We start from the raw sequence: 72,089 nt of genomic DNA on the forward strand, positions 1-72,089 counted from the left end.
TTTTCAACAATTATACGGTTGCGTCTCTTAATTGCACCATTTTGTTCCTAAGTGTATGGGCAGGAGATTCGATGCTCTATGAAAATGAGAAACATTTTTAAATTCACCACCCCAATCAGATTGCAGACTCTTGATGTCACTATGAAATTGAGTTTTAACCATAGTTTTGAAATGCAAAAATGTAGAGAACACTTGAGATTTATGAGATAAAAAATAAATCCATACGTATCTTATGCAGTCATCGATAAATAAAACAAAAAACCAATTTCCATTCATAGACAAGAAGGGTGATGGCCCCCAAACATCAGAATAAATCAACTCAAATGGTGTTTGTGATGCAATGCGAGAAGTGGGGAGAGGGAGGCGATGACTCTTTGCTAATTGACATGATTCACAAACATTCGAGAATTTATTGGACACAACATGAAGCTTAAACAAAGAAACTAAATGACGCAAAAGTTGTTCGTGTGGGTGAGCAAGTCGTTGATGCCAGCCATAAAGAGATGTTCGAACACCAGAGAGAGCCATGACAGAAGGCTGCTTATTGTTGTTGGAGTGAGGAATGCGATATAAGCCATGCTTAGTGTCCCCGCGGAGCATGGTTTGACCCTGAAGACAGCACAGTAAGTAGGCCAAAATTCCACAAAATCATTATTGTCATGAGTTAATTTAGAGATACTAAGAAGGTTTTTGGTAAGTTTTGGAACAACAAGAACATTAGGAAGTTTCAGGTGATGCAATTTACATGAGCCCATATGAGAAATAAAAAGGTTTTTACCATTGCAAACTTGGAGTTTATCATCTCCTGTATATTCAGTAGCACCATGAAGTTTGTTCACATCCGGAGTGACATGATCAGTTGCTCCTGTATCAAAGTACCAGGAGGGATCTAAAACAGTAGAAGATGAACCAGATTGAACCAGATGAGCTTGGCGAGACTGATCACGTGGGTTAGCCTTGCAGGAAGGGTAGTCAGCTTGATTATTCACAGTCAATGACTTCATGGCCTGGTTTGCTATAAAGTTGACACATTGGTCGTCATCTGCGATTGTCATTGTTGCGGTTGGGAGAGGAAAGAGGGCCGGTATTGGAGGAATTAACCTTTCTTGGAGATGAGCGATTTGCAGAGTAAGCAGATGCAACAGAGGTAGCAGATAGCGATTGGGTATTTGGTTGGGATAGAAGAGCACCTTGACGAGTAATCTCCTGTTCCAAACGAGCCTCTTCTTGAAGTAGAAGACCAGCGAGATCATCAACTGAGATAGGATCAGGTCGCAGCATGACATCAGTGTAGAATGGACCATAAGAGGAGTCGAGGCCAGACAAGATGTGACCAACAAGGTCCTCTTCAGATATTGGGTAGATATTTTCTGCAAGGGAGTCAGCTATGGATCGTTTCTGCTGAAGATAGTCCATCATGGACAGAGAGCCTTTTAACAAGAGATTGCAATTGAACCTGCATAGCCATTCTCCGTGCCCTAGTGTGTGCCTGGAAGGTCTTTTCGATGGCATGCCAGGCCATGTAGGAAGAGGTGGAACGAACAACGAGGGCTAGGGCTAGGGCTGTGCATGGGTCGGTTTGGGTCGGTTTTGGACCCAAACCCAACCCAACCCATAAATGGTCGGTTTCTGGTTTTCAGAACCCAATAGGATCGGTTTCTGATCGGTTTGGTTTCTTGGGTTATGAGGTCGGTTTGGGCGGTTTTTCGGTTTCTTGGGTTCAACCCATACACTGACGGGTTTTGGGTTTAAACCCATGGGTTTTTGAATCAAACCCATTTTCCAAAAATAAAGCAAGAAGTTAAATACTTCAAAAAACACCAAATTGAAGTTAAATACTTTAAGAAACATGAGCCTTATAACCAAATAGTCTATTATAAGTTACTACCAAATCCCCAAATAGTCTATTACAACAAAAACACAATCAAGTATGGGTCCGTTTCTTGGGTTGGATGAATCGGTTTCTTGGGGCGGTTTGTCGGTTTTAAGTATGGGCCGATTTCTTGGGTTGGATGGGTCGGTTTCTAGGTAAAAACCGAAACCAAACCCGACTTTTCAGTTTCTAGAAAATTCGAACCCTAACCGTCGGTTTCGGTTTTTTCGGTTTCGGTTTCGTCGGTTTTAGTCGGTTTTTCGGTTTCTTGGTTTGGGTTTGCTCACCCCTAGCTAGGGCACTCTCAGATAAGGTAGATTTAAGCCAGAGGAGGACAAAACGGTCCCGTTTCTTCCACATGGTGAATTCAGCATTGGGTTCGGTGGTGGTAGCACCTTTATCATCAGTAACAGAAGTGGTTGTTGGTGGAGGGCGAGGATCAAGAACAAAACCCTCAAGATCGAATGTCTCTAAGGCTTGAATGATAATGGACCGCCAAAGGGAGTAATTGTCACGATCGAGTTTGATGCTGATGGAGAGAATCTGAAAATTGAGAGTAGAGGAACTGTCGATTGCAAGATTAAGGAGTGAGGAATTTGGGTGAGCCATTGAACAGAGACGATTGGGAGAAGACGAGAAAAAAAAAACTATGCGACTCTTGATACCATGTAAAGGCTAACAAAGATTCAATTTCACTGTGTTTGATACAATAGAATACATTGGTATAAATACAAAGATGAATTAGAAATATACGGCACAACTCAACTACATACAGAAGACTAGCAAAGTAGAATAGACTAAATCAATAGAACTCCTACAATAACGGAAGTATTTTACAAGTTGTTACAAAACAATATAATATAGGAAAAGAGAAACATATTTTACAATCATAAACAAAATTGACTTTATTATTAATCTAAACCAGCAACGTATATTATAGGAAAATATTTATGGAAAGCCATTTTTGTCGATGATCTTGTGTTCATTGAAATGTGAAATGTCAAAATGAAATGAAGATGAATTTATGTCCACCAAAAGAAACGTCCACCAAAAGAAAAGTAATTGTCATCTTATCACTTTCTTTATTTTATTAAAAACTATTTCCCTTCCAAGAAAATTATGTTTGACTTATGAAAGCCAATGTATTAAACGTTTCCAAAGTTTTATATAGTAAGTTTCAGCCAATTCGTTTGTTTGCCTTTGCGAACTTGGAACCTTAGACTTATATATATTATTTTAATCGTTTTTGTAGTATTATAAACAACTTTTAACAAATGATTTTTTTTCACGCTAATACCATTTTTTTAAATATGTCATGACAATATTGTGCTTCAATGTATTTTCTTTCAAGCAATTGCTAATGTAACATATAAACTAGAAATATCAACTTGTAATGAAGTGAGATTCCGAATCAAAATGAAACAAGCATAACAAATGGTAAAAGTATGTCGATCCAAGCAATATAATTATACTTTTTTTAAGTTGATTAAGTATTTGTTTGAAGATGATTGAGAAGAGAATGTAATGATTTGTTGAGAAAAATAAAGATATGGATGTTACTTGAAATAATATAGCATGTTCTTGAACAAAAATAATTGTGAAAAATAATTATTTGTCGCTTTCACGAATAGAGACTAGTTAAGTTAAATAAACTATCTCAAACTCCCTTTAAACCATGCATTGCTAGTGTGTGAATATGTATTCCTTCAAAGATGGGATAAACAAAGACAAATAGTTACGTTAAGGCCAATTTTCACTAAACTTTTTGATGAACAAATGAACAAGTTCAAGTTCTCTCAACAATTGGAATTTTTTATTGAGTTTATTTATGGGTTCAACTAATAAAAGAAAACTATTGAAATTGGTTTAATATTAGCCAAGTTGTAAAAGTCTATAGACGTTATTAAGTCGATCGACTAGCGATTAGAGATTAGTTGGTCGATCATAACAAAATAAGTTAATATGACTACTACAATATTAATAGTTCTACAAATAATTTTTATTGAGATATAACTTCTTTAAAATGTTAAAGATTCATTGGTTTCGACAACTTTACTAGTTGTTTAGGTGGAGATTAATCGTTAGGCGTTGTCTAGTCGGTCGCATACTATCTAGAAATTAATTAGGGACTAATCTGGACTTTTACACTGAATAATAGTAAAATAGGGGGAAATTTTCATTGAATTGAATTGAATAAAAACATAATAGTAAAAAAGAACTATATGTCAGAAATTATAAATTTACAAACAAAAATGAAAAAACTGCAAAAAATTAAATAAATAAATAAAATAAAATAAAAAATTCTAGTAATAATTTATTTGATATCGTTGAAATCTATTTGATCCAATAAATCTCCGATGAGCTCCAACATGAGATGTTGTCAATTTCATATTGATATGGTTCATGCGGAACTGCCATATTTCATGCCTTTTGTAAAATGGCTTATTGGGTTGAGAATTGAAATGGATCTAGATTGGGCTTAATGTGTTTTTTTTTTGTTTGAAGAAAACAATGATATTAACAGTGGGCCGCACATCCAGACATGAAGAAAAAAAAAAAAGAGAGAGAGAGAGACAGTCTTCAATCGGTTCCAAGAAAAGATCGAGACTCAATTTGTCTAAAACAGGATCGGACCAAAAAAAGTGGTCATAAAAAAGGTATAGCGAAAAAATTACCGATCTGAGACCATCTGGGACCCATTTGGAAAAAAAAAACAGACTATTCCGAGACCGATAAGAGATTGGTCCAAGACCGAATAAGAGTGATGCAAAACTGGTCTCTAAAAATACCGGCAAGAGTTTATAAACATATTATTCTTGTGTTAATTACATATTTTTTAAAGCACATTTTTAGTAAGTGTGAGCAAAAACAGAACCCGAAAATCAAAACCCAGACAAAATTGAAACCGAAAAACCTAATATGAAGTAGAAACTGACGATTTGGGTTTGAGTTTTTTTTTTTTAAAACCGAAATATTGGTTTCGGTTTCGATTTTAGGAAACATAAAAATTGATAAAAACCGAACCGAACCAAATTTAAAAAATATCATTTTTATCTCGGTTTTTATTTTGAAGGTTAACGCATGCATCCCAAATCATCAATATGTACAAACATCAACCCACTTCTTCTCTTATATAAGTTATATTCTCTCACATATTGTAACGTTTAGTTTCTGATATGTATTTAATTGAAGATTTATTCGCTTTGTATAGAAACTCGATGAGTTGGAGGCCCCAAACTCGTCGAGTAGGAATGGATTTGGACGCGGGTTGTAAAGTCTACTCGACGAGTTGAGAGCCTCAACTCGACGAGTAGGACTGGCAGAGTGAAACCCTAATTTTCAGGGTTTTGCACCCTATTTAAACACCTTAACCTCCAAAGACTGGCCTCATTTACAGCCTCCAAGTCCCAAACCCTGAATCTCGAAACCCTAATGCCTTGTGTGAGCCTGTGAGTCATTTTTGAGAGAAAACTTGTGTATTTGAAGCTTCTGGAAGAAGAAGCTTGAGGACATAAGGAGTGAGTAGATCCAGAAACTTCATCTCATCCTCGTCACTTTTTGCCTTTTTGGTAAGCAAGTCTTAAACTTGCTTAATGATTTCTTAGATCTCTTCATTTTCACTTTTATTGGGGTTTTGGTCCAAATATCTTGATCTTTGGGAAGTAGACGTCCCAAGTGAGTATACTTCCAGATCTAGGACCTTGAAGGGCTTTCATGGCATAAAGGTGCAAACTTTATGGCCATTGAAGCCCCATGCAAGCTTTAGGATGTCATTTTGGCCTTTTAAGCTCCAAAAGGCCATGCATGGAGAGAAAGTTAGAGACTTTACGTGTTCATGTAGTGTCTAGGGTCTAGATCTCAGTTTGTATGCCTTAGCTTGAAGTATTAATGGCTTTTGCATCAATATCAAGGTCTTAAAGAGTTAGGGTTTGAGCTAAACCCATTAAGGAAGGGTATTTATGGGTAAATTTGGAAACTTTACCCTTAAAAGGACATTTTCAGTATGTATATGAAGTATGGAGCTTAGATCTGAAGGATAGGAGCTTAATCTATTAAGATAGCTTATCAGACTGAAGAACTCGATGAGTTCATAAAGGAACTCAATGAGTTGGGTCGAAATGCCCCAACCCTGTAGAAGGAAAGACTCGATGAGTTCAGGATGGACTCGACGAGTGGAGTTGGAAAGTCCCGATTCTGCATATAGGAGAAACTTGACGAGTTGGATCGCGATTTCAGGGTTTCTGATTTACGGAACTCGACGAGTTGATGGGTCAACTCGGCGAGTCGAGTCAATCCAAAATGTTGACTTTGACCAAGGGGAAAATGGTCATTTTACCCTAAGAAGGATTATTGGATTTTGACTAAGTGTTATTGTGATAATGATAACGAGGTGAGTTTGCTCATTGTGTGAACGGGTCGAAGGCACGAAGGTCGGCATGTATATGTTATGTGTATTGATTAGTAGCCGAGTGTGGGCGTGAGCCATATCTCATAAGCATTATTTGAGTATGGATATAGGACTGATTGATAGATTTGATTATACTTGTTGTCTGTGTGATACTTATATGTATGCTTAGTAGCTGAGTGTGGGCGGGGCCCGTATCTCATAGTTAGCCGAGTGTGGGCGGGGCCTGTATCTCGTAGTCAACAAAGTGTGGGCGGGGCTCGTATCTCCTAGTTAGCGGAGTGTGGGTGGGGACCGAATGTCCTTGAGTGTGGGCGGGACCCATATCTCCTAGTAGCATGATTATGTGTATGGTATGTGGTAGTTTGGGGAGACTCACTAAGCTTCGTGCTTATAGTTTTCAGTTTTCATTTCAAGTACTTCCGGTAGCAAGGGGAAGAGCTCGGGATGATTGCAGTGCACACACCATGATTTTAGCCTGTGATGTTTTTACCTTTTTATGTTTTGACAGATGCTTTGAGAAACAATAACTTATGATTTTCATGTGATGTTTGATGACCATGGTTTTATTAATAATTAAAAATGAAATTTTTGGACCACGTTTTTGGGATGTTTCATGTTGGTATCAGAGCCTTGGTTTGAGGGATTCGGGCACACTCTCGGGTGTGTCTAAACTCAAACTTAGGACTTGGTATAAAATTTTTATAAATAGAAAAACCATTTTTACAAAAAGGGATTTTGAAAAGAGAAAAGGGTATGGTGCATGCAATCAGCCGAGCTCAAGTAAGTACTCCCAAATTACCCATACAAGTTTATTTATGATATGATTATGAGAAGTGCATGCTAGATTAGGGCTAAGGATCTAGAAATGATGCCTTGTATGCCTATTATATGTGTATGAGAACTGCATGCTAGTTTAGGGCTAAGGATCTAGGAAGGATGCCTTATATGCCTGCTGTATGGGCTTCTTGAACTGTATGCTAGTACTGATTAGTCAGTAATATGATGGCCTAAGTAGGATACGCTTGATTATGGTTACTCAATGCTCAAATGCTGCTTGCTTTGTGCTTTTAGGAGCCCTGGTTATCTTTAACTAACTAGTAAACGAATATGTTAAGTTACATATTATGAGGACTAAATAATTTCAGAAGGTTGGGTTTAGCTCTATTTCGCACCTCTTGTTTGAGTCTAACCGTTGTAGGGTAGGACCTCTCATTCGAAAATTATCTGGTCTTAGTGATATGTAATAGTATTCGCGAGCTAGTTAGGGGGAGATAGCAGGGACTTCTTATGCAACTGATGACGAAGAGTAGGTCGGATATTACCTTAGGGCAAGCCTAGGATGAGATTAGCAGAAAGCAGTAGTAGTAGAAGGGACTTGGTGGAATCGATGCAGTTCTTGAGGAAAGTACGGATAGATGTGGAAGGTAGTATGGGCCCGTACTACTAAAAGCAGAGGATTTGTACTCGAATCAAGGAAGGCTGAGATCAACCCAAGGAACTTGTAGTATGTGAGATCCCTCGAGTTATGATGAGTATATTGATGTTTGTTATGGAGTATTTTCATTATGGTGATGCTACGCACTAGACCAATTGGCAGTTCAGGTGTCGGTGAGGGATCAGGCTCAGGCTCTGGAGTCGGGCAGCTCGACGAGCAGATGAGAGAGTTCATTTCATCTGAGGTCACACGTAGTATTTTAGACCAGACTCATGTGATCTTCGGTATGGTCAAGGAGGGCATCTTGGAGATACTTGATGAGAGGTGGGGTGAATGGCCGCCATGTTGGCTGCATTCCACACTGAGATGGCGGCCATGCTAGGGGCGCGCACGATGACTTTTAGGGAGTTCCGAGCTTGTGGAGCTCCAGACTATCATGGGGCTCGGGACCCCATTGCTAGCAGCTGGTAGTTGGCTGATGTCGCCAACGCCTTCCGTACGAGTCGATGTCCCGAGGGGGACAAGGTCCGACTTGCTTCCTGTCTTCTAAAGAACAAGGCACGTAACTGGTGGGAGGAGGTCAGACATGCCATTGGAGATGATGTAGCTTTAGATGCGATGACTTGGAGTGACTTTTCGGCCAAGTTCAAGGTCGAGTTTACCCTTGGTGTTCTCTCTTTTCATTTTTTATTAAGTTTAGTTATTAAAATAAATAAAAAAATAAAATTTAAACACCCCTCCCCACCCCTCCTTCGTTATTTGCCTCTTTGTTTTTATCAAGTTTATTTATCAAAGCACAACCACCACCACCACCAAGGATACCGCCAGTAGCACTTCCACCACCGCCTAAAGCCGGTAGAAGGGAGATGAACATGTAACGCCCGCAGATTCCGGCTAGTCAATTTAGATACAATAAGCATCAAAATGAGTTTTTGATGGAAGATTATTTAGAAGGATTAATCTTAACCAAGTTTTAGTATATGTTACAAGGTTTCCGTACATATAAAGAACGCCGAAATCCGAGTTATAACGAAGAAGTTATGACCCGTCGAAGTTTCGCGGCAAAACCGACACGACACCGGGGAGCGTAAAAAGTGAATTTACGATAGAGCGGTTTTTATACATAGCAATTTAAACGAAAATTTTAGAATATGTTAAACCGAGAGCGTCCATAAAAAGAACGCCCAAATCTGACTTCGTATGAGGAAGTTATGAATTTTCTAAGATTTGGCTTAGTTGTGCACAACCCGAAATTCGAATTTTAGATCGAGCGGTTTTTGGCCAACACAACCTAAATGAGAATTGAAGATCTCATTAATAGGAACTCAATAACAAAAAGACAGACGAAAACGGAGTCCGTATGTAGAAGTTATGAATTTTACGCGGACATTTAACATTATAATCTCCTCATACTGTTAAATTTAAAATCGGTAGAGAATTAACCAACGGAGTCAAAATAAAAGTTGTAGATCTTGTTTTTACCTACGCGTGGATATAAAGAATGTCAAAAGCAGAGCTCGTATACGAAAGATATAGACGAATCTTAGTCTCTACTCTTCGAGCGTGATAAATACGATACAGTTTTGTAAATCCGAGATAGAATGAGAACTAGCCAACAGGGTCTAAATGAAAGTTGTAGTACTCGTAAATACCAACGCATGAACATAAAGAACGTGGAAAACGATACTCGTACGCGGAAGATACAGACAAAACTTAGGGACTACTCTAAGATAAAACTCCTATAAATAAGAGATGAACTCTTCATAATTTGTTCACACCATAACCTTTCTTTCTCTCTCTAACTTCTCTCTAGCCTCCCTAAACCCCTCCCAAGTCTAGGAACCTCCCTAGCACGAGAAGGAAGCCCCGGAGCGCCCGACGGCTCCGAGAAGAAAAGCTTTCGGCTCGGAAATGCTGCTCCAATGAAGCCGGTTTTTAATAAAAACTTGATGTAAGTGTGCTACGCCTACACTATTTCTAATATAGCTTTTATTTAAATATAGTAATGTTATCAGGACCTTATAATAATTATTTCGGCTATTATTATGAGTTATATAAGTGTCATTATAATATATTTTTAACCACTCGCGGTACGAAGAATCTGGTTTAAAGGGCTGCATAGGGTTGTTGGATTTCAGAAGTGTTATATGCCAAAATGGTCCTGCCCTCCGGTGTTTTATGTCTGGCCCCTGTCTGTACATAGTGGGTGAAGAGTATTTTTTAACGCTTATATAATAGTAATAATAGCTAGACTATTAATTAGTCTCAGTGGATATTAGACTAAACTCTAGTGGTAATGATATTAGGTTTTATCGAAGGAAATTATATTGTTAAGAAGCGAAACGTTTTCCGAGTTTGGAATCATCACTTTAACAAGTGAGTGCATAGTTACTTTCATCTTACACATAGATATGAATTATTTTTTATAAATTACGTGCTATGTGTGCATATAACATGTACACTTGCTATCTATGCTGGATGAATGATTTTATACATGTTTTAAATAATTTAAATTGTATATGTATTTTATATCTACAAATATGTTGGGTAAAACATGGGTAGATGAATGATGAGAGATGAAAGATGATATGAGTAAACATTGGCAGCTATAGACTTAGTGCCTAATAAATAACATCGGCAACTATGGACTTAGTGCCTATTGGATAAACTCTGGTAGCTATGGACTTAGTACCTATTAGATAAACACTGGTAGCTAGGGATTTAGTACCCGAAGTATTTTTGAACCAAGTGTTCACGATATGTTTTAAACTAAGTGTTCACTATATGTTTTGAACTACATGTTCACCAGGTGTTTTGAACTACGTGTTCATTAGATGTTTTGAACTGCGTGTTCACCAAATGTACCATGCTGTATAAACCCTGGTGACTATGAGACTTAGTGCCTAAACCCTGGCGACTATGCGACTTAGTGCCTGTTGTATAAACCTTGGCGACTATGAGACTTAGTGCCTAAACCCTGGTGAAAATGCGACTTAGTGCCTGTTGAGTAAACCCTGCAACGATGGATTTCGTGTCGATTCCTTAGGATGATCCTTAGGAATGAATGAACGAGGAATAGCTAATTCTTAGTGTAGATCCTTAAGAGTAAAGAAGATAATGGGGATGGGTAATTGGGTTGATTGTTTGATGTTTAAACATAATAGTTATATTATTGTGGGTTGAAAACCTTATGTACTCACCAGGTTTCCCAACCTGATCCACTCAAGCTTATTTGAATCACAGGTGCCGATACGAAGTTACATTACACTGAGAGATTAAAGAGGTGTAGATCACTAGTGTAAATGAATGTAAGTTCTATTTATGCTTATATTTCTGTATTAACGATGACATCCCAATGTTTTGAAAATGAATAAAATACATTTCTTCAGAAATGATTTGATAACATATTTATCATGTTTTTTGGGAACAAATTCCACAACATATTTCTTTAAAAGATACTATGATTTTCAAAATAAAGCGTAAACAAATCAGTATTTTCTGCCCGTGAAAATGGGGATGTCTCATAAGAGAAATAGTAGATTGGAGATAGAAACTCGAGAAGACAAAAGGTTCCCATTCTTTCTCTCCCTTCATCGTTGAAGATTGGTGAACATATCTAGGAAATAGAGAAGACAAAGGGTAGTCCGATGGGGGAATGCGACATTGTCTTCGTCGTTTGAGAGGGAGGACAACGCCATCGTGTTTTTCAAATAACAGATCTGGATACCACCTGAAACCTCGACGAAGACGAAGACAGTGCTGGCGAATAATTCCATAGCTTGAAGCCAAAATAGGGAAGGCAATGAACCATGGTTTCGACTGAAAGATTTTCAAATCGGGGGGTCACTACTGTGGTTGGAGATCTGCAAACGTGAAGCCAAAATAGGAAGGGCACCTTACACTGCCAGTGATTAGGGTTTTAAGTAGATCCTCGGAGACGCTAGGGGTTTTGCCAAAGTGCAACTATTCTAGGGTTTCTCAGAGGAAGAACATCAAAGAGAGAGAGAGAGAGAGAGAGAGAAAAAAAAAGAGAGAGAGAGAGAGAGAGAGAGAGAGAGATCCATAGATATGAAGAAGATTAGTTGAGCTCTCTTTGTAATTATCTCATGCATTCCACACTCTATCTTATTATTCTTGTCACAAATCTGATTGTTCTTGTGGGATTAAAATTCTGGTAGTTCGTGATTTTATGGTTGCAGATCAGGAAAGATGTAACCTTTTATTTTTCAGTTCTGAAAAAATGTTCAAATTCATCAGATGTTGGTGGTAGTTCTTGAGTTCAATTTATCTTATTGTGGTGTTAGTGGTGACTGGTGTGGCGATTGTAACAACCCGTTATTTCAGGTCAATGTAACAACTAAAAATCGAGTCTTGTAACCTCTTTGTAAAGTAATAAAAAATATCATCAAAAATGAAATGTTCAAAAAGCTCTATTTGGGTACACTATGTGGTAGATATCGTGTTAAGGTTTCCAAAAATATAAAGAACACTAAAATCCGAGTTATAACGAAGGAGTTATGACCAATCAAAGATTCGTAACGCTACCGGTAAAGTGTTGTTAAGCATAAAACGAGAAATTTCAATAAAATACTTTTTAGTCTTATGCATCTAAATGAAAGTTGTAAATATCTTTAAACCGCGAGCATACATAAAAAGAACGCCCTAGTCTGACTTCGTATGAGGAAATTATGATTTTTCGAAGTTTCTGACCTAGCAGTAGACAGCTAAAAACTCGAAATAGAGATCGAGCGGTCTTTAGCCGACACACCCTAAACAAAAAGTTGAAGACCTCGACAATAGGAGTACAACAGTAAAATGTCTGACAAAAATGGACAGCAGATGAAGGAGTTATGGGATTTAAACGGACTTTTCCAGGCCCGACCTGTTAAAAATAATATAATAAAAATAAAGTCAAAATTAGCCAACGGAGTCTAAACGAGAGTTGTAGAGCCTTTTCACACCTACGCGTGCATATAAAAAAGGTAGAAATTGGAGCTTATACGCAAAAGCTACGGATTTTACAAGTTTGGGACACAAAATTTGAGGCTGACTCAGCCTCACGACGTGAGGGGACCGTGCTTACGACGTGAGCTCGTGATTAATGGGTTCCAGTGTGTCAGCCATGTCAACTCGTTGAAGAGGATCATGCTGACTAAGCCTCACGACGCGAGCAACCCAAACTCATGACGTGCGACCCCAAATCAGCCCCTATAAATAGAAGCTTAAGGGTGTCGGGTTTGGTGCTCATTTCTTTCCTTCTAAGCGTTGTTACTCTGCGTGATTACCTCGATAAGCCTTCCCGAAGCCCCGGTTTTTCATACTCGAGTCCCGAAGGAAGTTCTACACTCCCGAGATCCCCGAGGATCCCGAGATTTCAACTCTCTCTAGTCGAAGTTCTACTCGATTCTTCTCTCGACAACTTCAAAACAACCACTTCAATCAAGTGAGTTCATACCCCTTTTATACACCTTCAAATACTTTATAATGTACTTTTGATACATTTCGGGGGAGAATACAAGTAAACACCCGGTTAATCCCGAGTGAAAACGTGAAAACTCTTGTTATACCTTGCATGCACTAGATCTATACAAAATGCATAGTATTCAGGGTAGCCATCCTTGTTAAACCATTTTATGCATTCAAAGAACTTATGATTTATGCTTTGTCAAACATTGTGAAAGAGGATAAACATTGCATACAAAACTATCACTTTAATACCGACTTAGTTGAGAATCCATGAGACGATTACTTCTTCAATGCTACCTTTTTGTTAAAAGGTACTACCTAAAGTCTTGTCTATTATAACCAGAGTCTCCCATTTGGAGAGCGTGTCAAATGTGTATAGATCTATACGGGAAGTCATGATCCCGCGCCCTGACTGTTAGCTACAGTCCTTTGGGTGACAGTTTGTCATAAATGTTTCGACGCCTGAAGACCGTCGCCACAGGCATATTATGTTTAGTATGGTTATAAAACTCACCGGATAGACAATTATTATGGTATACTGCTTTTATGAATGGGTAGCTATTAAAAATATTCTTCATCTAACAAGTGCGATCTTCTTATAGCTTTATTATATAAAACTATGCCTCAACTTTTTAAACATGTCAGTTGCTTGCGATTTTCAGTCTTGGACATTAGAGACTGCCTGTTACTTTAGGAAAATAAGGGATTCTCCTATATTCAAAACAATCAACTAATAGGAAAATAAGGGATTTTCCTAGTGTAACTATTTACAATTCATAACACAAACATTCATATGCATTTCATACTTTTATAAGAAAACAATGGATTTTCTTGGAAAACGCACGAACTTTGGAATGGCATACATTTCTCAAAACCGCTTATGAACTCACCAACCCAGTTGTTGACACCTTTTCTTTGAAATAACTTGTATTCTAAGGGAACCGCTAGGCAGGTTTGGAAACCAACTTTTGGGGATTAACGCTCTGACGTTAATTACTTCTTTTGAAAGATGTTGATGTATTTATCTTTTGAACATGTAACAAATACAACTATGTAAACATTTTGAAACCTTTATATGTATGGTGGTGTGTACTTTCCTTACTATGAACTGTTATGATACTAAATATGACGTCCTCCGCCCCCGAACGTTTCCGCCGTTCTGGTTTGGGGGTGTGACAGATTGGTATCAGAGCATTGTTTATAGTGAATTAAGTATATCAAAACCATTTTATGTATACAACTATAAACACAACTGGGCAAAAACACTCTGAGTAAGAGTTATACTTTTAAAAATTAAATTTATTTAATTTTTGTAATGTAGGCATGCATTCATTTCATATTAATAACAGTGTCATAAATAGATCAATATAGAAGTATTATAAATAAATTGTGCAGTGTAGGTGTGCCTTGGGACATGTAATCGGAACTGGAATGAATATAGCCTGATCAACTATATTTGTCCGAGAGCCTACTAACGTATGCCAGGGATTATCTGAAGTGGACAACAAATTTAAAACTTACCAAGAGCATATCATTAAGAATACTATGGGAGTATTTGGATATCTTCAACCGTCAAAACTTAAGGGTAAAACTTTACATGCTTTAGCTTATAGTCAATTCTTAACCCTATTCTCGTATAGACTCAATGGTTGGATTCCATCACCACGGCGACCCCTACTACCCCAACCAAGGTAATGAGGGATGGATTGTAGACGACCCCGAGGAGGAACCCATGGAAGACGAGGAAGAGGAAGATTCAGATAGCTCAGCCTCAAAGCCTGAGGTAATCAATTCGCCAGCCGTTCGATGTCCATCCGTTCGACCTGCTTTCAGGATGGGATTTAGGACCAACTCCTGTCTAGGGAAGCCACATCCATCATTGGAGCTAGCAGCAAGGACTGCGTCCTCCTTACGGTATGTGTCGGGACTTCTACGATGTCAGCGGAGGAAGTTCAGCTGATCGAGCACTCCCTGTTATGGTAGGCAAACTTGCCAATCAGGCTTATCAATCCGGAGTCCAGGCAAACCAGATTCACGAGGTTGACATGAGGATGGAGGATAACGCAGCTGATATCCGACGCCTTGACATGCTACAAGGGAATGCTCAACTCCACACCAACTCTCTCTAAGAGCAAATGACTGTAGCTCTCTCCGAAATGAGAGATTTGAGGGAGCAACAAGCTGCCTTTGACAAGCGTCTCATGGGAGCCAAGCAATCGGATGCGGAATCGAGTTCCAAGCGCAATCCGGGCCGCGAGTAGTGCTCGCCTAACTCCCAAATTTTTATATAGAATAGGACCATCGGCTAAAAGTCTTACTTTCTTTAACGTTTTGTAATTGGAGACCTTTAGAAAGGTCAATTTTGTTCTAACTTCGGATGTAATGCAATCATATGCTTAATATATATAGGGCATATCTCTTTCCTGTGTTAATTATGTGCATTTCATTCGAGTTCATGAGTTTATCTATTACTATTCAAACTCCATTTGTGAATCAAACTCGAAGCCCTGTGTAGGTCAAACCAAAATTTTAAACTATTAAAGATAGTTAACTCACTGTCATTCAACCCTCGGCCACCAAAACTAATGATCTTTCATTTTTAATTCTTGGCAGTGCGATGCCTCCTCGTCCAAACCTAAGACCTAGGTCGGGCACGATACCAATACCACCTCCACCACTAACTTATGATCCGACCATGGTCCAGGATGCTATCACAACAACAATAACCGCCGCCCTCTCTCAAATAAACTCCAACGGAAATGGAGGGGCAGGAAGCAATACGAATCATTCCAACCATGGAACTGGTCATGGTCAAGTAAGGGAATGTACTTACAAGGAGTTCTCCAACGCAAAGTCAAAAACTTTTAATGGCATAGGGGGAGTCATTGCAGTGATACAATGGTTCGAAAAGACCGAAATGTTCTTTGAGATCTGCTCTTGCCAAGAAGCGAGCAAAGTCAAGTTCGCCGCTTGAACCCTCATTGATCAAGCCCTCACTTGGTGGAAAAGCCATGTGAAGTTCGTGACTCTCACCGTCGCCAATGCCTTAATTTGGGAGGACTTAAAGGTCCTACTACTGGAGGAATACTGCCCAAGGGGCGAGATACAAAAGCTAGAGCAGGAGCTCTGGAATCTGAAGATGACTGGGTCTGACCTAGTAGCCTACACGGCCAGGTTCAGTGACCTTGCCGCCTTATGCCCTGCCATGGTCGACCTAGAACCTAAAAAGGTTGAGAGGCACATTTGGGGGTTGTCACCCCAGATTCAAGGTCATGTCTTGGCCTCCAACCCTATCACTTTCAACAGCGCTAAGCGCCTGGCTCAGCGACTCATCGACCATGGGGTCAGACAGGGTACTGTTGCTGCTACTACCGATCCATCAAAGGAGGTACAGGGCCAGGTAAGGCCTTGGAACAAAAGAAGGGGCAAACCCTACAGGGGAACCCCAAGAAGCAACAAGTGGTAGTGGCTCACGCTGTTACTGGTCCTGCCACCACAAGTTTATACAGTGGGAGATTTCCGAAGTGCAATCAATGCAGCTTCCACCACCACGGTCCTTGCAGTGACTTCAGATGCACCAAGTGCAATAAGAAGGGGCATACGACCTGCTTCTACAAGGAGCTAGCCCAACAAGCCGCCCCCACTACTAATGTCGGAGTAAGTCGTGCTTGATTTGAGTGCGGAGCCACGGGGAACTACTGTCGGGACTGCCCGAAGGCAAACAACAGGGATACCGGCGGAAGGGGCCGAGTGTTCGCAATGGGACAGGACGAAGCCGTTGCAGACCCCACTGTTGTTACGAGTACGTTTCTTCTCGATAACTCGTATGCATGCATTTTGTTTGATAGTGGAGCGGAGAGGATTTTTGTGAGTCATAATTTTAAAGGCCTGTTGAAACAATCACCCCAATCATTAGGTAAATCATTTATAGTAGAAATGGCCAACGGTAAGACAGAAGTCTCTAACGAGATATACTTAAACTGTACCTTAACTCTAAATGATAATCCCTTTCCAATCAGCCTCATGCCAGTCTCGATTAAGAGTTTCGATGTCATCATAGGCATGGACTGTCTGAGCTCTCATCATGCGGACATTTTATGTTACGATAAGGCCGTTCGCCTTAATCTGCCAACCGACGAAACCCTCATTATCTATGGCGACAAACCCAGTACCACTCTTCGTATTATCTCGTGTATCCAAGCTCAGAAGTGCCTACGCAAGGAATGTCACGCGTTTTTAGCACATGTCGTGGATGTGAAATGCGAAGTCCAGAACATCAAGAGCGTGCCCGACGTATGCGAGTTTCCCGATGTTTTTCCCGAAGATCTCCCAGGAATACCACCTGTGAGACAAGTCGAATTCAGAATCGATATGATTCCCGGAGCTACCCCAGTAGCCAAAGCGCCATATAGATTAGCCCCAGCAGAGATGCAGGAGCTATCCAACCAACTGAATGAGCTACTCAGCAAAGGATTCATCAGGCCGAGCTTCTCGCCTTGGGGAGCACCAGTGTTGTTTGTGAAAAAGAAGGATGGATCATTTAGGATGTGCATCGACTACCGAGAGCTCAACAAACTTACCATCAAGAACCGATATCCCCTACCGCGAATCGACGACTAATTCGACCAACTCCAAGGAGCCAACTACTTCTCCAAGATCGATCTGAGATCGGGATATCACCAGCTGCGAGTCCTAGAGGGTGATATTACCAAGACGGCCTTCCGAACAAGATACGGGGATTACGAGTTTGTAGTGATGCCGTTTGGACTAACCAATGCCCCTGCCGTATTCATGGACTTAATGAATCGGGTATGTCGTCCATTCTTGGATAAATTTGTGATAGTATTCATAGATGACATACTCATTTATTCAAAGAGTAAGGAAGAGCATGACCAACATCTGAGACAAGTCTTAGAGGCATTACGAGCTGAAAGACTTTATGCGAAGTTCTCAAAATGCGAGTTTTGGATTAGAAAAGTGGTCTTCCTCGGTCACGTGGTCAGCGAAGAAGGAATCCACGTGGACCCATCTAAAATCAAGGCTATTGAAAATTGGGCTGCACCAACTACACCAACGAAGATTTGCCAATTTATATGCCTTGCTGGTTATTATCAAAGGTTCATTCAGAACTTCTCCAGCATCACAAAGCCTCTTACCTCCCTAAGTCAGAAAGGTGTGACCTACAACTGGGGAGAAAAGCAATATGTCGCATTCCGGACTCTGAAACAGGCCCTATGCAGTGCACCCATTCTTTCTCTTCCAGAGGGGATCGAAGATTTTGTGGTGTATTGCGATGCTTCGAATCAAGGGTTGGGATGTGTGGTAATGCAGCGAGGAAAGGTTATTGTGTATGCCTCCCGACAACTGAAAACACACGAAGTCAACTACACCACTCATGACTTAGAACTTGGGGTTGTGGTCTTCGCTCTAAAAATTTGGAGGCACTACCTTTACGGTACCAAGTGCACCATATTTACAGACCACAAGAGCCTTCAACACATACTCGACCAGAAGGAGTTGAACATGAGACAACGAAGTTGGGTCGAATTGCTCAACGACTACGAATGTGAGATTCGTTACCGTCCAAGATAGGCGAATGTAGTGGTTGATGCCCTTAGTCGTAAGGAGTACTCTGGTCGAAAAGTGAAGTCATTAACCATGTCGATCCATTCGCATCTGTCGACAAAAATCAAGGAAGCTCAAATAGAAGCCTTGAAACCCGAAAACATGACATGTGAAACCCTTAGAGGGATGGACAAGAATCTAGAGATCAAGAGTGACGGAGTGCGCTACCTCATGAACCGAATCTGGACACCAAAGTTTGGTGGGTTCAGAGAGATAGTTATGAACAAAGCACACAAGACTCCATACTCCGTGCACCCAGGTTCAGATAAAATGTATCTGGATCTCAAACAATTCTACTGGTGGCCAAACATGAAAGCAGAAATTGCTATCTATGTGAGCAAGTGCTTGACTTGCGCCAAGATAAAAGTAGAACACCAAAAGCCCTCAGGTCTACTCCATCAATCCAAAATACCTGAGTGGAAATGGGAGCAGATTTCCATGGACTTCATAACAAAACTACACAAGACTCAGGGTGGTCACGACACCATTTGGGTAATCGTCGACGGACTAACCAGGTCTGCTCATTTCTTACCAATCAAGGAAACTGATAAGATGGAAAAGCTAACGAAAACCTACATCCGAGAGATCGTGCAACTTCATGGAGTGCCGATGTCTATCATCTCGGACAGAGACAATAGATTCACTTCCAGATTCTGGCAATCGTTGCAAAAATCCATGGGAACAAGTTTGGATATGAGTACAGCCTATCACCCACAAACTGACGGACAGAGTGAGAGAACGATCCAAACCCTAGAAGACATGTTGCGAGCATGTATAATCGACTTTGGTAAAGCATGGGATGTTCACTTACCATTAGTCAAGTTCTCTTATAACAACAGTTATCATACTAGTATCAAGACTGCTCCATTTGAAGCCCTTTACGGCCGTAAGTGCAGATCACCTCTGTGATGGGCAGAAGTAGGCGACATGCAATTGGCAAAAGGTCTAGTCCCTAAAAGCACTCTCACTGGGACGGAGATCATTAGAGAAACAACTAAAAAGATCGTTAAAATTCGAGAACGTCTGAAAGCCTCGAGGGATAGGCAAAAGAGCAATGCCGACAAAAGATGACAACCCTTAGAATTTCAGTTAGGTGACCGCGTTCTACTGAAGGTCTCACCCTGGAAGGGAATGATATGCTTTGGGAAGCGTGGAAAACTAAATCCAAGGTACATTGGACCCTTCAAAATTACTTCAAGGATTGGTCCAGTGGCTTATAGACTTCAACTTCCGATCGAGCTTAACAAAGTACATCCGGTGTTTCACGTATCTAACCTGAAAAAGTGTTTGTCCGACGAAACTCTTGTGATTCCACTAGACGAAATCGAACTTAACGAAAATCTTAACTTTGTGGAAGAACCCATCAAGGTCATGGATAGGGAAATCAAACAAACTAAACAGATTCGCATACCAATAGTGAAGGTCCGCTGGAATGCTAAGCGGGGACCTGAATTCACATGGGAGCGAGAAGATCAGATGCAACAGAAGTATATGCATCTCTTTACCTAGTCCCTAAACTTTTATTTTGTCATTAATTTCGGGACGAAATTCCCTCTAACGAGAGGATGATGTAACAACCCGTTATTTCAGGTCAATATAACGACTAAAAATTGAGTCTTGTAACCTCTTTGTAAAGTAATAAGAAATATCATCGAAAATGAAATGTTCAAAAACCTCTGTTTGGGTACACTATGTGGTAGGTATCATGTTAAGGTTTCCAAAAATATAAAGAACACTAAAATCCAAGTTCTAACGAAGGAGTTATGACCAATCAAAGATTCGTAACGTTACCGGTAAAGCGTTGTTAAGCATAAAACGAGAAATTTCAATAAAATACTTTTTAGCCTTAGGCATCTAAATGAAAGTTGTAAATATCTTTAAACCACGAGCATACATAAAAAGAACGCCCCAATCTGACTTCGTATAAGGAAGTTATCATTTTTCGAAGTTTCTGACCTAGCAGTAGACAGCTAAAAACTCAAAATAGAGATCGAGCGGTCTTTAGCCGACACAACCTAAACAAAAGTTGAAGACCCCGACAATAGAGTATAATAGGAAAATGTCTGACGAAAATGGACAGCAGATGAAGGAGTTATGGGATTTAAACGGACTTTTCCAGGCCCCGGCCTGTTAAAAATAATATAATAAATATAAATTCAAAATTTGCCGATGGAGTCTAAACTAGAGTTGTAGAGCCTTTTCACACCTACGCGTGCATATAAAGAACGTCGAAATCGGAGCTTGTACGCAAAAGTTACGGATTTTACAAGTTCGGGACACAAAATCCGAGGCTGACTCAGCCTCACGACGTGAGGGGACCATGCTCACGACGTGAGCTCGTGATTGATGGGTTCCAGTGTGTCAGCCACGTCAACTCGTCGAAGTGGACCATGCTGACTAATCCTCACGACGTGAGCAACCCAAACTCACGACGTGAGACCCAAAATCAGCCCCTATAAATAGAAGCTTAAGGGTGTCGGGTTTGGTGCTCATTTCTTTCCTTCTAAGCGCTGTTACTCTACGTGATTACCTCGATAAGCCTTCCCGAAGCCCCGGTTTTTCATACTCGAGTGCCGAAGGAAGTTCTACACTCCCGAGATCCCCGAGGATCCCGAGATTTCAACTTTCTCTAGTCGAAGTTCTACTCGATTCTTCTCTCGACTACTTCAAACAACCACTTCAATCAAGTGAGTTCATACCCTTTTTATACACCTTCAAATACTTTATAATGTACTTTTAATACATTTTGGGAGAGAATACAAGTAAACACCCGGTTAATCCCGAGTGAAAACGTGAAAACTCTTGTTATACCTTGCATGCACTAGATCTATACAAAATGCGTAGTATTCAGGGTAGCCATCCTTGTTAAACCATTTTATGCATTCAAAGAACTTATGATTTATGCTTTGTCAAACATTGTGAAAGAGGATAAACATTGCATACAAAACTATCACTTTAATACAGACTTAGTTGATAATCCATGAGACAATTACTTCTTCAATGCTACCTTTTAGTTAAAAGGTACTACCTAAAGTCCTCTCTATTATAACCAGAGTCTCCTATTTGGAGAGCGTGTCAAATGTGTATAGATCTATACGGGAAGTCATGATCCCGCGTCCTGACTGTTAGTTACAGTCCTTTGGGTGACAGTTTGTCATAAACGTTTCGACCCCGGAAGACCGTCGTCACAGGCATATTATGTTTAGTATGATTATAAAACTCACCGGATAGACAATTATTATGGTATACTGGTTTTATGAATGGGTAGCTATTAAAACTATTCTTCATCTAAGAAGTGCGATCTTCTTATAACTTTATTATATAAGACTATGCCTCAACCTTTTAAGCATGTCAGTTGCTTGCGATTTTCGGTCTTGGACATTGGAGACTACCTGTTACTTTAGTAAAATAAAGGATTCTCCTATATCCAAAACAATCAACTAATAGGAAAATAAGAGATTTTCCTGGTGCAACTATTTACAATTCATAACACAAACATTCATATGCATTTCATACTTTTATAAGAAAACAAGGGATTTTCTTGGAAAACGCACGAACTTTGGAATGGCATACATTTCTCAAAACCGCTTATGAACTCACCAACTTAATTGTTGACACTTTTTCCTTGAAATAACTTGTATTCTTAGGGAACCGATAGGCAGGTTTGGAAACCAACTTTTGGGGATTAACGCTCTGACGTTAATTACTTCTTTTGAAAGTGTTTATGTATTTATCTTTTGAACATGTAACAAATACAACTATGTAAACATTTTGAAACCTTTATATGTATGGTGGTGTGTACTTTCCTTACTATGAACTGTTATGATACTGAATATGACGTCCTCCGCCCCCGAACGTTTCCGCCGTGGTTTGGGGGTGTGACAACGATGGTGGTAGCGGTTGTTGGTGACCAACGATGGTGGTGGAGGTGACTGACGATGGTTGTGATATCATAACTGGAAGTGGGATGAGAGTAGGGTAGGGATATGGGTAGTCTTTTCTTTTTTGTTTTATTTTTAATTTTAAATTTGTGAAATGTATTTAAATAAATAAAGAAAAACTAGAAAACAAAAAAGTAAGGGCAAAATCGTCATTCTAAAAAAGTTTAAATCAAATTGGACCAAACTCCAACAAAATGAAAACTTTAGACCTCTGGTGTTAGTCAAAACGTTTTTGGACCAAAGTGACAATTTTGAGCAAACCACGATGACCATTTGTGCAGTTTAGTCTATTTATTAATAAAAAGACTCAAAACCGAAAAAAATAAAAAAAATACCGAAACAGAACCGAAAAAGATAGCAAAGACCGCGACACCAAACATAAAAAGATCGAGACCAGTCCCAAAAAAACGACCCAAAACCGTCTGGGACCGGTCCAAAAAAGACTAGAACCGGTTCAAGACCAACCCGAGACCAGTCTGAAACCGTCGATATGCATCTCAACTCACTTCTCATCCACTAATTGTATGCAACCAACAAAATTATAGAACACGGAAATACATCTTGTCTCGTGCTAAAGAAATTATGAAAAGTGGCAAATTGATGAATCAAGTGGATTGAATAACCGTTTTTATGATTCTTTCGATATGGTTGGGTTGGAGTTTGGAAATAGTTTCACGTTTAAATTTTATAAATAATTATAAAATTATAAAAATTCTATTATCAAAATACTAATATACTATTTAATTTAAAAGATATCAGTTGGGCACAATTTCAGTTTTACCAACTTTTGACACTTTCAACTCATCTTCTGTTAGAAAACGGGGTAGACGAAACATTATCAGATGGTAATATGAAGACTAAACCGCACAAATACTCCGTGTGATTTGCTCAAAATTGTCACTTTGGTCCAAAAATTTTTGGATTAACATCAAAGGTCCAAAGTTTTCATTTTGTTGCTTGTTTGGTCCAATCTTTTTTGATTTTTTTCAAAATGACGGATTTGCCCCTGTTAATATGATTTTCTTTTTTTATTTGTTTTCTTGATTTTAGATTTAAAAAAAATATAAAATAAAATATAAAATAAAAATAAACCACTCTCTCTCTCTCATCACTTTCACCAACCTTCAACCTTAACTGACCCTTTCATCATCTATCACAACCTATTGCCACCCTTCTCCATCTCTATTCCCGCCACTGTAACCACCAAACCACCATTCCACCCTATACCACCACCATACACAACCCAAAAACACCACCCTCATTTCTCTATCACAAACTACACTAACCACCGATAGCTCCAAATCTCACCACCCAGTTTGCTATTCGCCAAATCTCTAAAGCTCTGATAATCGCGCGCCAAAGTACCTGCAACATGGCGACCCCCGTCGCTATTATTGGAATGATGGTGAATCAATTCAAAGACCATCACTCGTCGTTGGAAGTTCTGGGTGGAGCTCGTGACACCTTCTGTCACCCTCGATTGGGTCTCCGATGATGCCCGCAACTTGCCGGAAACCTCCCTATCCTACTCTTACTTGTCAGTCCACATTTCCCCCTCTTGAAATTCAACTTTCAAAATGCAAACCCACCATTCATTGTGTACTAATTTTGCAGCCTGGTTTGTTGGGAGGAAGCCAATATGAATATGTATGGCATATACTCGTGAGAGCAATAAAGAGAGGGTGGCGCGTGGTGGTATTCAACGACCATGGCTGTGCTGATAGCCCTCTTACCACACCTCAGACATGTTTATGTGTAGGTTTAACAGATTTAAGTACTTGATCTATTGAAAAACATTTATCTTCAAGTAATTTCAGAGATACAGGCGATTGAAACCCTAAATTGAGGTGGATTTGAAAAATCATTTGAGCTGCCATACAATGATTGTCTCTCTCCTATATCTCTCAAAAAGTTGTCTTGTGACCTCCCCGGATCTTGGTCTGATGTTGTCTCCTCCGACTCCAATGAATGCTCCAGCAAGTGAGAGTATGAAGGTGAGTTTCAAGTTAAAGACATCGTGGTGGATTTGGGGCAGGAGGATTGTCATGGATTTGTGTTCACATAGTAAACACACACTAAGATAAGAGAGAGAGAGAGAGAGAGAGAGAGAGAGAGAGATTTAATATATATATATATATATATATATATATATATATATATATGTTTTTTATTTTTTTAAATCAGAAAAACAAATAAGAGAGAGAGATATTTATTTTTATTTTTATTTTTTTAAATCTAAAATAAAAAACAAATAAGAAAAAAAAATCATATTAACAGTGGCAAATCCATCATTTTGAGAAAAATCAAAACACATTGGACCAAACAAACAACAAAATAAAAACTTTGGACCTCTGGTACTAGTTCAAACATTTTTGGATTAAAGTGATAATTTTAAACAAACCATAAGGACCATTTGTATAGTCTAGTCTATTTTCAACAAAATCATCTTTATTAGATCATGGGAGACATATGACTACTTTTGTACATGTGGCCCTGCTACTTTGACTTTATAAAAAAATAAGAGTAAATTACATAAATGTTAGTGTGGTTTGGTTAAATTCATAGTTTTGATTTTGATAATATGTAATATTGTATTACAGGTATTTCTTCCATACAAAAAGAATAAATTATCATTTATTTTATTTTATTTCTTTTAATAATTGATTATATATATATATATATATATATATATATATATATATATATATAATTGATTTTATTTTATCTTTATTTTAATAGAACTAATATAAATTATTTATAAAAAATTTTAAATAAATTATATAAGTTATATAAAATCACATTTTTATTTATTCTCATATTTATTTATTTATCTTTTTTTTTTGTGATTTAAAAATCTTTTAATATTTTTGACGTTTTATTTGAATATATTATTTGATGTTCTTTTAACATTCTTTCGTTTACATTATATAATGATTTTTTTTTTACTTTTTGTTCGAATAGACAAACTAAAATAATAACCGGAGATTTTGATGTTTTATTTGAATATATTATTTGATGTTGTTATTTTAACGTTTTGCTTGTTTACATTATATAATGATTTTTTTATATTTTATTTGAATAAACAAATTAAGATATTTATACGGACAACTATAAATTGTTGAATATAATTATTTAATGTTGTTTTTTATGTGTTTTTTTGTTTACATCATTCACTTATTTGTTAGTGCTTATTCTTTTATTTAGTTTTAAGAGGTTTTATGGTTTTCTATGTTTTTCACTACCATCATTTGTTAATATGTCACTACTTCTTCATTTATTGCCCAAATAATTATATTTTTTCATATAACTATTTTTGAAAAAAAAACAAAGTAAACCTATCCAATCTAATATATATATATATATATATATATATATATATATATATATATATATATATATATATATATATATATATGAAAGAAAAACAAATAAAAACGATCATTAAATAATTATAATGGAAGACTGATGGTTATCTAGGTTATTGTTTTAATTTTTTTGTTGGAAAAAAATGCCAAAAAAATCATAATATAATTTAAATGAACAAAACGTTAAAAAAACAACATTAAATAATATATTCAAATAAAACGTCAAATGATTTTTAAACCATAAAAATAACTATAAATAATCAAAGCAAAAAATAATTAATAACAATATGATTTTATATATTTTAGATAATTGATTTTCAAAAATAAATATAATTTTATAAATAATCTATATTAATTCTATTAAAATAAAGATAAAAAAATATTATATATATATATATATATATATATATATATATATATATGTGTTATAAATTCAACGTGATTAAGATATGTTAAAAATAAACTAAAATAACATACTTAAAGAAACTTGATGGAGAAGAAGATTTAGAAAGATATCAGATATTTTATCTTTCGTGAAATTGTTACCTATTATTCTTACAAGAGCATGTTATATATATACAACAAAACTACCTATCATACGTAATATAAATAGTATGACATGATATCTTTTACCAATTCACCAATTATTAGTGTCATTCAATAATTTACAACACTCCCCCTTGGATGACACCATTTCTAATTTAGAGTTCAGTTTTGAAGTACTGCCTCATTAAAAACCTTGCTAAAGAAAACCCAGTGGGAAAAAAACTTTAGCAAAGGGAAAAAGAGTGCAGTGTATAGTTGACTCCCCCTTATTTAGACATCTGTTACATTATATTCTATGCACATGTCGCATTCCAATGCCATGTACATGTTTCCTGAAGGTTGCAGTAGGAAGTGCCTTCGTAAAAAGGTCTGCTACATTGTTGCTGGATTGAACATATTTGATTTCAACTTGATGATTCTTTATAAGCTCTTGAGTGTACTCAAAAAACTTTGGAGGTATATGTTTTGTCCTGTCGCTCTTGATATATCCTTCTTTCATTTGAGTGACGCATGCTGAGTTATCTTCATATATCAAAGTTGGACCTATGTCTTTTTCAAGTCCACATGAAGTTAAAACTAGTTGTGTCATCGATCTCAACCATGTACATTCTCTACTAGCTTCATTTAGTGCAATCACTTCAGCATGATTTGAGGATGTGGCAACAAGTGTTTGCTTTTGAGAACGCCAGGAAATTGCAGTACCTCCATTCATGAATACGTATCCAGTTTGAGATCTAGCTTTATGAGGATAGGACAAATAACCTGCATCTGCATAACTAATTAAGCCTTGTTTTGAATTGTTAGGGTAAAATAACCCTAAATCACTAGTTCCTCGAAGGTATCGAAAAATATGTTTGATTCCATTCCAATGTCTTTTTATTGGGGCTGAACTAAATCTTGCTAGCAAGTTTACAGCAAAAGAAATGTCAGGTCTAGTACAATTAGTAAGATACATAAGAGCTCCAATTGCATTTAGATATGGCACTTCTAAACCAAGGACTTCTTCATTTTCTTCGCATGGACGAAATGGATCCTTGTCAATATTTAATGATCTAACAACCATTGGAGTGCTTAAAGGATTTGCATTGTCCATATTGAAACGTTTCAAGACCCTTTATGTGTAATTTGATTGATGCACAAGTATTCCGTTAGGCATATGCTCAATCTGTAAACCAAGACAATATTTGGTTTTTCCAAGATCTTTCATTTCAAATTCTTTCTTTAAAAGTTCAATCACTTCAAGGATTTCTTTATTCGTTCCAATGATGTTCAGATCATCAACATAGACTGCTATGATCACATATCCAGATGTTGTTTTCTTAATAAATACACATGGACAAATAGTGTTATTTTTATAACCTTTACTTGTCAGATAATCGCTTAAACGATTGTACCACATGCGCCCAGATTGCTTTAAACCATACAAAGATCTTTGTAATTTTATAGAATACATTTCTTTGGGGTTTGTACTTAACGCTTCAGGCATTTTAAATCCTTCAGGGATTTTCATATAGATATCACTATCAAGTGATCCATACAGGTAAGCTGTAACAACATCCATAAGACGCATCTCTAAATTTTTAGATACTGCCAAACTGATTAAATATCTGAAAGTGGTTGCATCCATTACCGGTGAATAAGTTTCTTCATAATCAATTCCAGGTCTTTGAGAGAAACCTTGAGCAACAAGTCTGGCCTTGTATCTTACAATTTCGTCTTTCTCATTTCTTTTTCGTACGAAGATCCATCTATATCCTAATGGTTTCACAACTTCAGGTGTGAGGATAATGTTCCCAAAAACCTTTCTCTTGTTAAGAGAATTTAATTCAACTTGCATAGCTTCCTTCCATTTAGCCCAATCATTTCTTCTTTGACATTCAATGATAGATTGTGGGTCAGGATCATCATTCATAATATCACATGCAACTGAATAAGAAAATATTGCACTTATACTATCACTTTCATTTTGGTCACATATTCTATTTGGTTGACCATAATTTTGTGCATCATTCTCTTTTCCTGGGGGAATTTGAATAATTCGTGTTTCTCCAGGAACACTTTCCTCATGATCTAGTGCATTTTCTGCTCCTCTTCTTTTTCGTGGGTTCTTATCCTTAGAACCAAATGGCCTTCCACGCTTCAGGCGTGTTTTAGACTCTTGAGTGACTTTATCATCAGATTGTCCTTGTGGAATGTCAATTCGAGCTGGAACATTGACAGCTGGTATATATGATTTAGTCACCCTTTTTGTGTCAGTAAATGCATCAGGTAATTGATTTGCCATTTCTTAGAAATGCATTATCTTTTGAACTTCCATGTCACATTGCCTTGTGCGAGGGTCAAGATATGATAAAGAAGGCTCATGCCATGACACATCCTTTTCCATAATCTTCTTTTCTCCACCTAATGATGGAAAATTTGCCTCATCAAATTGACAATCTGCTAGGCGTGCTGTGAAAACATCACCTGTTAATGGTTCAAGATATCTTATAATAGAGACTGACTCATAACCAACATATATTCCCAACCTTCTTTGAGGACCCATTTTTGTCCGTTGAGGTGGTGCAATAGGGACATATACTGCACACCCAAAAATTCGCAAATGGGATATATTTGGTTCTTGACCGAAAGCAAGTTGTAGTGGAGAATATACATGATATGAACTTGGTCTCATGCGTATCAATGATCTAGCATGTAAGATTGCATGGCCCCAAACAGAAACAGGAAGTTTAGTCCTCATTATCAATGGTCTAGCTATTAGCTGGAGACGTTTAATTAGTGATTCAGCTAAACCATTATGTGTGTGTACATGAGCAACTGGATGCTCAACAACAATTCCGACAGACATACAATATTCATTAAATGCTTGTGAAGTAAATTCACCAGAATTATCAAGTCTCACTCTTTTGATAGTATAATCAGGGAAATGTGCCCTTAATTTAATAATTTGGGCAAGAAACTTTGCAAATGCCATATTACGAGTTGATAATAGGCAAACATGAGACCATTTGCTGGATGCATCTATTAAGACCATAAAGTATCTAAATGGTCCAGATGGAGGGTGAATCGATCCACATATATCACCTTGAATTCTTTCTAGAAATATAGGCGATTCCCTTTCAACTTTCATTGGAGAGTGTTTTATAATTAACTTTCCAAGGGAACAAGATGTACATGGTTTTATGCTATTGGATTGAGGGAACTTTTGGTCCTTCAATGGATGCCCATGTGTATTCTCAATTATCCTTCGCATCATTGTTAATCCTGGGTGGCCCAACCTATCATGCCATAAACTGAATGTCCCAGGATCATAATGTTTTCTTTCGATTACCATATTTGATTCAATCATATGTATATATGTATAATGCAGACCGAAATCAAGTGTTGGTAGTTTTTCAAGCACACGATTTTTGTCTATAATGTACATATATTTCTTATTTTCAATGGTCACAGTCTTTGTGTCATATCCTTTGAAATATATGTCATTGAAACTTAATAAGTTTCTATTAGACTTTGGAGAAAATAAGGCATTTTCTATACAAAAGCTTGTACCATTTGGTAATATAAAATGGGCTTTCCCGGTTCCCTCTATCATGTCTGCAGGACCTGATATTGTATGTATGATTGTTTTTGTTGGTACTAATTTTGAAAAATATTTCTTTGATTTCAGAATAGTATGTGTACTACCACTATCTGCTATACAAAGATCTCCAATCTTTTCTTGGTGTTGCGCTCCAGTTGGATTCATATTAAACTTCACATATGAAAGGAATAATAAGTGAATAAACATAATAATAATTATTATTAAAAAGAAAGTTCATTTATTGAAGGAAAAGCATTACACAAAAAAAATCAAACAAACGAAGGAAAAACAGTTTTACTAGAACAATAATAGATTTTCTTTTTAGTTTATGTCTTCCATGTCATTACAGAAATCAACAACATTTAGCGGAGTGAATTCAACATTATCAATGAGGTTTGCTTCTTTTCCTTTTCCTTTAATGGACTCTTGATAAAGTTGACAAAGATGTGCAGGTGTGCGACAGGTCCTTGACCAATGGCCCGTGCTACCACATCTATAACATGAACCATCAGATTTTTGTGATGTCCCAGTGTCATGCCTTGCCACTTTGGCCTTATCTTGTGTGTGGACATTGTTTCTTTGTGAATTTTGGTAATTATTCCTTTTCTGGCCACGACCACGATTATTACCTTGTCCACGACCAGAATTATGGTTCTGATTATGGCTTTGGTTTCGATTAAAATAGCCACGACCTCGTCCTCGACCTCGGCCACGACCACGCCCTCGTCCACGTGTATTGTTTTGATTACCATCAGTATTTGTAGCATTTGCTTCAGGAAGTGCTACTGATCCTGTTGGACGAGATTCATGGTTTTTCATCAAGAGCTCGTTGTTTTGCTCTGCAACAAGCAGGCATGCATTTAGTTCATAATATCTTGTGAACTTTTGCATTCGATATTGTTGCATCAAGGTAATGTTTGTTGCATGAAATGTGGAGTAAGTTTTCTCCAGCATATCTTCATCAGTAACTTCTTGTCCACAATACTTGAGTTGTGAACATATTCTGAACAAAGCTGAGTTGTATTCATTCACTTTCTTGAAGTCTTGAAACCTCAGTGTTCTCCATTCATCTCTAGCATTTGGAAGTATAACTTCCTTTTGATGATCAAATCTTTCTTTCAAAAGATTCCAGAGAATACTTGGATCAGTAACATCAAGATATTCAAATCTCAACATTTCATCAATATGCTTACGAAGGAAAACTTGTGCTTTTGCTTTGTCTTGTGCCAAGCAATTATTAAATTCGTATATAGCATTTGAGATTCCCATGGACTCAAGATGCATTTTTACATCTATCATCCATGGCACATAGTTTTTCCCACTAACTTCAAGTGCTGCAAACTCGAGCTTTGCAATGTTGGACATAATGTAACTATAAATTTTAAACAAAATAAAAAAAATTAAAATTAAAATCCATTTATTTCAATAAATATTACACAAAAAAGAAGCGGTAAAGCTAACATTGTATACAAGCCTAAAAGTAGATGAAATTCCATATTATCTTCGATGTTAAGAATTGGGATGAGAAGTAACATGACTATCATAGTCATGATTATCACAAAAGGGTGAATCATCTTGAAGCTTGATTTCTTGAAATTGATTTGTTTGATAGAAAAGAGAAAATATTTGTTGTGGGTAAAATAAACAGGGTAAAGATGTTTATTTATAGTAAAAAAATATAGCCGTTGTTTTTGCTGTTTATAACCGTTACATATATATATATATATATATATATATATATATATATATATATATATATATATATATATATATATATATATATATATATATATATATTCGTTGTGTGTATATGTATTCTATAAATCATCTAATAACACTTATAACCAATACATAACCTTACTTGGTATAATTTTAATAATTAGAAACATAAATAAATATTAGTAAATGTTTAAATAAAATTAATAAGAGTATCTAAAATATAAATAAACATTGACATGTATACATAAATATAATTTAAATGTTAGTATGCATAAATAAAAGTTAGTTGCATAATGTAAATGTTAGTTTGCATAAATAAAAGTTAGTTGCATAATGTAAATGTTAGTTTGCATAAATAAAAGTTAGTTGCATAATGTAAATGTTAGTTTGCATAAATAAAAATTAGTTGCATAATGTAAATGTTAGTATGCATAAAAATTAGAATACATAAAGAAATGTTAGTATAAGAAATAAAAAAAATGGTTAGTAGTCCATAATGTCCATAATGTATAATTTTATTAATTCATTAGTATTATTGTTAATTTAAGATGATGGAGGTTTTTATAATTAATATTGTTTTTACTAAGTAATACATACCTTGATTAAGATAGATGTGATTTCCACTTGTTTAATAACCTTGATAAGAGCTTTCATGCTGATAACGTGTTATAAATTCAACGTGATTAAGATATGTTAAAAATAAACTAAAATAACATACTTAAAGAAACTTGATGGAGAAGAAGATTTAGAAAGATATCAGATATTTTATCTTTCGTGAAATTGTTACCTATTATTCTTACAAGAGCATGTTATATATATACAACAAAACTACCTATCATACGTAATATAAATAGTATGACATGATATCTTTTACCAATTCACCAATTATTGGTGTCATTCAATAATTTACAACAATATATATATATATATATATATATATATATATATATATATATATATATATATATATATATATATATATATATATATATTAAATTGTCGAAAGAAAAAAAAAAAGAGAGGGTAACTTGGTCTAGGACTTGCAAAGTTGCAATATTCAAAAACACATGATGCAACCTAATAATTTTTAAACTTAAGTATAAAAACTAAAAATTCGATTAAACCGTAGGACTATTTCTGTAATTTACTCAAAAATCAATTAAACTTATATTACTTATATTACTATGCGCCAAGAAAACCCCCTATTTAACGTGTACATGTGAGCAAACAGTATTTCTTTTTCTGTCTCCAACATGCCTTTACGATCCACCTCTATGTTCCTTCTGGTTTTGTTTCTCTTCCCTTTTCATTCATTTCCACTCTCCACGTCCTCCCGATGGATCGTCGACCAAATCTCCGGCTACCGCGTAAAACTTACATGCATAAACTGGCCTGGCCACCTCCACGTCATGATCCCGGAGGGTCTAAACAAGAAGCCGGTGAAGGCCATTGTATCAGACATTTCTCACACAATGGGGTTCAACTGTGTTCGGCTTACATGGGCTACTTATATGTACACGCGTTACTCGAATGTCACTGTTTCGGAGTCACTAGATAGGTGGAACTTGACCGGCGCTAAAGAAGGTGTCCGGAAAAACAACCCTGAGTTGTTGGAGATGAGCGTCGTGGAAGCTCAGAATGCCGTCGTTAATGAGCTTGGGAAAGGGAAGTTGATGGTGGTGCTCGATAATCACGTCAGTTTGCCGGAGTGGTGCTGCGGTGAGAATGACGGAAATGGGTTTTTCGGTGATGAGTTTTTCGATCCCGACGAGTGGTTGCAGGGTTTGGTGGCTGTTGCTCGTCGCTATAATAGCAACCCTTCGGTATGAGTTACGCATTAACTGTTATTCAAAAGTTAAATGTACCCCTTCGTGTAGTTTACAATAGTCAAAAAAGTTAAGAGTTTCTTTTCCTATGAAATATTGAATACATACACAATAAAGTTTTTATGGTTGGCTTAATTGTTCAACCAGACTACACATGCTATCTTAATGTATTTTTATAAAGAGGGTACAAAGGGCATTTATATTTTTTGTACAACCGTCATACAATAAAACTCAATCTCCCAACTTTTTAAGTAGGTCAAAGTGACAAACATATTCATTTTAATGTAATAAGCAACAAAAGAACGTATTAAACAATTTATTAGATGATCAATATCTATGTTTTATATGGTAATTGTTAGAGAGTTTATAACAACCTTTTTATTTGCCTTAGGTTGTGGCGATGAGCATGCGAAATGAACTACGGGGCCCACATCAAAATGTGGCGTCTTGGTATAAGTACATGCAACAAGGTGCGGTTTCTATTCATCAAGAGAACCCCGACATTCTTGTGATTTTTTCGGGTTTGTCATATGATACAAACCTTAAATTCTTGAAAAGTGAACCCTTGTCGATCAATTTGGATAACAAGTTAGTCTTCGAGTCACATTGGTACCCGTTTGGCCAACCATCTGATAAATGGATTTTTCAGACGAATGAATACTGTGCCAATGTGACCAAATGGTTCATGGAGAATTCTGGGTTTTTGTTTCTTACAGACAAAAACTCGCTTCCTTTATTTCTAAGTGAATTCGGTTTAGATCAGCGTGGTGAAAATGAAATGGAGAACCGTTATTTCATTTGCTTGCTGATGACAATGGCTGAAAACGATATTGATTGGGCGTTATGGCAGCTACCGGGGAGTTTTATGCTTAGGGAAGGGGAAGTTGAAAAGGAAGATGTGTTTGGGATGTATGATTTCAAATGGAAGAAACTTAGAAATTCTACGATACTAGAGAAGTTACAGTTTGTTCAAACGAAGATTCAAGGTATTATTTCCTTTGTTTATAAAGGTTAACATATTATATTATAATATTAAGTTAAAAGAAAAATAACAACGTATTTTTATTAATTTGTTTACTATAACATATTTTTTTTTATGTTTTTTCTTATTATGATATCATATTCTAAATAATACACTTAATTATAAATCCTGATATAAACCAAAATTTACTTTTACAATGTTGATATTTTTTAATACAACATTACTATAAAGAAAAACTAAAAATACAATTTTATAATCGTGTGTTTCTTTCTGAAAGCAAAATACTTTAATAAGTAAATAAAATTTAAATTACAATGTTGTTGTAATCAAAAGAAATGAAAGTAGCATATGTTATAATAAAAGAATATATAAAGTGTGTAATTGTATCTTAGCACTATAAAAAACAGCATGAGTACTTATTCGAAACAATAATATCTACATTGAGATGAAATTTAATGTTAACACACTTTTTTTGTAATTTTTCCTTTTCAATACTTAGATATATTCTTGTGTTATTACACTATAGGTAATGTCGAATCAAGCAACCAAACATCTTATATCATCTACCACCCCTTAAGTGGTAAATGTGTCAAAGCAGGTAACAACCTTTCAATGACGAAATGTCAACAAGCCACTCGGTGGGACCATTTACATGATGGTGGGGCGATCCAGTTAGCGAAAAAGACAAAACACTGTTTAACAACTATCAAACAAGGTTTGCCACCTATCATCTCTGATCACGAGTGTTCGAGTCCTCAAAGTTTATGGAATGTTGTTTCAAGCTCAAAACATCATCTGGCTTCAAAAGATAGCCAAGGGAATGATGTTTGTTTAGAAGTCGATCTTTCTACTTCAAAAGTTGTCACTAACAAGTGTTTATGTCTTGATGATAATTTGAGAGATGTTCCAAAGTGTGAAGAAAATCCACAAAGGCAATGGTTGAAGCTCATTCCAACTAATTAAGAGGTATTAAATATGTTCATGAAACTTAATTCTTACTTTTTAGGGTCAGGATAACTAAGATTTTAAGTTCTTACAACAAAATTGACTTTTTAAGGTGGATGTAATTGTATATAACTTTTAATCACTTGGTTTTAACTAATATCTAATATTATTTGTTCTAGTTTATGAATGTCATGTAATCTTTTCACAAATGCATATCCAAGCACTCAATTATATCATTGTCGATGATCATGCTCCTATTGAACAATGACGAATTCACATGAAATATACGAACTTTAAGATAATTGTGGCTTATGATTCGTATTTATAATCAATAGATTATGATCCCGATTTTAGAAAGCAGTATTTAAGCTCTAATTTTATTATTTTTGTTCATGTAACAAAATCTTTGCCTCTAATCTTAGGCATTCTTTCACAATCACGCAGCCTATCTAGAATCAAATATTAAAGCCCAAAAATTCACTTGAGTCCAGTATTAAATATTTTGGTTGGACATTTGGTGCTTTATTCAGTTGTTGTCGATCTAAGAGGGCCCACTTATAGCGAAATGTTAGATGTCCACTAATATATATATATATATATATATATATATATATATATATATATATATATATATATATATATATATATATATTAGTGGACATCAAAAGAAATGAAAGTAGCATATGTTATAAGTACTCATGCTGTTTTTTATAGTGCTAAGATACAATTACACACTTTATATATTCTTTTATTATAACATATGATAACGCACAACCTGGTGTTTTAGAAATTAGAATGAAATACTACATAATATGAAGTGTCCGTATGTCTTTTGGGAACAGTATTATGTGAGTGCAAAAATTGAGGATAGTTTTATAGTAGGGAAAGAGTGAAGTTTGTGGTAAACTATAGTAAAAAAGGCTCGTCAACATGAAATATTATCAATCAAATAATGCGCACACCAATTAAAAAGTATGTCCAAAGACATTTATTTCATGGCCATATTAATATGTTTAAAGATTATTGTAATATTTAGATTTTAAAATCTTTTGGGGTAATCTTATCTTATATACAAAAAATTAAGGATAATGACTTGAAAGGGTAACGAATTTTCGACTTTTTTCACATTTAGTCACTAAACTTTTTTTCGTTATCTATTTGCCATTGAACTATTGAAAATGTTCACATTTTACCCTTATGACCGGCTGTTACCGGTCATAAGGGTAAATGTGAACAGTTTCAATAGTTTAGTGGCAAATAGATAACGAAAAAAAGTTTAGTGACTAAATATGAACAAAATCGAAAGTTCGTTTCCTTCTAAAAAGTTCAATGACTAAATGTAAACAAACTTCCTCTTGTATTATGTTTTAGCAAATTATTTTATTTTTGTTAAATTGTAGCAACATTTGTTGATGAAAAAATCTATGAAATAAAAAAAAAAAACAAAACCCTGAAAATATATTTAAAAAAAAAAAACAAAAAACCGAAACCGAAATAAAAAACCAATGGTTTGACATTTTCCAAAATAAAAAATCAAAATTTCCAATCTGATTTTGGTTTTACAAAAAAATGAACCATTCTCACTGATGTGAATTATGACCATTGGTTTGGCATGCGGAATTTGTGACATCCCATGAATACCTAGTTACAACATCGTCTGAACTCGTAATTCATAGTAAGGGGTTAGAGTATCATCGCATGAATACGTAGTTACAACATCGCCTGAACTCGTAATTCATCAACTACAGGTTATGGGCCTACTAGTGTTTCCACTAGGTTGTCTAGAATAGTCTGTGGTCGCCATCTATACTCTGGTAGATGACTACATCGCTACATTGCCGGTTAAGGTTATGGTATCTCCTTTCATCCTACATCACCTATTCATCATCATCTATTTACCTAATTATCAACACCTTTCTGTCATCACTTATCTCTCATCATTTTATTTCATCACACACTAACTATTTCATCTACCCATGTTTCATCCGCAACATATTTGTAGATATAAAATAAATATACCGTTTAAATCTTTTAAAACATGTATAAAATCGTTCATCCAACATAGACAACAAGTATTCAAATAATATGCACACATAGCACGTAATTTATGTAAAATACTTAATATCTATGTGTAAGATGAAAGTAACTATATATACCATAAAAATCCCATATAAGCTTCCTAACTTCAAACCCCAAGGTTTACTCTACTAAAGCTTCATATTCTCGGCTCTCTAGGCCTAGAAGGGTCTAGATCTATAACACGAACTTGCAAGAGGGGTTTGAGGCATTCAAAACCCCAAAAATGAAGTGATTCAAGCCCTAACCCCAAAATGGAATCTACACAATAGGGAAGGAAAAGGGTTCATTTTTGTACCACAGAATGAAGTTCCTTGCTTGAATAACTCAGAACAATAACCTTCCTTGGTCCCTCTTGCTGGAACTCTTCTCCTTTCTTGCAAAATCACACCAATAGCTCTTCCTCTCACTCTACACACTCAAGCTCGCTAGGGTTCTCACTTATGCGAAAGGTAGTCGCAATTGAAGGCCATAAGTGCCTTTAAATATGGATCGGGCCCAAAGATTTAGGTTTCTACCAACAGTGCGGACTCGTTGAGTCGCCTCACCGCCTCGTTGAGTCTATTCATTAATCTGAGTCATCAGTCGTGACTTTACTCGACGAGTTGAGGCGTCAACCCGTCGAGTCTCTCTTCTTAACTCAAAAGAAAAATACTTAAATTATGATACCTGGAAATCCGGATGTTACATTTTGTTTTTTTATTTCATAGATTTCTTCATCAACAAATGTTGCTACAATTAAACAAAAATAAATAATCTGCTAAAACATAATACAATAGAAAGTTTGTTCACATTTAGTCATTGAACTTTTTAGAGGGAAAAGAACTTTTGATTTTGTTCACATTTAATCACTAAACTTTTTTTCGTTATCTATTTGCCACTAAACTATTGAAACAGTTCATATTTTACCCTTATGACCGGTAACAGCCGATCATAAGGGTAAAACGTGAACAGTTTCAATAGTTCAATGGCAAATAGATAACGAAAAAAGTTTAGTGACTAAATGTGAACAAAATTGAAAGTTCGTTACCCTTTCAAGTCATTATCCCCAACAAATTATTTAAAAACAAAACTATAGAAATGAAGCATGTGGTCATTGGCAAATACTATATAGAAAAATAGGTACACATGGATCCTAGATAAAATGTGCCCCGCCTATATTTTACTAAAGAACTAGGAGGGGATCATGTGGTGAACCACAGGACGGTATTTCTGTAAATTTGTCATACATAGGGATAGTTTATGTAACTTTCTTATACATGGATCATGTACATAACTTTCTTACACAATGATCATTTTTGTAATGTACGTTAACTGATTTGCTTATTATGTCATCATATTTTTATTTTTCCTATTATAGCATCGCACTTTAAGAAATATATCAAATTATAGCAAGATCATTTATATACAAAACAATTTTCACAAAAGTACAATGTCATAATAAAAAAAAAAGTTCAAGGATGTAATTATATGGTAAAAAAAGTTATCGTATAATAATAATAATAATAATAATAATAATAATAATAATAATAATAATAATAACAATTTAAAACTTAAGATTCGTAAAATTATTTACTATCTCATTATTAGAAATTGAACCCGTTGGACAAATGTCGATTGCAGAGATGATGATTTGAAGAAGTACGCATATCATTCAATTCTATTCCAATGTAAAATGATCCAATTTGTGGAGGGGAATTTTGTAAAATTGAAAACAAACAAATTTGTAACATCTCAAAAATCAAGGTAAAATTTTCATTTTTAAAATCCAAACAAAAATCATAACTGTTTACAAAACATACTTCCCAAAAGTAATAATCATGAATCAGAGTATCCCAAAATCAAATATCATAAAAATCAGAGGGATGTACATGGAGTATTTGGTTTCCCCCGATCATCTAAAGTACCTGAAAAATAAAACTTAAATTGTAAGATTAGTGAGTTTCCCCTAAATAGCACAAAACAAAATGTATAGAAAATAATACATACCGGGTCCACAACCTCCCAGTTGGATTACCCTTGGCCCACAACCTTCGAGTTGGATTGCCCTGACCCACAACCTCATGGTTGGATTGCCCCATTCTGGCACACAACCTCACAGTTGGGTTGCCACCAACCCATAACCTTTTGGTTGGATTGCACGGGTTTGTTGACTGGTAGCACAAAGCATTACAATCTCAACCCAAACACACTATGTCAACATGCAAAACAAATAAACACATAATAGCATTCAGACAATTATGCAGATCTTAACAGTTCAATACAATATAACAACATTCCAAACCAGAATACACAATCTACTCAGTCGGCATTGGTGCCTTCGACCCACAAGTATAGTGAGGAAAACTCACCTCACAGGCTGAAAAGATAGTAGTAATGAATGTTAGTCCATAGTCAACTCTACAGGTCACCTACACAACAAACATTGACCTATAATCAAACTATAGTTCAAAATACCTAAAATACCCTTAGGTCAAACTCCAGGTCAAAGGTCAAGGTCAAAAGTCAAAAATCAAGGGAAGGTCAAGCTGGCTCAGTACGCCCCACGTACTCCACTGTTATGTGACACTAGAATCTTGGTATGTTTCTTTACTGCCTATGTTATTATAAAAGTTGCATTTTTTGGTCCTTGGGCAGTACGCGGGGAGAACCACATGGTACGCTTACCGTACAAGCTGTGAAGCGAGTACACAAGGCATACCACATGGTACGCTTAGCGTGCTGATGCGAGATAGGGACGAGACTCCGGACATGTACATTGGGTGTATATTTATGTACGCGGGGTGTATATGAGACATATTGAAACCCTAATTTAGGGTGTTGCATCCTATATAAAAACCTTAAGAGCCTAGGACTGGCCTCTTTACCATCCCCCAAACCACCTAAAACCCTAAATCGTGCCTTAAGCTTTCTTGGTGGCGTTCTTAAGCCCTTGAGAGGATTTTAGTGATTGTTTTAGTCACTGTGAAGGAAGCTTTGAAGATTGAAGGTGCTTTGCTTGGAAAGAAGGTCATAGATCCAGAATCATCTCACTTGTTGCAATCTCTTTGAGGTATCAAGTTCATGCCTTGGCTTGTAGATGTTTATATCTTCTCATGGTTTGTTTTGTTATGCTTTTGGTCCCATTTTGGGTTGCTTGAAGAGTTAAGACGTTTTAAGGACTTGTTCTTTTAGAACTGAGATTTTTATGGACTCCTTGAGCATAAAGGTGCAAGATTTAAGGGATTTTTGGTCGCATGCATGCATTAAGTCACTTGTTAAGTCCTTTTTAAGCTTAATAGCTTCCTTTAGCCATGAATGAACATAAAGTTAGCAACTTTACATGATAATCCAGCTCACGGAAGTCATATCTATGTTTTGGAGATATGTCTTACGGGATTAAGTGTTAAAATTAAGTTTTGGGATGAATGGGTGAGTACGTTAGGCGTACAAGCCCTCAAGCAAGTAAGTTGCATGTACGTGTTGAGTACGCCCCACGCACTCAGTTTGGTAGACTTCACATGTTTGGGCTATTCTTTGGGCTTAGTGGCTTGGGGCCTTGTTGGGCCACCTGAATGTAAGAGTTTGGAGTAGAAAAAGTTAGTGGGCCTTAGGGTAAGGCTCATATAGGGATTTGGGCACAATTTGGAAAATTGGGCCATATGTGGGCTGTTAGGTGCAATTTGTGCACCTTTTTGCACACCTTTTAGTCCCATTTCATCCATCTATTTAGCATAATTTTTCTTCATTTTTCTTGCATTTCATCATATTCATGTTAGTCTCTAGAACAACCTTATTTGCACACTTTCATGTCTTTTTCAGGTAAACCGGAGCTTAGAATGCGCTTTGGGAGGTGTTAGGAAGCATTGGTGAAGATTTCGGGATGATCGGGCGAAGAACAAAAAAGTTGGAAAAATCAAGTTTGGATTCAGAGTCAGAGGGGTACACGGGTCGTCTTGGATTTACACTGCAAATTCAACACGGGCCGTGTTGACCAAAATGGGAGTTGTTGACCATGTTGAACACGGGCCGTGTCAGTTTAGTGCAAATCAACACGGGCCGTGTTGGCTGCTAAACACAGGCCGTGTTGGCTGCTAAACACGGGCCGTGTCAGTTTAGCCTATTTTAACACGGGCTGTGTTCGACCCAAAAACCAACTTTTGGCAGTTTTTCCTATCTTTCATATTACGGGTTGAGGGCCATTTTTACACACACACACAACATATCATAACACATTTTGAGAAGGGATTTCGAAGGTTTTTGCAAGGGTTTGATTAGCAATCATTTGGAAACATTATTTCTAGTATTTGTTAGTTGTAATTGCATACATTTTCATCTTTTAAAGTTGTGATATTGTTCTAGCCATGTGTGGCTAGAACCCTAGTTTCTCCAATTTCATGTTTTGACTTCTTGGTAGTGACTTCAATCATATGACATGATGTTTGTTCTTAATTTCTATCTAGTGAATTTGATTTAGCTTTAATCGAATGTTTGATTCTAATTGTGATTCTTATTGGCCATTTGAATTAGGGTTAGGTCATTCAAGTTATCTCTTTTACAAAATCCGTAATTGTTCTGTGAAATTGAACAAGTAACAAGCATTAAGTTGATCTCTATTGAATGAAAATAGTGTAAATCTTATTCATACACTTTTACACTTCCGAGCTTGTGAGGAGTATTGGGTGTTGTTGGGAACATTCACATAAAGCTTCATGTAATCTTTTAATCTAATTCTAAGAGCTTGTTTAGATTAGATTAGTAAGGTTAGGGTTAATCAAAGATCTTGTTTTGGTTAATTAATGTGGTGAATGGGAAGTGTTAGAGCTTGTTAACACTTTCAAGTACCAACTTAGATGGAATTGAACGGATATTATGTCATCTTTGAGTCACATTGCCAAGTTGTCATACATGAAGTTGGAGTCCTTACAAATTATTAATTTAATTCACTCTCTTAGTTGATTACTTGTGTTTTTAATTTGTTTGTTTAATCATTTCATTCAAAACCCCCTCTTTAATCTTTTGTGAACAAGTACCTTGTGCAAAGAGGTATTAGACAGATTGTCCCGTGTCTCTGTGGATCGACCCTACTTGCCTTGTACTACCTTTTAGTGCAATATAGTAGTGTTATTTTGGAGTAGATCATACCCCTATTATTTGTTGGGTTTGACATGCCTTACAAATTGGCGCCGTTGTCGGGGACACGGTATTACTAATTGTTTTATGCCAAGATCTTTTCGAACAGGTACGCCATTGCCAATTGACTCGGAGATAGAGAAGACTACAAAGAGGTTAAAGAAGCAAGCCAAGCTTCGTAAGAAGAAACCGGGCTCTAGGAATTCTTCATCATCTAACCCTCCGGTCATCAACATTTGGGAGCACATACCCAAAAAAGTCTCTCTCTCTCTCACCACAACCATCCTCACCAAAAAATACCACTCCACCATCTTCACTTACTTATAATATCCCAAAAATTACACCCACGGAAACTTCAATCACTACTCACACCATGGGAGATAACCATGGAGGGATACCACCTCCAAACCCACCACCCGAGCAAAGTCTCCGTCAATGGTCGAGGCAAGAGGTTACTCAACAACCTCTTTGCATCACATATCCGGCAACCACAAATCTTGAACTTAAATATGGACTCATCCACCTACTCCCTACCTTTAGAGGTTTGGAAAATGAAGAACCTCACAAGTTCCTCATCGAGTTCCATGTTATATGTGTGGGCATGAAACCACACAATGTCACGGATGATCAAATCAAGCTTAGGGCATTCCCCTTCGCAGTGCAAGATGCAGCCAAAGACTGGTTTTATGACCTCCCACCGGGAACAGTAACTACTTGGGTAGATCTTGCGAGGTTGTTTTTGGATAATTACTTCCCATAGATGAAAGCTTCAGCCCTATGGAGGGAAATCATTGGAATCAAGCAACATAAGAGAGAAGCTTTTGACACATATTGGGAGAGATTCAAGAAACTTTGTGTCCGATGTCCAAAGCATGGAATCACCGAATACCAGCTCCTCCAATACTTCATTGAAGGCATTAATCCAAGAAACTTTAGCAGTCCGAGGTGAGTTTCCTAACCATGTTTAGCAGGTCGAAGGCACGAGTGTCGACCCATGATCTGTTATGTTAGAATACTCATTGTCTGTGTGACACTAGTATGTTTATATGCTTGTATGATTATTAGGCGGGGCCCGATGATTATTATTTATGCTATTACTTGATATGTAGTATGAATTGTATATGGGTGGGGCCCATTATGCGAGTTAGGGAGGGGCCCGTTATACTTATTTGGGCAGGGGCCGTTATGCAAGTTAGGACGGGGCCCATTATACGCATTGGGTGGGGTCCGTTATGCGAGTAAGGGCGGGGCCCATTATACTCTTTGGGTGGGGAACTCACTAAGTTTTATGCTTACGGTTTTTCGTTTATGTTTTAGGTACTTCCAGTTCCAAGGGGAAGGGCTTGGGATGATTGTAGAGCACGCACCACCTCGTTCCGTTTTTTGTGTTATACTCTGATTGTTATGATGTTTGACACATTATTTTGTTTGGCATGTATCGATGATGTTTTGGAAATACTGGTTTTACTAAATTTAACAAGATCTAATGAATTAACTCTTCAAGTTTCAAAATTTATACCTCCAAAAGATGCTTGAGGGGGAAACACTTCTGGATCCAAAATGCTTTAAGCTTCTAGGATGATTTACTTTCCTTATATTTCCTTTAAGAACACCAAAATCACACACAAAGGCTCCATGATTCTCACAAAATGGATTGGGGTTTGTAGGGGACGAAGTGGGAAATGGAGGTTGATGAAAGGAGGGTCTCAATGAGATAATGATTCTTAAATAAGTCTCAAACTCTAAATATTAGGGTTTGGGTATCAACCATGTACACCCAGCGTACATGAGAGTATGCCCAACATATGTCACTGATCCACACTTTTCACTTAAATGCTATTTGGGACCAATTTTTCAATAAATTTCATTCCTAGGATCGAAATGGAAATTACCTAGATCAAGGTGTTAAAATTTTACCCTACTTGAATTAGACTTCGTCCTCGAAGTCTGATTCTACGAATAGCTCAGGGTAGTGCTCTCGCATCTTTGCATCGGGTTCCCAGGTCCATTCGGAACCTTTCCGATGCTGGCATTGGACCTTGACCAAAGATACCACCTTGTTGCGCAAGGATTTCGTCTTCCTATCAAAATCGTTACTTGCCTCAATACATAGTTCAAGAGATTATCAACATGAATATTATTTAAAGGAACCACTGTTGAATCATCAGCTACACACTTCCGTAGCTGAGAGGCATCAAATGTGTTGTGAATCTGACTGAGCTCCTCATGCAGATCCAACCGATAAGGTACCCTGCCAACCTTGGCAATCACTCAAAACGACCCAATATATCGGGGCCCTAACTTGCCCCTCTTCCTGAACCATATTACACCCTTTTATGGTGACACCTTCAATAAAACCATATCGCTGACCTAGAACTCCAACTAAGATCGTCGTCTATCAGCATAACTCTTCTGTCGATTTTGGGTTGTTTGCGACCTCAGTCTGGTCTGTTGTATAAGCTTTGTCGTCTAAAGAATTATCTCGGGCTTCCCCATAACCCTGTGACCGACCTCCCCCCAACAGAATGGGGTACGTCACTTCGTCCCATAAAGACTTTAAAATGGCAACGCACCAATACTGGAGTGATAACTATTGTTGTAAGAAAACTCGGCTAGGGGAAGGTAGGAGTCTAAACTCCCACTAAAATCTATGACACAAGATCTCAACATATCCTCAAGTGTCTGAATGGTCCTCTTGCTTTGGCTATCAGTCTGTGGATGGTAAGCAGTGTTGAAATGTAACCTCATGCCCAGTTCCTCATGGAACGTCTGCCAAAATCGAGAAGTGAATTGAACATCTCGATTCGATATAATAGAAACGGGAACGCCACATCGGGCGACAATCTCATGCACGTAAACATCGGCCAATTTCTTGGCCAGGAGCTCTCCCGAATAGCTAAGAAGTGGGCACTCTTAGTCAGATGGTTCATTATCATCCAAATCGCATCAAACCCCTTAGCCATACGAGGTAGTGTTAGAACCTGAAAGTGAACCTCTAACAATCACACAAAGAAGATCCAAATTCAATCTCATGTCTGAAATGGAGTATGAGTCCGAAATAGTTTATCCGTCTATGTATTAATTGTTCTTGTCTTTTTCTGTGATGTAACGTTACTTAGGACATAGTCTTTTGTTTATTTGGACAATCAGAATATCGGAAGTAGTGACATTGTCCAGTTCTTAGTATGTTTTTAGTTTGTAATGTGTTCCTCCTTTTTCTATATAAGGAGTTTTTAATGATAAGAACGTGTGATAGATTGTTACTCAAAAGATAGACATATTTGAGTTTACTTCACTTTCATCTTTCTCTCAAATCAAAACTATTTCAAACATTCTACTTGTTCATTTATTGTCTTTACTTTGATTATACTCGTTATTCTCTATTTAATACTTGAAGTACTTTGTTGACTCTCATCTTCAAGTCTTAACTGGTCTTGCCAGACTTGACTAGAACTCTTAATCAGAAGAAGACATTGATCTTAAGCATTAACTCAAGATTTGAGTTTTTGAGCCTTGCCCCTGCGCAATCAGATCCTTGTTCTCACAATTGGTATCGGAGCTTAAGTGGTTGTCCTTTGAATCCATAACAACATATTATAGTTGATTCAAAATTACCTTGGTATTTCGATCATATCTATGTTCAGGGTAAAAGTTATTCTATATACCACTTTTGCTCAAGATATCTTAACTTCAATGGCTACTTCTAATTCTCAACAAATGTGCTCAATGCAAATAGCAAATAGTGTGGTTTGACCTACACGTGCACGTAAACATCGGCCAATTTCTTGACAAGATGAACAACATCAAGCACCTCTCACTGCTGATGATCTTGAAAAGTTGCATGCAGACCAAGTTGCCTTTTCTGAAATGGTGTTTGGTGTTCAACCTTCTCTCTTTAAGCACATCAAACTGTACAAATCCATGAAAGAGATTTGGGACCCACTTCAAGATTTGTTCGAAGGGTTAGAGAATATGAAAGATAAGCATCTAACCTCGGTTGTCAACGAGTTCAACATTTTCAATACAACACCTAGTGAATCTGTTTCCTTGGCCTCAAACAGATACCGAATCGTCGTTAACAACATGATAGCTCATGGGATAGTCCGAACCCCACTTGAATACAACCTCAAGTTCATTAACAGCCTTGGAAAGGGATGGGGAAATGTGAAATCATGTCTTCAGAGTAATGGATCTCTAAAAAAGCTGAAGCTCTACCAACTTTTAGATGAGTTTCAAGGTTATTGTAACGACCCGTTCCCGGTATGATGATTCCTTGGTATTTATTTTGAAGTTTTGTAAAAGGACTCGGCGAGTTCATGGCCTGACTCGCCGAGTAGGGACGGGATTTCGAGCACGTGTTAGTGGCGACTCGGCGAGTCCATATTCTGGACTCGCCGAGTCTGCCCGTCTGGGAGAAACCCTAAATCCCCGGGTTGCCCACTATTTAAACCACCTTATAGCCCCATTCTCGCCTCCCTCACCCTGAGAACACAGTGAGAAAACCCTAATCCTCCCTTGAGAGCTTATAAGTGTTTGGTGCCATTTTGTGAAGGTGTGAAGAAGGAGAAGAAGAAAGAAGCAAGGAGAAGAGTTGTAGTGCGAAGATCCAAGGGCAAATCTGAGTTATTTGAGGTATTTTCGAAGTTCCCCTCTTGTTATATGCTTTAAACTTCCATTAGGGCTCTCCTAAGAGCTAGTTGATGCTTGTTCCAAGCCTTATGTTTGCTTGAATGCCTTAATAAGTCAAGATATCGTTAGATCTGAATGATGGGGTGTTGTAGAGCCCAGATCCACTGTCTTTTTGGAGTTACTTTGCATATTAATCATAGATCTACCCATTTTATGCATCTTTTAGCCTTATTTCCCTTATTCATGAGGTTGTGCACGTAAAGTTGGAAACTTTACGTGGTAAATCAGCTTATTGGACTCAGATCTATCAATTGTATGTGTTGGATTCAAACAAAATCGAGTAAAAATCAGTTGCATGGCGGCAACTCGGCGAGTCGGGTAGAACGACTCGGCGAGTTGGGTCGCGAGTTCCCGAGTCCTTCATTTTGATCAGTGTCGAGTGAATCCAGTGAGTTAGAGAGTGGACTCAGCGAGTTGAGGGTAGACTCAGTGATGGAGGGACTCGGCGATTTGTTCATACAACTCGGCGAGTCCAAGGCAATCTTCTTAGGATCATGAGCAACTCGTCGAGTTTGTTCATACGGCTCGGCGAGTCGGATGAAGATTGTCTGAGTTCTTGGATCAAGAGGGTACTCGTCGAGTCGATGCCACACTCGACGAGTAGCAGCATGTAGAACTGAGAAGTGAGAGTAGGACTCGGCGAGTTGGGTGGCCCAACTCGGCGAGTCAGCCCAGAGAGAGTTGACTTTGACCAAGGGTAAAAGAGTCATTTTACCCAGTGCAGTGTTTAGCATTTGATTGAGTGTGTTTATGGACTTGTAGCCGGGGAGATACCGGAGCGGCAGCAGTTAGCCCTCAGAGCTTTTCACTCAGCAGCCAATTCACGAGGTGAGTTCCTTTTCAGTAGGAGCGGGTCTAAGGCCACAATGCTGGCCCGTTTAGCTAGCAGTAGTATCCAGATTTTTATCCGACGCAGTAGTTAGCATGTTTGAAGCCTTCGTGGCTCAGACAGGATTATGTGTGTTCATGCTAAGTGATACGTTATGTTATGATCAGTTAGCTTCGGACTTCGGTCCGATGTCAGCTTCGGACTCAGGTTCGATGTAGGGGACAAGGTCCCGGTCAGCTTCGGACTCCGGTTCGATGTCAGCTTCGGACTCAGGTTCGATGTAGGGGACAAGGTCCCGGTCAGCTTCGGACTCCGGTTCGATGTCAGCTTCGGACTCAGGTTCGATGTAGGGGACAAGGTCCCAGTTAGCTTCGGACTCGGTCTGATGTGAGCTTCGGATTGCGGTCCGATGTAGGGGACAAGGTCCCGGTCAGTCAGCTTCGGACTTCGGTCCGATGGAGGGGGGCAAGGCCCCAGTATGTGCTTGATATATATATATATATATATTAATGTATGGTATGTGATAATTTGGGGGAGCTCACTAAGCTTCGTGCTTACAGTTTCAGTTTTGGTTTCAGGTACTTCCGCTAGCAGAGGGAGGAGCTCGGGTTGATGGCATTGCACACACCACAGCTTCAGCTTTCATCCTGGGAGTTGATTTAGTTCCTGATTTTTATATGTCATGTATATGATACAGTTTTCCGTACCGTGGGTTATTATTATTTTGAGATGCATTATGTATGGTTTCATGATATGACACTCAGATTATGGTTTTTGGTTATGTTGAAAAACGAAATTTTTGGGTCGTATTTTTGGGTCGTTTCAAGTTGGTATCAGAGCCCTGGTTTGAGGGATTCGGATACACTTCCGGGTGTATCTGAACTCAAACTAATGTTAAATAAAAAGATTTTTAAAAGGAAAAATGTTTTCTAAAAGAATTTTGAAAGCACTTAGAAAGAAAGAAATTTTTAAACAAAATAAGGGTGTGGTGCATGCGATCAGCCGAGCTCAAGTAAGTACTCCCAAATTACCCATACAAGTTATTTGTTCAGTTTCAGTTCAGTAGAACAACATGCTAGTATAGGACTAAGGATCTAGGAGGATGCCTTATGTGCCTGCTTTATGTGTTACATCTTTATGAGTATTGCATGCTAGTATTGAGTAGACAGCAGTAGGATAGCCTGTTTAGGTTATGCCTGATAGTATGAGCTTAGCACCGTATGCTAGATCAGTTTCTCGTTTTGAGAACAGTTTTGCGTGAGTATGCTTCCTTATTCCGAATGATGCTTGCTTCGTGCTTTGTGGGAGCTCTGAGTGATGGAAGTTAGCCATTAGGTGAACACGTTACACCACATGTGATCAGGGTTGAATAATCCCAGAGTGCCGGAACTGGCCCTATTGCGCAGCTCTTGTTTGAGTCCAACCGTTATAGGGACGGGTATTTTACATGAAGGATTATCCGATCTTCGTCACATGTGATGGTGTTCAGGTGATGGTTAATTAGCATTATAAGGAGACCTGCAGCAGCTGAGGACTAGTTGAGTTGAGTCTGAGGTTTCCCTGGGCCAAGCCTAGGATGAGAGTAGCAGAGATCAGTAGTAGTAGAAGTGACTTGGTGGAGTCAGGGCAGTTCTTGAAGAAAGTATGGATAGATGTGGAAGGTAGTATGGGCCTGTACTACTGGAAGCAGAGGATCCGTACTCAAATCAAGAAAGGCTGAGACAAGACCAGGAAGCTAGTTGTAGTATCAATGATCCCTCAAGATATTTCTGTTTTCTGACGTAGTTGTGATGTGTTTCAGAATGGTGGTTCTGCGTTCGAGACCAGCAGCCGGCAGCGGAGGTGCCTGGGAGGGATCAGGTTCAGGTTCGGGGGATGAGCGCATGGACGAGCAGACCCGAGAGTTTCTTTCTTCGGAGATTACGCGCATCATTATAGAGCAGACTCCTGTGATCTTCGGTTCGATCAAGGAGGGGATTCTAGAGCTGATGGATGAGAGATTGGGCACCTTCCGTGCCGAGGTGGCGGCCATGATGGGGTCGCGCACCCTTACTTTCAGGGAGTTCAGGGCATGTGGAGCTCCGGACTATCATGGGGCACGAGACGCCATAGCGAGCAGCAGGTGGTTGGCGGATGTGGCCAACGCTTTCCGCACTAGCAGATGTCCCGAGGGGGACAAGGTCAGATTGGCGTCCTGTCTTCTGAAGGACAGGGCACGAGATTGGTGGGAGGAGGTCGGGCATGCCATTGGGGATGATGCAGCATTGGACGCCATGACCTGGGCTGATTTCTCTACCAGGTTCAGGGCGGAGTTTGCACCGGTCATTGAGGTGCAACAGCTAGCTAGGGAGTTTCAGGACCTCACCCAGACTACAGAGACAGTGGCGGAGATCACCGCCAAGTTCAGGGAGAGGGCTCTTCTCGTTCCTCAGTATGTAGCTGATGAGGAAATGAAGAAGGCCCGTTATCATGAGATGTTGCGGAGCGATATCCGCCAGTTTGTGAGCCGGTCCAGCTGTAAAACGCTGGAAGATATGATTGCTAGAGCTCGGGAGAGGGAGATTGATCTTGAGATGGAGAAGAAGAGGAAACCGGAGGCGGTTTCGGGTTCAGGCGGTTCGGGCAAAAAGCCCAGGGTTTCATATCACAGGTCCAGGGGACAGCCGAGCCACGGTCGATGTGGTAGGTGTGGGAAGATGCACGAAGGAGCGTGCTAGGCAGGGAGTTCCGGCTGCTTCAAGTGCGATCGGATTGGACATTTGAGTAGGGATTGTACGGCTCCTGCTACTGCCGTTGCAGCATCAGATCTGATTTGCTTTCAGTGTAATCAGAGGGGACATAAAAGGTCCCAGTGTTCGGGTTTAGCTGCAGCAGGGAAGGTGGCTGCACCTGCCCCTGCTACTTTGAGGATTACAGATGGCCGGCAGGGCCGAGCTGATGCGCCAGTGGCGAAGAGTAGGGCGTTTCAGATGACAACAGAGGAGGCGCGAGCGACTCCTGATGTGGTGACGGGTATGTATCTTCCCTTTACTTCTTTATTATTATTGATTGAATATTGCTTGTGATTGTATGTTTTATTTAGGGTCGTTCTCGGTGAACGACATCTCTGCTATGGTATTATTCGATTCGGGGGCTACCCGATCATTCGTATCACTTGCGCTCAGCAAGAAATTCAGTAGAGCTCCAGGGGAGCTGGATTGTCCATTAGAGGTTGAGATAGCGGACGATAGGACCGTGAGGGTCGGCAGAGTGCATAGAGGGTGTTCTCTTCAGTTATTTGATGAGCAGTTTTCAGTGGAACTGGTACCTATTCCCCTGCGAGGGAATAAGGTTATTGTGGGTATGGATTGGCTAAGCCCCAATGGGGCGGTGATTGATTGTGAGCTTCAGCTAGTGAGGGTTCGCACTCCCAGTGGGGGAGAGTTGGTGATTCAGGGCGAGAGGCCACAGCGAGGACCGACCTTTTGTTCCGCCGCAAGGGCGAGGCGCTATGTTCAGCAGGGTTGTGCCGGTTTTGTAGCTTACGTTTTGGATGCCCGGGAGAAGGGCAAGTCGACAGTTGACGATGTTCCTATTGTTCGAGACTACCCGGACGTGTTTCCCGAGGATTTGCCGGGGATACCTCCTGAGAGACAAGTTGAGTTCAGGATCGACCTCATTCCTGGTGCGGCTCCGATAGCCAAGGCACCGTATCGACTAGCTCCCCCTGAGATGCAGGAGTTGTCTACACAGATGCAGGAGCTGTTAGACAAGGGTTTCATTCGGCCGAGCAGTTCGCCTTGGGGAGCGCCGATCCTATTTGTGAGGAAGAAAGATGGGTCGCATCGTATGTGTATAGATTACCGGGAGTTGAATAAGGTAACAGTGAAGAACCGTTACCCACTCCCGAGGATAGATGATTTGTTTGATCAGCTTCAGGGAGCGTCTTGGTTCTCCAAGATCGATCTACGCTCCGGATATCATCAGATGCGGGTTAGAGATGAGGATGTACCGAAGACTGCTTTCAGGACCAGGTATGGTTATTACGAGTTTGTGGTGATGCCATTTGGGCTCACCAATGCTCCAGCCGCGTTCATGGATCTCATGAACCGCGTGTGTAGGCCGATGCTGGATCGGTCAGTGATAGTGTTCATAGATGACATCTTGGTATATTCCAAGACGCAGGAGCAGCACGAGGAGCACCTGCGGGAGGTGCTGGAGGTTTTGAGGAGGGAGAGACTTTTCGCAAAGTTCTCCAAATGTGAGTTCTGGTTGCGCGAGGTGCAGTTCCTTGGTTACCTCGTCAACCAGAAGGGTATTCTGGTAGATCCGGCCAAGATAGAGGCCGTGATGCAGTGGGAGGTCCCGAAGTCTCCATCTGAGATTCGGAGCTTTCTAGGGTTGGCAGGGTATTATCGGAGATTTATTCAGGATTTCTCCAAGATAGCAGTGCCGCTCACCCGACTGACCAAGAAGTCAGTGGTATTTCGTTGGGGTCCGGAGCAGCAGACAGCATTCGAGACCCTCAGGCAGAGATTGTGCGAGGCTCCGATCCTTACCTTGACAGAGGGAGTAGAGGACTTTGTAGTCTATTGTGATGCCTCGATCACAGGTTTGGGAGCAGTTTTGATGCAGCGAGGCCATGTGATAGCTTATGCCTCGAGACAGTTGAAGCCTCACGAGGCTAATTATCCTACCCACGACTTGGAGCTGGGGGCAGTTGTATTTGCCCTCAAGATTTGGAGACATTACCTTTATGTGGTCCGCTGTACTATATACACGGATCACAAGAGTTTGCGATATCTTATGGATCAGCCGAGTTTGAACATGAGGCAGAGGAGGTGGTTGGATGTGCTGAAGGACTATGACTGTGAGATCCTTTATCATCCAGGGAAGGCCAACGTGGTGGCCGACGCCCTAAGCCACAAGGTGTCGGTGGCCCCTATCAGGGATCTGTGTATGAGGATGACAATGATCACTCCACTGTTGGAGCGGATCAAGGAGGCTCAGATGGAGGGCCTCAAGGAGGAGAGGCAGAAGTGTGAGAGGATAGTGGGCCGAGTAGCTTCATTTGATTACGACAGTCGGGGTTTGTTGACGCTTCATGGTAGGGTATGGGTACCGTACTGGGGTGGGGTACGGCAGGTACTGATGGACGAGGCTCATAAGTCTCGATTTTCTATCCACCCAGGAGCGACAAAGATGTATCGAGATCTTTGACCTGATTATTGGGGGCCCTGCATGAAGCGAGACGTCGCTTGGTATGTTGAGAGATGTTTGACCTGCCGGAAGGTCAAAGCGGAGCACCAAAGACCTCACGGCAAGATGCAGCCGTTAGACATTCCCGTGTGGAAATAGGAGGATATCACCATGGATTTTATCACCAAACTTCCCAGGACCGCACGTGGAGTGGACTTGATATGGGTAGTAGTGGATCGGTTGACGAAGAGTGCCCATTTTATCCCGATCCAAGAGAGTATATCAGCGGAGAAGCTACCCGATATCTACGTGCGAGAGATTGTGTCACGTCATGGAGTGCCGGTATCGGTGGTGTCTGACCGAGATGTCCGTTTCACATCCAGGTTCTGGAAGCGGTTCCACGACGAGATGGGTACTCGTCTCCTTTTCAGCACCGCTTTCCACCCTCAGACAGACGGGCAGAGCGAGAGGACGATTCAGACTCTCGAGGATATGCTTAGGGCATGTGTCCTAGATTTCGGTGGCAGTTGGGATACGTACCTTCCGTTAGCGGAATTCTCGTATAACAATAGTTATCATGCGAGCATTGACCGACCTCCCTTTGAGATGCTGTATGGGAGGAAGTGTAGGACCCCGATTTGTTGGGGCGAGGTCGGTTAGCGGGTCATCGGGAGCACGGAGGTGGTGCTCAAGACGACTGAGTTGATCCAACAGGTCCGTAGTAGACTGCAGACTGCTCAGAGTCGACAGAAGAGCTACGCCGATAGGAGGCGTTCGGACTTGGAGTTCCAGGTGGGGGATATGGTCCTTCTGAAAGTCTCACCTTGGAAGGGTGTCATCAGGTTCCGGAAGAGGGGCAAGCTGGGCCCCAGATTTATTGGTCCTTTCAGGGTTTTGGCCCGGGTGGGTCGGGTTGCTTATCGGTTAGATCTTCCTGAGGAGCTTAGTCAGATCCACAACACTTTCCATGTGTCTCAGTTGAGGAAGTGTTTGGTGGATGAATCAGCAGTCGTTCCCCTGGAGGATATTCAGGTTGATAGTAGCCTGAATTATATTGAGAGACCGGTCGCGATTCTGGACCGGAAGACCAAGACCTTGAGGAACAAGGTAATTCAGTTAGTGAAGGTGCAGTGGCAGCACCGGAAGGGGTCTGAGTGGACGTGGGAGGCTGAGGAGGAGATGAGAGAGCACTACCCAGAGATATTTGCGGATTCAGCCGAAGCAGACTTCGAGGACGAAGTCTGAGATAAGTGGGGGAGAATTGTAACGACCTGGTCCCGGTATGATGATTCCTTGGTATTTATTTTGAAGTTTTGTAAAAGGACTCGACGAGTTCATGGCCTGACTCGCCGAGTAGGGACGGGATTTCGAGCACGTGTTAGTGGCGACTCGGCGAGTCCATATTCTGGACTCGCCGAGTCTGCCCGTCTGGGAGAAACCCTAAATCCCCGGGTTGCCCACTATTTAAACCACCTTATAGCCCCATTCTCGCCTCCCTCACCCTGAGAACACAGTGAGAAAACCCTAATCCTCCCTTGAGAGCTTATAAGTGTTTGGTGCCATTTTGTGAAGGTGTGAAGAAGGAGAAGAAGAAAGAAGCAAGGAGAAGAGTTGTAGTGCGAAGATCCAAGGGCAAATCTGAGTTATTTGAGGTATTTTCGGAGTTCCCCTCTTGTTATATGCTTTAAACTTCCATTAGGGCTCTCCTAAGAGCTAGTTGATGCTTGTTCCAAGCCTTATGTTTGCTTGAATGCCTTAATAAGTCAAGATATCGTTAGATCTGAATGATGGGGTGTTGTAGAGCCCAGATCCACTGTCTTTTTGGAGTTACTTTGCATATTAATCATAGATCTACCCATTTTATGCATCTTTTAGCCTTATTTCCCTTATTCATGAGGTTGTGCACGTAAAGTTGGAAACTTTACGTGGTAAATCAGCTTATTGGACTCAGATCTATCAATTGTATGTGTTGGATTCAAATAAAATCGAGTAAAAATCAGTTGCATGGCGACAACTCGGCGAGTCGGGTAGAACGACTCGGCGAGTTGGGTCGCGAGTTCCCGAGTCCTTCATTTTGATCAGTGTCGAGTGAATCCAGTGAGTTAGAGAGTGGACTCAGCGAGTTGAGGGTAGACTCAGTGATGGAGGGACTCGGCGAGTTGTTCATACAACTCGGCGAGTCCAAGGCAATCTTCTTAGGATCATGAGCAAATCGTCGAGTTTGTTCATACGGCTCGGCGAGTCGGATGAAGATTGTCTGAGTTCTTGGATCAAGAGGGTACTCGTCGAGTCGATGCCACACTCGACGAGTAGCAGCATGTAGAACTGAGAAGTGAGAGTAGGACTCGGCGAGTTGGGTGGCCCAACTCGGCGAGTCAGCCCAGAGAGAGTTGACTTTGACCAAGGGTAAAAGAGTCATTTTACCCAGTGCAGTGTTTAGCATTTGATTGAGTGTGTTTATGGACTTGTAGCCGGGGAGATACCGGAGCGGCAGCAGTTAGCCCTCAGAGCTTTTCACTCAGCAGCCAATTCACGAGGTGAGTTCCTTTTCAGTAGGAGCGGGTCTAAGGCCACAATGCCGGCCCGTTTAGCTAGCAGTAGTATCCAGATTTTTATCCGACGCAGTAGTTAGCATGTTTGAAGCCTTCGTGGCTCAGACAGGATTATGTGTGTTCATGCTAAGTGATACGTTATGTTATGATCAGTTAGCTTCGGACTTCGGTCCGATGTCAGCTTCGGACTCAGGTTCGATGTAGGGGACAAGGTCCCGGTCAGCTTTGGACTCCGGTTCGATGTCAGCTTCGGACTCAGGTTCGATGTAGGGGACAAGGTCCCGGTCAGCTTCGGACTCCGGTTCGATGTCAGCTTCGGACTCAGGTTCGATGTAGGGGACAAGGTCCCGGTCAGCTTCGGACTCCGGTTCGATGTCAGCTTCGGACTCAGGTTCGATGTAGGGGACAAGGTCCCAGTTAGCTTCGGACTCGGTCTGATGTGAGCTTCGGATTGCGGTCCGATGTAGGGGACAAGGTCCCGGTCAGTCAGCTTCAGACTTCGGTCCGATGGAGGGGGGCAAGGCCCCAGTATGTGCTTGATATATATATATATATATATATATATATATATATATATATATATATATATATATATATATATATATATATATATATATTAATGTATGGTATGTGGTAATTTGGGGGAGCTCACTAAGCTTCGTGCTTACAGTTTCAGTTTTGGTTTCAGGTACTTCCGCTAGCAGAGGGAGGAGCTCGGGTTGATGGCATTGCACACACCACAGCTTCAGCTTTCATCCTGGGAGTTGATTTAGTTCCTGATTTTTATATGTCATGTATATGATACAGTTTTCCGTACCATGGTTTATTATTATTTTGAGATGCATTATGTATGGTTTCATGATATGACACTCAGATTATGGTTTTTGGTTATGTTGAAAAACGAAATTTTTGGGTCGTATTTTTGGGTCGTTTCAGTTATGAATCAAATGTTGCATAAACATTACGTGAACTCACTGGAGACCCTCTTGCTCTAGTCAGTTCATACGATCCACTAACTCTGAACCCTGCTGTTTCGGACCCTCTTTCTGCTGTTGTTCGATATATCCCTACTGTTTAACCCTCACCTACAACCATACCTGCTCCCACCAATAACAACTATCAATTAAGTGGTAACCTTAATCCTAAAGATATGGACTCCAAACTCCATTTTCAATAGGAGTTTGCCTTACTTTCCATGAAATACAATCGTCCTTACAATAAACCATATCACAACATTTTTCACGCTCCTCACCAAAATAATCCTCAACCGTTCAACAAACTTTCAGAAAACCCACCATCCTACAAACCTAACCTTCCTACACCAAATCACACCTTAGAATCATCACAGACTCCAAAGTCAGAAAAAGCCAAGATTGTATGTCCTAAATGTGGTAATGCAAACCACTTTGCCAAGGATTGCTTAGTCGAAGCCCACCAGAAACCCAAGATCAAGGACTTTGCTTACGCACATCGAGCTCAAGAAACAGCCGAAAGTGAAAAGGCTTTTGTTACCACTGTATCAAGAGATATGGAAGGATATTGGTCTTCTGGAGATGATGATGATGATGATGATATAACTACTGGCAGAAACATGTGTCTCATGGCTTGACAAGAAATTGAATGTGATGAAGGCTACTGGTTATCTGGGTCAGAGAGAGAGATGAAGAAGATGTTGAACCAAACTACTGCTACGTGGCTACCAACGATCCACCTGGCAGAAGCATCGTTCAACAGTTAAAATCTATGATTACTGAAAATAATTTTGACTTATCTCTTTGTGAACCATATCTAACCCATATCCAATCAAATATGAACATCATTTACAAAGCCTATAAGCTAGCCATAGAAGCCAATGAGAAGAAGGAAAGTGAATTAAGTCGTCTTAGATTACTTTTTGAGGATAAGAAGTTGAAAATGGAGTCTTTAGAACAAGAGATTGTAATGTCACAAGATGAATGTATCATTCTTAAAGACAAACGTGAAATCACTTATTCTCAAAGAAATGTTTTAATTTCTGACAACAAACGTCTCAACAAACTTCTGAACAATTTGCATCACTAATTCTTGAGTTTAAGCCTATAGTTTTCAAGTGTCCCGATTCCACGCCTCTTCCTCCTCTGACAAACCTGGACCTGAATCAGACCCCCCGAATCTCACTCTAGTATTCCGAACACTGTCGTTCAAATTCCGAACCACAACCCTCCTAACAACTGGGTTCTTGAGGAAATTTTTCCGGAGACAACTGGACCTGAATTCTCTGAGTGTGTTTGGGCATCTTTAGATAGTGACGCCGATGATTCATCAATTTCATGTGATTCTGAACCCCAAGTGATTTCCAAAACAAATCTAGTGCCAATCGAGCCTGTGTTCAACAATCCTTTTGTAGGAAAAACTTCCAAATCTTCATTTCATTCCAAAAAGAAACCCATGTTGAATAGGAAAGATGTTGTTGATTCTAAGGTAGAAGCTCGGAGTGCTCACAAAAAGGAAGTTAGGTCGAGAAAAAAATTCTAGATTCCTTGAGAATTACAAAAATAATGTATCTCGGACTGCCAACTCACCAACTAAGAGTCACAATACCTTCGCACCCACTAAGATTCTCAAGAGACCTCCCATTCCTCCCAATCCGGTAGAACAAAAGAAAGTGGTCAGTCCTACCCTGAAAAAGCCTATTGCAAGTACTCAATCTATTCGAACCAACTCTCTTCGTATAATTTCATCTGTTTTCATTGACAAATCTGATGGTACAATTTTCAAACCACAAAAACTTTCAAAATCAAATGTATCATCAACCAAAGAACAAGTTTTAAAGAAAACAGTTTCTCAAAAAACTCCAAAACAAAATCTTGTATGAAAGTGAAAAATCATAAAAATGGAACTACAACTCCGAGAGACTCAGTGATTCCCACTGCTCCAGAAGTTACTTATCCAAAAAAGTTGTTCTGAACCCTCGTGTCATTAAGTATGATTACTGGATAGATGAAAGAACCATGGCCTTCTGTTTGTTTCCTATGGAATCTCGGAACAAACCTTCCAAAACATCTGTTGCTCAAAAGTCACAACCGAAGCCTAAGACTCGTGCCTTTGTCCCAAAACCTAACTCGGAGCCTAAAAACTCCACAACTAACTAATTTTGCAGACACTCTATGCTTCGGAGCAAGAAACAATATGGTATATTAATAGTGCATGCTTCATGCACATGAAGGGGCAGAAGGACTTTCTGTGAGATCTCAAACTTTCACCAAATGTTGGCTATGTGACGACTGGTAACAACTCCAACTCTCAGATTAGAGATTATGGCATCCTTACAAATGGCAACTTCTCCATTTCAAACGTGGTATATGTACCTGACTTGAAGCATAATTTAATAAGTGTGGCTCAACTCACTGATGCGAATCGATGAGTTGAATTCTACAAGAAACATAGCTATGTCGTGTCAGAAGACCGGAAGGAATGTTTAATCAAGTCAAACCGCAACAATAACATGATCATTAGCAAGCCTTAGCTTTGCTTACTCTCAAAAGTTGTTCCTAATGTCAGTTGGTTATGGCATAAGAGGCTTGCACATCTTAACTTTAGATATATGAATGATCTTTTTTTCCGATGAGATGGTAAGAGGTTTGCCACTCCTCAAATTTGAAAATGATCATTTATGCGCTGCGTGTGAGTGTGGAAAGCAATCGAAGAAGGGTCATCCCATTATCATTGAAAAATCTATCTTGGAGCCATTAGAACTTGTACACATTGATATGTGTGGACCATCAACAGTAGAGAGTTTTCATCACAAAAATACATTCATGTGATTGTGGATGACTTTACTAGTTTCACCTAGGTCTTCTTCCTAAGACTCAAGTCAGAAACAACCTCTGAACTCATCAACTTTATCAAAGGAATTAAAGTTCTCATCAAACTTCAAGTAAGGCGAATCCAAAGTGACAATGGTTTGGAATTCATAAATTCCGCCATTGAAAACCTTCTCATTGAGAAGGGTGTTGACTACAACTTTTCTGCTCCATACACTCCACCAAAGAACGGTGTAGTCGAATGACGCAACATTACACTTGTTGAAGCTGCTCGATCCATGCTCAACTTTGCAAATCTTCCAATTTATCTTTGGGTTGAAGCTGTCTCAACTGCATGCTTTAATCAGAATAGGAGTATCATTAACCGACGCCTCAATAAGACACCGTATGAATCCATGAACGGTCGGAATCCAAGTATCTCTTTTCTTCACGTTTTTGGATGTAGATGCTTCATCAAGAACAATCGTGACCAGCTTACCAAATTCCAACCCAAATTTGATGAAGCTATCTTCCTTGGATACTCTGCTAAATCAAAGGCTTATCAAGTTCTTAATCGGCGGACTCATGTTCTGGAAGAAAGCTTTGATGTTACCTTTGATGACAATTTCGTTCGGAATTCTGGCCCAACCCATGTTACAACTAACATCATGGAGTCCGATGCTCCAGCACCAGGATGTCCGAGCCAGCAAACAATCTATGAAGTTGAGTTTGAAACCTTGTTCGGACCCTTAGAAACAGCTCTTGATTCGGAATCTTGAACGAGACAAACCTTATCAACCGAAGCTTCGGTTTACCAAAATGTTTATGGACCAACATGTAGTTTTCGTCCATTCGATTTCGAACCGTATCATCCTTCTCAGGTTGAGGGGGAGAACGGTCAACCTTCCTTTGAATCAAATGTGGATGGATTCCAAGATGCACCTGCTGAATTCAATTCCAGTCCTATCAACAACCATGATGATGCAAATTTCTCCGATTTTCCACCTGATGATGATGTCAACCTATCCGGTTTAGACGTTTAGGGGGAGCATCATCCACAAGTTCAAATTATTCAGGGGAGCAACACAACCCCATTTTTTATATAGGATCATCTGCTGCACAAGAGCTTCCAGGACTACGTGTTTGGACTAAGGATCATTCTCCGAACCATGTTATTGGAAATCTAAACTCTGATGTACAAACTCGTTCTGCCACAAGTGTTTAAAATGAATGTCATTTCTTGGCATTTATCTCAATGCTTGAACCCAAATCCATCAAATAAGCACTCGAACATGTTGATTGGATTACAACAATGCAGGAAGAATTGGCAGAATTCAATAGAAATGAAGTATGAACTCTCGTCCTTCCTCCTCAGAATCATCCCATTGTTGGTACTAGATGGGTGTTTCGGAACAAACTAGATGACGCAAGAGTCATCATTCAGAATAAATCAAGATTGGTGGCAAAAGGACTCACACAGATCAAAGGGCTTAACTACGATGAGACCTTTTCTCCTGTTGCCCGACTTGAATCTATCAGCATCTTTCTTGCTTATGATGCTCACACAGGCTTTAAGGTTTACTAAATGGATGTCAAAAGTTCCTTTCTAAATGATGAACTTGATGCTGAAGTGTATATCCAACAGACCCCTGGTTTTGTCAATCTTTCATTTCCGAACTACTGCTACAAACTCCGAAATGCTATTTATGGCCTCAAGCAAGCTGCTCGCACCTGGTACGAGACCCTCACCGACTTTCTCAAAATATTCAAGTTTTCAAATATGTATTATCGATCCTACCTTGTTCCGAAGAACAAATGGAAAACATCTCATGCTTGTCCAAATTTATGTTGACGACGTCATTTTTGGATCCACTGATTCATCAATGGTTGCTGACTTTGCTAACTTAATGGTTAGTCGATTCCAAATGATTCATCAAAAAGTACTCGATGGACACCTGTGCCTCTGCCAAGGTACCTATGGGTTTCAGACATAAAATATTTTCAGACCAATCCAGTGTTGCAGTTGATGAAAAGAAGTACAGGAGAATGATTGGATCCCTACTCTACCTTACAACAATTCGTCTGAACATCAAGTTCTCAACATGTTTGTGTGCTAGATTTCAAGTCAATCGAAAGATGTCTCATCTTTTAGCTGTTAAGCAAATATTCTGATACCTCAAAGGTACAAAGAATCTTGGAATCTGGTACCCAACAAATGAGAGTTTCCTCTTTCAAGCATATTCCGATTCAAACTATGGCGGTCTTCAATTGGACAGAAAAAACACATCTGGTGGCTGTCAATTTTTACGTGGTCGATTGGTCAGTTACTCATCTAAGAAGCAGAACTGCATTGCACACTCAACAGCTGAAGTGGGATACATTGTCCCTGCTAACTGAACATCTAAAGTTCTTTGGATGAAATCTCAGCTCTTGCATTATGGTTACCAGTTACAACAAATCTCAATCTATTGTGATTCTCAAAGTGCCATTGCGATCTCGCACAATCCAATTCAGCACTCTATGACGAAGCACATCGATATACGGTACCATTTTATTAAAAATCATGTTTTAAATGGTAACATCGAACTTATTTTTGTTCCATCTAACGATGAAATTGCTGATGTCTTTACTAAGGCATTAGACGAAACCAAATTCAATTGTTTTCTAAACAAAATGGGTATGATGATGAGTGATCCTCAGTTCTTTCAAGAGGTTAGTACTATCTGATGGAAACATTAGAAATAAAATTAGTTCCGAAATTAATTTTTTTTCTCATCTCGGAGCTATAGCCTCTCGGAATAAATAGGATAATTTTATGTATGTTTTCATCTAACCACCTCTTGGATTTTTAAGTTGCACAACTCATCTCATCACATGAAGTCCATGACCAATATATTCACATTGGAACTATTTGCACCTCAGAACTTAATTCATAAGATCATCCCGGAATTCAAGTCCGGAATGGTATTAAACTCTTTTCAAATTTCAACTATGGAACTTTTCAAGTTTCAACTCCGGAACTTTTCAAATTTCACTCCGGAATCTCTTCAAAATTTTGCTCCAGAATCTTTTCAAAACTCACTCCAGATTCTCATGAAATTTTCACTCCGGACTATTGGCTCCGAAATTCTTAAAAAATTATTTCAGAACCTATCTCGGACCTTTTTCATGTTCCTAGATCACTCAATTTCATTCTGGATTCTTCATGATAAGAAACCATTTTCAAAACATTTCGGAACTCCACTGTTTTGAAATCAAAACACATGATGAAGTCCAAAAGGTTTTTAGGTGAAACCTTTTTCAACGGTTACTTTTTGATGATGCCTATCTTTTCTCCCTCGAAACCTGCTCCATGATTGCACATCTCCGAAAAGTGAACATCCCTCAACCTAGTGACGGTTCCTATTTTGCACTTCAATCCATAGAAATCTTTAATCATTGCAGGTCAACTCACCTAAATACGGCAACTTAGTTAATGCGAACCATTTCCTTTTCGGATTTCATCATTACACCCTAACCCGAATCGTTTCCTTAACCTATATAAACCCTCCTCAAACCCTTTTTTACTCTTTACACGCACATAAAGCTTAACCCTTCTTCTGTTTTCTATCTCAACTGTGTTCTTCGAGCATTCATCTTCTACAACAATGACGTCTTCATTTCCTTCCAATATCTCTCAAAGTGCTCCCAAAGTTCCCAAAACTGCTGCAAAGAAGAAATCATCCAAGGGATCATCGTCGTTTCAGTCAAATGAACCCTTTCTCAGAGACACGACGCAACTGTTCTCTCTTGATCCCATGGATTTAGACGAGCCCATTAGAGTTATGATCGAGTTCATTTGTCATCATCCCATCGCCATTCCACCCACCAAGATACAAGACCCACCAATTCCACTTTGTCTTCTTCACACAACATTTGAACGGATCAAGATCGAGAACGATGTTCTTGAGACGAAGATAACTGGTGATCACATAGTTCCTGTCCACAAGTCCATGTTTTTCAAGGCAATTGGAGTAAAAGAAAACCCTTCCGACTTCAAGGTACAAGAACCCACTGCAGAAGAATTTCAATAGTTTCTCACTCACATTGGTTATGGTCAAGAATACAAAGCCAAGAAGTTCAAGAAATCAGCGGTCTTAGGCCTTTGGACCATCCTAATGCACTTCATCATAAGGGGCTTATCTAGGAAACATGGAGGTACAGATACTCTTTGAAAATATTGGTTGTACGTGGTTTACAACATTTTCTTCGGAAAAAGCAACGCCGTTGATATTCCTGGAGTCTTGTGGAAAGATTTTCAGAAATTTGCCATCAAACAAAAGCCAAACGAGATTTACAGCCCTCGATTTGGGGCCTTAACAATCCAACAATTATACCATGAGAGGTCCAAACCAATTCCGGTGGATACGATTCCGAGAGAGGTATTTTTTCCTTCAAAACTGTTAAACATTATCGTATTCCAGACCAAACTTCCCTCAGACCAATTAGATGATTACCGGAACATATGTGGGCCGTCCTACCTTCCAGATCTATTCATTTGAAACATCATATGGAGACCTCGATTGTGTATGACCCTACACAATCTGCCCTGGTCCCTGTTAAGCCTACTCCAGAAGTGGCCAAGACTATTCCTTTCGGTGGCAAGAAGAACAAATCTGCCAAGAGGAAAACATCCCCCTCAAAGCCAAAAGCCAGAAAGAGAACCAAATTTGGTTCCTCCTCTCAAAAGGAAGGAGCCAAGTACATTTCGGTTGACTCTAGCCATCCTTCTACCCCACCTACCCACTCTTGTGAAGTACCCTTTAGAGCTTTAATATCACAAGCACATCCAGAACTCACCAGGCCTCAAGTTTAAGCTACTCTAATCTCTATGAGGAACAGGGCCATTCAAAGCAACCTGCTATTCGTTACTCCTACTGATGAAATCACAGATCTGGAGTTTGCTTCCGGAGAAATGCCAAAGACTCATCTCCGTGATGACATGCACTCTGATCCAAATGAAGAACTCTCGATGACGTCATGTTTGATTATGAAGGTGCCTCAATTGCTGCTCCACCGTTATTCTCCTCAATTCCCTTTCATACAAAACCATCCTCATCAAGGCTGAAGTTCGACTTCAGACTCTCATCATCCTCTTCGAAACCTGTTGACGAAGAAATTCAAATAGAATTCAAATAGAGGATCAAGTCCAAGTCAATCCTAAAGATGAAACTGAATCAACTCCCAAGAATGTCAACGCTGATACCACCCATCCTGGCACATCCGAACATCCAGTAAACCAGGATGATGACAAGAACATGTCCTAGACTTCGACTTCGGACATCGAATCTTCAGCAGGATATTACATCGATTTTTTTCCCTTCTGGAACTCCGAGAAAATGTCTCGGACACCATGAAGAAAGTTGATGCCATCGATTCCTCCCTGGTCGGACTCAATAACAAGCTTGATGCAAAGGTGTCCAGACTCGATTCTAAACTTGATGCAATTCTTGCATCCTTATCCGATGTCATCAAATCCTCTCCAACAGTTGCTAAACGTGAAGCTCAACTTGAGTAGCTTATCTCTCTTCGGTTGAAGCATACTAAAGAGGAAGTGGAAAAGAAGTACAATGAAAGCCTGGATCACTACCTTGACACCATCAATACAATCTCAAGGTCCATGAAGACATGATTGGGGCAACCAATGAACTGATTAAGCAAACTCATGTTCGTTATAATCAAGCTTCTCAGGGCATGTTGGAACATCGTGGATGTTCCGAATCAGAAGTTCGATGAGATGCTCTGTATTCTATCCAAGCTATTTTATCATCTTAAAGCTCAGGCTCCCACAACTGAGGCTTATGATGCCTTGACTCTACAGCTCAACACCAGTTTTCAAAAGGTGTTTGACAATTTTTCGGACCTACAATAATTTACTATGCTTGTATCGGTTGCCTGGCCTTCCTTTGCAAGAGGGTGAGAAGGACCCGGTTCAAGAACACAACCTTGGAAACCTATCTCGCAGTTCAGACTCCGAGATGAAAGCTCTGATAATTCTCTACAAATCCTTTCAGGTTCTCCAAGTGGAGATGATGATGAAAGTGATGAAGAAGATGTGTATGTTAAGAACGGAGTAGTAGACTTCCAGCTCCAAGGAAATATCCTGCTAAAGTGCTAATGGAGGAAGAGCAAAGAATTTCGTTAGTATTCTCTTGGCCATCTACCCTGGCTGATGTTCTTCATAGAAGCATAGAAGTTGCCAAGGCAAAAAAAACATATTAACGGTTGACGCCTTTCGAGCCACTCCTTCAATGCTACATCCAATTCCCTCTCTAAAGATTGCTCCTATAGATGAAGGCTCTCTACTCCTGAAGTCGGATGATATTCCGGAAGAGCCCCTACCTTCCTCTCCTCCGAGATTCGTTGTCGATGAAAATATGCAACATATTCTTTCCGTCCTCAACAAACAACAAAACATGGGAAATAAGCCTATCTCAAAAGACCATCTAGCTCATCACTACAGACCTCCTCCTAAGCAAAAATTTGGGTGGTCTGAAAATGAAATCAATCAAGAACTTAACAAAAGCATCCAGATTCAAGCCCTCAAAAACAATCCAAATCGGATGCTAGGGCTCTCTCCTCTGTACCGAGAAGGAATCATTCACGACTTGGATATAGTACTGTTCATGTACTATGATATTCCTAACAATGATTTGGACCCACTTTATCTGCCTCTCTCTCCCTACAACAAGTACTAGACCAAATTTGCCCCTCTCAACCCTGAGGATGATCCACAATTGATCATCCATACTGAACGTGAAAGATTGAAAACCTTTTACTCTATGAATGCACTTCCCCAAAAAGAAGCATGGTCTAGGAAAAGGATAACCAAGATCTCAGGGTTTGGAAGGAAGATCTTGACCAAGTTTGAACTCAACTATGTGCTGTTCTGATTCCACATCTCCCAGAACAAACCAACTCAAAGAACCATCTTTGATGCCGTCTTTCCTACAATCAAGCCGAATGACATCCGAACCATTGATGCACACTTCCGAAGTCATCAAATTGACAGTCTCAACATGAGAGCTTACCACCCCGCCTTTAGTTTCCTCAAAGACTATGTTGCTGAATTCTGCCAGTGCGACTATGAACTGGCACATATATTCGGAACCAAAAATTACTTGACCAAAATCGACTTCGTTCTACCAGAAGCTAAGTTATTGGCTGAAGGTCCAATCGATGACCCGGTACTAGGGTTTGTCGACAAACAAAATAAGACAAACAAGAAGGACTTCTTCTGAGTCCTTGACAAACCCCTAGTTCAAACCAAATCTCTTCAAAAATTCATCAGCCGTGCATCCAAGTCCAATGCTCCTGAACATGTCAAGGTAAAGTTTGTGAGTCAATTGTAATGGTATATTGAGGGCATAGATTGGCTGTACAGAACATACGTTTTCATCAAGGAAGAAGCAAACTGAACTGACATGATTGCTAAGTTCACTTAGGGGGAGATTGTTAAAACCAGAAAGTGAACCTCTAACAATCGCACAAATAAGATCTGAAGCCAGTCTCATGTCCGAAATGGAGTATGAGTCTGAAATAGTTTATCCATCTATGTATTAATTGTTCTTGTCTTTTTATTTGGACAATCAGAATTTCAGAAGTAGTGACATTGTCCGGTCCTTAGTATGTTTTCAGTTTGTAATGTGTTCCTCCTTTTTCTATATAAGGAGTGTTTAATGATAAGAACGCGCGACAGATTGTTACTCAAAACATAGACATATTTGAGTTTACTTCACTTGCATCTTTATCTCAAATCAAAACTCTTTCAAACATTCTACTTGTTCCTTTATTGTCTTTACTTTGATTATACTCATTATCAAGGTTCTAAATGGCGTGACGCGTGGCGTGGCGGCAAGGCCAAACCTCAAGCTTAATGAGCCATGGCGAGCCATGGCGTTTTTCAAGGCGTGATGTAAGGCGGTGATTTTGTATTAATTTAAAATTATATTACCGCATAAATATAAATTTATATTAAATATAACTACTTTTTAGAAGTGCTGGATCAATAACTAATAACAAAAAGTTAACAAAAACCACAACACTTGTATCTCCGATTTGAAAAGACATAACAAAGAGAAAAAAATTGTGTCTCGAATGAAAAAACACGCGCCATAACACACCATGGCGTGCCATATGACGCATTTCCACGCGCCACGCCTAACAGCAACGTTATGAAGCTTTTCGTAACGGCGAAGCCACGCCTCACGCCATGGCGCGCCTTTTAGAACATTGCTTATTATTCTTTATTTAATAATTGAAGTACTTTGTTGATTCTCATCTTCAAGTCTGGACAGGTCTTGCCAGACTTGACTGGAACTCTTAATCAGAAGCAAACATTGATCTTAAGAATTAACTCAAGGTTTGAGTTTTTGAGCCTTATCCCTACACAATCAGATCCTTGTTCTCACAGGTAGCCTGGTGGTTAAATACATGGTGATATGCTCCCATTTCCATATGGGAACCTCCAAAGTATGAAGCTTTCCATGTAGCCTTTGGTGCTTGGCCGTGACCATCGGACAGGTCAAGCACCTCCTAACATACCAGACTATCTCCCTCTTCATGCATGACGAGCAATAGCTAAGTCTCAAATCCTGATACGTCTTGGTGGCTCCAAGGTGTATCAAAAATCAGGACTTATGCGCATCCTCCAACATAGTCTGCCGGATTTCGCCAAAATTTGGCACCCGATCCCGGCCACACCGGGTCAACAATCCATGATTGTCGGTAGAAAACCTGTCAATCTCACCCATGATCCTCTCTTGTTTCCAGTTTTCCTTCTTGACTCCCTCGGCCCGAGCCTCCGTGATCAAATCCAAAAGCGTTGAATCGATCAAATCCTCAAACATAAGTTTCCCATAGAAGAACTAGCCGAATTACGGATCAAAGCATAGGCGACCACATTCGCTTTTCCTGTGTGGTAAAGAATCTCGTAGTCATAATCCTTAACCACGTCAAGCCACCTGTGCTGTTTCATGAATAGATTCAGCTGGTCCATGAGATATCTCAAACTCTTGTGATCCGTGTAGATGGTACACCGGACCCCTAAGAGATAATGCCGCCAAATCTTGAGGGCAAACCAAATCATCCGTAGGATATCGCACCTCGTGTAGATTCAGCTGCCAAGAAGCATAAACAATAACCCTCCCCTGCCGCGTAAGAACTGCCCCCAGACCGGTCATGGATGCATCAAAAAATACAAGAAAATCCTCAACACCCTCAGGGAGGTCAACAGCGGGGCCTCACATAACTTTTGTCACAGTGTCTCAAATGCAGCCCACTGCTTAGGCCAAAAACATAAATCTACGCCCTTCCTCGTCATACGAGTGAAGGGTACAACAACCGTGGAGAAATTCTGAATAAGTCTCCGATAATACCTGATCTGTCTATATTTATAGCACAATAAATTGTATTAAATATGTTGAATTGATGCATAATTGTCCAAGAATGGCACTAATTTGATGAAATGTTGAACATTATGTGCAGGCAACTACTTAGTGCTAATGTGGGCGGAACACGCAAGAAAAACGAGCAAATGGAAGCTAACAAGCATGGGATACGAATTGCTAAAGGAATGAAGAAAATTTGTGTTGAGAAATTTGACCACTCTTCAATGTTTTAATCATATCTCAAGATCTGGAGCTCCAATTGACATGAGTGAAGAATTTTCGGAAACTAGACAACTTTTGTGTTTTGCGTTTCTACTGATTCTTCCATTTTCATTTCCAAAAGGAGCGCCGAAGACAAATGACGCCCCCTAGGATGCCAATCCGTTTTACACACTTTTTCAGTGCGAATGAAGGATAGCAGAAGGCATGTAAAATGTCACGAAGAATGTCTAGACGTCGTACATTACGTCTAAGACGCGTACTAGGACGCCGATACGGAAAATTGCTCCGAAAATTAGTTTTTCAGCACCTATTTAAAGGGGACTAAACCCTATTTGTAAAAGAAGTTATACCCTACGATTTTCGACAGTTTTTAAGGGTTCCAAACACAGTCAAACCTTCTATGAACGCATTTTTGATCATCAATTTCTGAATCTGGTACTACAAATCACAAAGTTCATCACCATTCAAAAATTGAAGTCATTCAACCGATGGATCTTCATCAACTTCCACATTTGGCTATTTCTTCCTCAAGGTTTCGTTGTTTCGTACTTGGTTGATCATTAGGATACATTTGTTTGGTGATTCTAATTGTTTTTTATGGATTTTATTAATCATTTCATTAATTTCATTCAAGTAATTTGTTTTATGAACTCAATGGAATGCTAAATCGTTAGGGTTACTTCTGAGGATGTTTAGGACTTTTGTATGAACACACTTGATTATTACTTTATTCTAGTTAATTTCAATTGTTGTTTTATGTTACATGTGATGATATTTGGTAATGATGATTCAAATTGGGTTGTATCAATTGTTTTATGTCATAATTAAAATAGTTTATTGTGAATTCATCATTTGTTCCAAGTTCAATTAGTTTAGGAATAAAGACAAGTGATTGAATCAACATATATTATTCCAACTTATGATATTGAAACTTAATATGGTAATAGGTAGTTGTAAGACACTTTATTGTTAGTTCACTAATTTTACCTAATCCATTTTGAAGTAGGGAGTAAGACAACTAGTTGAATGAACATATTATGTACCCAAAATTATGTGTTGCAAGATCATAAACCCCAATTACATCTAAGTAACTGAACTAGGATTTTAGGAAAGAAAGTGTGTGAATCTGAATTGCCCGACAACTGAACCGGGAGTACCTTAGTTTTCTCATTTAAAGTTTTGATTTAATTAATAAAGTTTCAAGTATTTTTGGTAAATCTTTGTTTAAAACTTTTCGTCACAATCACAACGAATCTATTTTCCATTGACTATTTTCACACATAGTTTGACCACAAACTCCTTGTAGATTTGACCCTTACTTATCCTAGCTATCTAGTGTATGTGTGTGATGTTTATTTTTGACTGAGACGACGACATCGATCAAAATTTGGCGCCGTTTTTTGTGCTAGCACAGTGGTGAGTGGAAGAATATACTTGCATGAATCAAGAAATATGGTGGGCGAGAGAAAATTCAGGCCAATATCAATATTTTAATGGTCTCTACTATGAGTCATATAATGATGATACATGTGATGTTCCATATGATGATGATTGTTGGTGGACTGACAATTCAACTCAAAGCCAACACCATGAATCACCTTGTTTTCTAGAGGACCAATAATCAGATGAATCTTCCTTTAGGAAGAAGTTGGATCAAATGTTGGACATGTTGAATGAAACCTTCAACAAAAGTAGAAGACAAATCCAAGTCAATTTCAGTTATTGAAAAACAATTAGAACATATAGACGAGCAACTAAATCAACAACCTTCAGACAATCTTTTAGACATTATGTTGGTGAATGAGGTAACTTTTCCATGTAGTGATAAATTATTTAATAACAAAGTGCATAAACCTACACCATCCAAACATAAGGTTGTGGTGGAGGATTATGTATCTTTGGATAATAAAGATTTCAAGATGATGTATGAAAGCAAAGAAGTTGTAATCGAATTGGAAATTATAATGAAGAGTTTCATCTTTTAGAAGCGTCCAAAGTTGGGGTGGGGTCTGTGGAGGCTAGTATCACCCCTTACCGAACAACTTTTAAAAAACCTGAGCTACAACTTCTTGATATGATGGATTCTAAAAGACTAAACACATACAAACAACCAAATGTCGTCATTGATCGTCTCCCCTCTTGGCAACTATATATGCCCAAATAAGTTGTCAAGAAGGTGCGATAAATGTGACATGTGGAAACCATAAAGTAATATTTCTTTTGTTTGTACCTACTAATGATCCTCATGTTGGATTAGGTGTCCAAGCCCATAACTATAATTAATATGTACTTGACCCGATATTTGCATGATCCTTTTGGGTTGCCTTCACCATAGCAATTTGATAGGATGAATATTTGAGAAAGATGTTAATTGTGATTTATTAATATATTATAAGAATAATATATTAATTGAGAAATAATATTATTTAATTAGTATTGATCAAGAATTAATTTGGAATTAATTTAGTGATCAAAAGATCAGATTGATTAAATTAACGAGGACTGAT

At 39.0% G+C, this 72,089-nt stretch overlaps 2 protein-coding genes across 3 annotated transcripts; one reads left to right on the top strand and one right to left on the bottom strand.

The window, feature by feature from the left end:
* Window positions 1-30,563: 30,563 nt before the first annotated feature.
* LOC128126896 (uncharacterized) lies at window positions 30,564-31,792 on the bottom strand. The gene is made up of 2 exons (XM_052765060.1): window positions 31,713-31,792; window positions 30,564-31,614 (listed from the first exon to the last, which is right to left on the bottom strand). The coding sequence occupies exons 1-2, from the start codon at window positions 31,790-31,792 to the stop codon at window positions 30,564-30,566; spliced, it is 1,131 nt and encodes a 376-aa protein (XP_052621020.1).
* A 1,292-nt stretch (window positions 31,793-33,084) lies between these two features.
* On the top strand, window positions 33,085-35,901 carry LOC111901105 (glycosyl hydrolase 5 family protein). Of its 2 annotated transcripts, none has more exons than XM_023896970.3 (3): window positions 33,085-33,784; window positions 34,179-34,773; window positions 35,368-35,901. In XM_023896970.3, exons 1-3 carry the CDS (start codon window positions 33,215-33,217, stop codon window positions 35,730-35,732), a joined length of 1,530 nt encoding a protein of 509 aa, XP_023752738.1. In that variant the 5' UTR covers window positions 33,085-33,214; the 3' UTR covers window positions 35,733-35,901. The 2 variants fall into 2 exon arrangements, with proteins under 2 accessions (XP_023752738.1, XP_023752737.1); XM_023896969.3 differs by having other exon boundaries at window positions 33,089-33,784; window positions 35,296-35,901.
* Window positions 35,902-72,089: the final 36,188 nt, after the last annotated feature.

This window comes from Lactuca sativa, chromosome 6, assembly GCF_002870075.4.
Source record: "Lactuca sativa cultivar Salinas chromosome 6, Lsat_Salinas_v11, whole genome shotgun sequence".
Lineage (NCBI taxonomy): Eukaryota > Viridiplantae > Streptophyta > Magnoliopsida > Asterales > Asteraceae > Lactuca > Lactuca sativa.

Coding starts and splice junctions, on each gene's coding strand:
- LOC128126896 (XM_052765060.1), bottom strand. CDS start 31,792: ATGACTATGATAGTCATGTTACTTCTCATCCCAATTCTTAACATCGAA. Junction 31,615..31,712: donor TTTCATCTACTTTTAGGCTT/GTATACAATGTT, acceptor TAAAATTTATAG/TTACATTATGTCCAACATTG.
- LOC111901105 (XM_023896969.3), top strand. CDS start 33,215: ATGCCTTTACGATCCACCTCTATGTTCCTTCTGGTTTTGTTTCTCTTC. Junction 33,785..34,178: donor GCTATAATAGCAACCCTTCG/GTATGAGTTACG, acceptor TATTTGCCTTAG/GTTGTGGCGATGAGCATGCG. Junction 34,774..35,295: donor TGTTCAAACGAAGATTCAAG/GTATTATTTCCT, acceptor ATTACACTATAG/GTAATGTCGAATCAAGCAAC.